The sequence below is a fragment of the Oryzias latipes genome, chromosome 10, assembly GCF_002234675.1.
Source record: "Oryzias latipes chromosome 10, ASM223467v1".
Taxonomy (NCBI): Eukaryota; Metazoa; Chordata; class Actinopteri; order Beloniformes; family Adrianichthyidae; genus Oryzias; species Oryzias latipes.
The window spans coordinates 23,874,652-23,946,740 of record NC_019868.2 but is presented as its reverse complement, the minus strand read 5'-3'; the positions used below and the strand labels follow the sequence as shown (position 1 = coordinate 23,946,740).

General features: G+C 38.3%; 1 protein-coding gene and 1 long non-coding RNA gene across 2 annotated transcripts; one reads left to right on the top strand and one right to left on the bottom strand.

Moving 5' to 3' along the window:
- Positions 1–40,783: 40,783 nt before the first annotated feature.
- Positions 40,784–47,588, bottom strand: slitrk4 (SLIT and NTRK like family member 4). The gene is made up of 2 exons (XM_004073617.4): positions 46,375–47,588; positions 40,784–45,702 (listed from the first exon to the last, which is right to left on the bottom strand). The coding sequence occupies exon 2, from the start codon at positions 45,658–45,660 to the stop codon at positions 43,078–43,080; it is 2,583 nt and encodes an 860-aa protein (XP_004073665.1). The 5' UTR covers positions 45,661–45,702; positions 46,375–47,588; the 3' UTR covers positions 40,784–43,077.
- A 75-nt stretch (positions 47,589–47,663) lies between these two features.
- LOC111948037 lies at positions 47,664–50,499 on the top strand. The gene is made up of 2 exons (XR_002874022.1): positions 47,664–49,696; positions 50,305–50,499. It is a non-coding gene; the product is annotated as an uncharacterized LOC111948037 (long non-coding RNA).
- The last annotated feature ends 21,590 nt before the right edge of the window (positions 50,500–72,089 follow it).

Here is a 72,089-nt window from a genome sequence, read left to right as displayed (position 1 = left end):
TAGACCAAGTAGCGTAAAAAACATCCAGCCGTATTTGTAAAGAGTGTGAGATTCTTTCCATTATATAAATTCTTTGTACAACATCAATCCAGTCTTCTGTCGTTGGCTGTTCAGGTTTAAGCCATTTTCTGGTTATTGCTTTCTTACTGGCTGCCAGCAGAATGTAGAGCAGTTTCTTATTTTTGTTGTCTAGGCCATCAATTTTACTCAAAAACAGACTTTCAAAAGACAAGGGGAAAACAATAGAAAACACATTTTGCAGATGTTCATGTATGTCAGACCAATACTTCTTGATAACCACACAGTCCCAAAATATATGGAAGTGATTGGCTCCATTGTTACCACACCTCCAACATTTACTATTTCCTAGGTATTTTTTTTGAGAGGGTGTAGTAAAAAACCTCATTATGCTTTTCCAACAGAATTCACGCCAAATGTTTGATCCTGTTGTGACCCATTGTTTCAGACATACTTGTTCCCAATCCTCCTCTGTGATAGTGAGCCGTCCTTCTCGCTCCCATCTTTCCTTTACATAGTACGTGTTCTCCCTCTTGTGCGACAAGATACTATTGTATAACTTTGAAATTATTTTCGTAGGGCATATTGCTTTTATTAACGTTTTAAAAGTTTTAAGAAACCTTGGGTCATCTGTGGATATTTTAATTTTTTGATTGAAATAGTGCCGGACCTGTAGATATCTGAAGAAGTCGTCAGAAATTAACCCGTGTTTTTTTTTTAGGGTATCAAATGTTTGAAATGCTCCTTTATGAACAAATGAGTTGAAATCAGTTAGCCCTTTGGCAATCCATAACTTAAATCTACCATCATATTTGTTGGGGGTGAATTCTGAGTCGTACGCACACCATCTGAGAATTTTTGAGTCTTCCATCAAGTTGCATTTTTTAACTGTGTGGAATTAGTAATTCTATGTGTTCAAAGCCTGCAGTAGTGCTCTTTGACGACATATGGAGTAGAAAAAAATGTTTTTTTTCACTTGTCTTTCAGTTCCAAGATATAAGTGAGTAAAGGTCATATCAGAATTCATACTTCTTAAAGTCCTGTCGAACACTGCAGTGTCCTTGGTATTCAGCAGCTCTAATCGGGCAGACAGTGCACTTATACCACTGCCGGGGGTCAGAGCACAGTTAATCTCTGTCCTTGGTTTCCTTTGTTTCCTTCCTTTGCCTCTCTTCCTCTCCTTGAGGACTTTATTTCTTTCCTCTCTCAGCCATTATTTCCCTCATGTCATTCTTTTTGTTCTAAGCCTTTTCAACTTTCAGCAAATTTTCCCTTTTTCTTTGTTAATCCTGTCTCCTCTCAGCACTAAATTTGTCCAAGTGAAGTCCAAAATGGGGTGCTTACAAAAAAAGGATCTCTTAAAAAATGATGTTGTCTCATCACAGGACTTTTGTAGCCACAAAAAACAAAAAGAAAAAAACATGTCTGCAGCAACAGCCTCGGTCTAAAAGGTTGGTAAAAACAAGGTCTGTTTCTCTGCCACAGGAGACCAATATTGGCATTCTGCCTCTTGACAGGAGGAAGAAAAAACACTCATGTAGCCTGATTGGAGGACACTGACTAATGATGTCTCGACACCGATGAGATAAAACCTCATGACCTCACATTTCAGAATTCATCAGTCACTTGGATGATGCCAAAAAAGCCTTCATTTTGCAAGGAATGTACTTATTAACGTCTGTAAAGGTTTGATGGTCTGTCTAGCTTTTAGACGGCCGCAGCAATGCTTTAAAGAGGAGTCTAAGCCATTAGAGGCAGGACTGTTTCTTCAAACCTGACACTGTTGTTAGGCATTCAGTTTTACTTTTTTTTTATTATTATTATTATTCTGGGCCATTTATAGTCCACTTCCATTGCAGTTTTGTTCTTGTGTTTCCTGAATTTCTCAGTCTACTACTTCTCTACAAAAGCTTCTCTTAAGATTGGAGTTATGGGTCGGCCAAAAATGATGCAACATAAATGTATTATTCCAGAATTCCATGGATTTGAAGCAAGTTTCCTTATTTTCTTCTGTAATCTGTTTTAGCCGTAAACATGTTTTCACATTCTTTTATTGTTTTTAAGGACAGCATTTAATGACAAAGGACATACATTGCTTCACTTATTTAGTGATGTCAATATCTGCTGTATGTATATAAAAGGACTCAGGGCATATTTTTAGGAAACGACAACGATGACTTATCTGGAAAATGTCAATGCCCTGTGGGGAATTCAGCCCACAGCACGAGAAGATAAAATCCTTCATTTGTCAAGTTGAGTCACCATCTGCAGTAATGAAACCAAATTTTTTGTCATTCAAGTTGCGTTCTCTCTCCGTTTTGGGGTGCTAATGACTTTAAATCACATCCAGGTAAAATGAATCATCTGCTGCAGATCTGATCTCATCATCTTTAACATCCACCTCCCACTCCTGCCTCCTCAATGTGATCCTCCCCAATCAATCAAACTCATTATGCATTCTTTCTTGCCCTCACTCTGTCTAGCCCACGCAGACACACAGTCATGTTGCTCCACAGGTGTCCTCTTTAACCATTCATTCACTCACTCTCCCTCTGCACTCACCCTCCTCCTGTGGTGAAAATCAATGAAACATTACTCTCCTGCTGCACTGCCATGTATGAACAAAAACACAACTTTTAGCAAAGTCGACTGCACAAAGAAAAATATTCCTCCCTTATTTGCTCTTCTTCTCTCCTTTCCTGAGTAACCAGACAGTTTGATCCTGTCTGCTTAGTCAGATGTTGAGGGTTGTTCCTCCTAGAGGGGACAGGAGGCCTATTAAATATTTATGGATCAACATCCATTCAAGTGTTTAGCAATGGGGGAAGCCTGTGACCGGAAAACTGACATGGCTTGTTTGTGCACAGCATACGGCAGGGGAGGTTGAAAGCATACCCACAGCATGTGTCACAGAGTGTGTGCATTTTGTACTGGTTGTGTTGATGGATTAGGTTATTCAAGATGGCACATTTTTTAAGATTAGGGTTTCCGGAATCCTCGGCATTCAGTTTATTGGTATTGACCAGACATGCGGGACCCTGCAACATTCTAAACTGACAAAAGACATATGCAACAAAGCTTAAATGCATTTTTAAACAACGGAATTTAACATGTACTATGATGGACTAGCATTTGGTGCTGGTGCAGTTTCAGCTTGCTTGATAGTGGTTTGGATAATGCAAAAGGGCTTTTCCGTATGCCAGCAGCAAGTTTATGCACAGAGTCATAGTCTGTAAAAGCTCAGAAAAATGAAATATCTTTAACTACATCCAGAGTTCACAAGACTGCCCATTATGTAATTTAGCCTGATATAGCTAAGTCAGCAAGAGTCCTCTAGAACTGCAGACTTTCATCTTTTGGTTGACAAAATTTCACACTGAATCTTGAACTGTCCCTCCATTTATTCTAATCACTTTATTCAGTTTCACAGGAATGTGCTTTCGCCTGTAGCCACTGTCATTGAGCAATGGCAGAATACATCCCCAACACTTTGTCTGTAAGTCACAGGAAATCATATGCAGGGATTTTCATCTACCAAATGGGTCATTTGGACACCAAACATGTTCCTGGTAAAAGTCTTTTTTAGGGATGATTTTTGGAATAATTACATTTTAACTACTTAACACAGGAGCTCTAGCTGGAGAAAGGTAGTTTGTCTTCTCTTGGTGGGTCTCTTGTTTATAAGTAAAGGAAGACTGTAGAGTGAGATTGACAGGCAGATTGGAGCAGCATCCACTGTTAAGCAATCACAGTGTCGGTCTGTTGTGGTGAACAGAGACTGATCCAGAAAGTGAAGCTCTCAATTTATAGATCGATCTTTTTGTTCCATTGTTTCTATGGTCATCATGACCGAAAGAACGAGGTCTTGAATATAAGTGGCTGAAATTAGCTTCCTTCGTAGGGTGGCTGGGCAATCTCTTAGAGATAGGACAAGAAGCTCGCCTAGAGAGAGCTTGGAGCAGTACATTGAGAGGAGTCTGGTCTGGATGCCTCCTGGGCACCTCCTTGGGGAGGTGTTCCGTCCATGTCCCACTGGGCAGAGACTGTGTCCCTCGACTAGCCTGGGAACACTTTGAAGTGGGGCTGGAGAAAGAGGCCAGGAAGAGGGAAGTTTGAGCATTTTTTCTCAAACTGCTGCCCGTGACCCTGTTCCGGATGAGAAAATGGATGGTTGGCTTTAGCTCCAGTGTTGATGTAGAACTACCATATCTCCTCAACTATTTATCCAACCAAAGTAAATAAGCTGACAACACTCTCCTAGTGTACCGATGTGCAAGGCTGCTTTTCCATTGGGATTATATTAGATGCGTAAACAGTCAAAGAGGTACGGTTGACAGACATAGCTCCATTGTTAAAGACTTATGGTAAACATCATTGACTGACTGCATCCAGTGGGGCACGACATGTAGATTAAAATTTAAGCTTGGGTTTGATTCAGGTGAATATTTTAGGTGAATATGTATTTTAAATTTATATTCTATATATTTAAATGAATAAATTAAACTAATTCTTATCAGACATGGTGAAAAACTAGATTAATAAAGGCTTTTGGACCTAAAAAAAAAAAAAGGACATTTCTAAAAATATGTTGACTTAATTATTTATAACAAATGTGATGTCTTTAGAATTCCATTCCACTGAAATCAGAGGCCTTCTATCAGTGATATTACCCTTCAAAGCACTTATGTTTTGACATCCTTTGCTACTCTCCTCCATCTTTTAAGCATAATCTATAGCAATGTGGCTATAAAATCAATCGGGACTTTGAAGGTTGTTGAAGTAGGTGAGCCAAAGAAATTATTTACAATGAAAAACTCCTATTTGCCATCCCATTTCATGTCAGCAATCACTATTGTTAGCCAGAGATAATAATGTCAGTGCCAAAAATATATTCCTCTAACAATATTTTTACTCAGCTCTAATGGACCCTGAGTTTTCCTGTCATTTTTTTATGTCCTTGTAATTCCATTGGCCTCTTAAGAAATCAACTAAACACTGTTGTGCACTCGTTTAACAAAAGGAAATTACATTATCTTGCATAGAAGCAGGGGAAGCCCAGACCCAGATGCTTTGGTGCTTCCTTCCCTCTGTGTGCGTTCATTGGGAGGTTGAAGGCATACTGTGTTATGATGACAGCTTCTCTCCTGGAACCATCAGACAGATGCACGCTGCTGTGATGCAACATTGCAGAGCTGAAGCATTGTGATGTCTGACAGAAGCCTGTATAGAACTGTTTATACATACTTACAAGATAAGAAACTTTAAATCCAATTTCAAGTTTAACTTTCATTTTGGGTTGAGCAAAATTATCTTTCTTAAATTTCGTAAAAAAAAAAAAAAAAAAAGTCTTAATGATCAACAGATAATACCAAACCACTCAGTCATAGCGTAACAGTACTAAATGACATTTCAAAAACAAAAAGGTTTTAATGCAATAAAAGTAAAATAAAAATAAAGGAGCAAAGAAAGTACCTAAATGTTTGTTATATTTTTGTTTTTATCATCTGGACTATTTCTTTGTAATTGATTTTGCATTTTAGTGAAGCCTTTTCATTAAAGAACCAGATATTTGTATGCAATGGCAGAAATTTTTGTTGTGTTGTTTATATTTTTATGTTCATTAAGAGCACTTAATGGTTCTCAAGCGTGGCTGGGCCTGCAGCTCACGGTGAGCTGCCCTGTGACATTTTCTATTGACATTGTTATTTTATCACTGACTTTATTACCTACCTATGTTATTTTGAATTACATGTTTATGGTGTTTTTTTTTGTTACATTGTAAAAATATTCTGTAATCAAACTTTACAAGACAAAAGTATTGGTGTAGGTATTGATGTTGATATCAGTAGTACTAGTAATTATTTGATGTCGGATTGATACCCAAATTCCCAGTATTCCCAACCCGTAGTCTATTATAGAACAAAGTAACTTGAGCCAGGCACACTTTTGAAATACTGTATGAAATATCCTCTAGAGGGCTTCTTGTATAAGCTTGAATGTTAAATTGTTTGACTTGATATAACACCAAATATTCAGAGCCCAGCATTATAACATTTTCTTTAGAACAAGCAAAAACAAAAAATAACAGTTGATATATAATTATGAACTTCTTAATTTGCTTACAACCCACATGACCCAAACACTATCAACATTATCAAAAACGTCTTCTAATGCATTATATGTGAACATTTCAAAGTTACTCCTAAAGGAGTAAGGCACCTAAGGGAAGTTTGACACTTTGCTGATGTAATTTTTATGGATTGATTGTCTGTGAGGCTGAAACTTAGACTCACTTTCTTGTGCCAGGACAGATGTGGCTGAACAGTACTAAACAGATGGCTGACATTTATTAAAAACTCCCCAACAGTAAGTACTTCAGACCACATCGGCCAGAACCTTCAATGGGATTGTAGACATTGAATTACGGCTGTTGTTGTGTCACCCACACAAACTAATGATCCCCTTGTTCTAATTCAAAAGCTTCCCAGCAAACTGATGTCAGCTCTATAAATAACAGCACTGTGCTTTTCACAACTGTCCTGTCACTGCGTCTGATTTAACAGGGTTTTATTTTGACCAAGACCTTCAGCAGCTGACTGTGCATATTAACACAAAGTAACCTCAACAAAAGCTCAGGGGCTAAAGGACGAAGATGTCTTGATTTTTTTGGCCTCAAGTTTTAAATTCACCAACCAGGGATCCCTTTTATTTTAAATGTAAGCTATATTAAGTCTACTTTATAAGTTAGATAAAGCAGACAGGGATTCTTTCTGAAAAACAAGGAAAAGAAACAAATTACAGAGTCTTAAATTTTTCAAATCAAAAGCAATGCGTGAACTCCAAACTCCTCTGAGTTTTCTAACTGTCTTAAGAGTATTGCCAAGTGGAGAGCACTTGGAGTCTTTGTGCTTTTGTTACATGTAGTGGAACTTGCAGATAAAGTAAAACCTCTCCCTGATTATGAGATTCCATAATGGCTGAGTTTTTGGAAACTGGTGTTTACCTCCTAAATGCTGACATATATGAAGGGTTACAATCAGATATCAGTTCAGATTTATGACATGTGAATTTTTTCCCCTGATGTTGTCAGCAGCTCGTGGTGGAGGATCTAAAATGCAGGAGACTTGGCTTGGTGGCATCTGGGTCAAGAATTTCATGAAGAAACTTGAACAAGACAAAACCCATGGCAAAATAAAAAGGTGACAGAGCAGAACACATTACCTGTACAGTACAGCACCTGAAAACCAGACACTTGTATAGGCTGAGGGCAATTAACTGAAAGGACAACAGCTCTGTATCATGATTAACCTGAAACTGGTTTGACTGACAAAGGGCAAGTAAGAACAGGACCAAAACATAACCAAGCCACTGAATCCTCTTAGGTGTTTAAAAAGAAAAGTTATTCATACTGGGAAAGTAAAAGTAGACTAAATATTTTTTTTTTTTTAATTTTTCTCTTTTAACACTTGTGCTATCTTAGATGACCCCACCCTTACATTGAGGTGTTTTCCCTACCATGACAAAGGTGGATAAAGGTGGAAAGATTTTTTTCATGTAATCCATGGACACCAGTGAAGATCACAAATCATTGAAGTAAAAGGTTAAGCGCACTGTCTAGTGGGTCTAGATGACCCAACTCCCAATGTTAAAGTGCCTAGGATAGCACAAGGGTTGCACCTTTATATCTGGGAGATGTTCCCAGTGAAGTGTAGCTCCTCACACACAAAGACTTTCAGATATCCAGCTAACTTTATTTGGACAATTACTGTTGGTGGTCATGTGTTCAAATATTGTTATATTTTTAGTATTATCTAGGAATTAAAAATGGCATCATGTCACATGAACAGTGCCTTACACAAGACAAGCGTTTAACCTTTTAACACCCAAGATGCCCACATGCTCTTTGACCTACTGTAACTCCTCATCCGTCAACACGATCACAGTGTAATAGCTGATTCTGATGCTATGTTCATACCGGGCATGTGTCACATGTTCAAGAATGCGCATCCAAGCTTGGACTCACCGTCAGAAGAGACTTGGTGCGAAGTTATAATTCTTTTATAATTCATGGAGTGAATTGAAAATATGCCATCTATATTAATGCAAAGTTTAAGTCCCTGATTGGTCAAAGTTCAACAAATTTGACTTTCGCCGTGCATTCAATGGCCGCGTGTAGCAATGCATGAGCACGAGAGTATTGAATGCAGCAGTCTTAGACTTTTAGTTGGAGTGGTCACTAAAGCGCGTTATGGAGGCAGGTGTGAACATACCATCACACAGAGAAAATTGCTAGTAAATTTAAAGTAAAATTTAGGCGGATGTATTTCATTTTTAATATTTTTTCTTAAAACAAAGTCAGTTTTGTTAAAGTTAGTTTTTTTTCTTACCCTTTATCCTCTTCATATAACAGCATGTTACTTTTTTCTGGAGTGGCAGCAGAGAGGAAAGCTTATAACCGTCGAAAGAGCCCACAATTTTCTTTTAACAACGGACAGTTCTTTCTTAAAACTGATCAGGCATATTTAAATTTTTGTACATGAGAGAAAACCTATTAACCAGTCATAGAGATTATTTCTCCTAGAATGCTGACATCATCTTACTGGGATTTGGAGTATGCGGATTCAGCACCATTCTGACCAAACCCAAAGAGTGCTGGAAAGGCGCAAGCTTTAGTGCATGAACTGTGCACATAAAATGAACGGGTTCATTTGCTGAACCTGCTCTTCAACCTGTGTTCCAGTTTTATGATCTCCCTCTTATGTACCTCTTGTAGAATAATCATAGGTGCCACTGAAATAGACAACATGATTTATTGCTGGTGGGTAGTAACGAAAAGATGCATGTGCAAACAAATCTTAGTGATGTTACCCAGTAAAAAGGATTGTTGGTGTGTGACTGTGATTTCTGAGCCTGGGTATTATTATGTGTGTGTGTTCTGTGCCTTTCAGATGCTTGCAAAAAAAAAAAAAAAGAGCTAAATAGGGCAACCCACATGACCCAAAAATACTCGCTAGCTCTCCCTGGCTCTGTCTGTTTCCCTTCATCTCTCCCTCCCTGTCTTTCTCCATCTCAAATGGGAACATTGCATGTGGCCTATCTTCCTCCCGACAACTGCCTTTGGGCGTTGTAGCACACTGACACCCACACACACAAATAAACACACATGTCACCCAAAGCTCCAGGCAAACAGGGGACTGGCAACAACTTTCAAACTGGCTTAGTGTGGCTTACTACAGCTTAGAAAGGCAGATTGGTTACAGAAACTGTCCCTGAACTAGAGTGGCACTCATTCTATCAACAACATGGCTAACAGTCATTATTTAAGTCATTAGCATGACTTCAAAAATTGGATTTCACATTGTCCAAGTCATTGCATACTTGAGATCTTTCACATTTTACCTTTAAAACTACAGGAAATAGAAACAGAGATACCTCTGAGTAAATTTAGGCAGTGTTCCCCATGGGACTAGGAATTATCAACACACTTCCCTGCTCTTTTCTCCTGGGATCCACAGGCGTGTGACCCATGACCTATTTAGCCCTGCCTCACTGCATCCTGGCTGGTTTACAAGCACTGTCTCCAGATTTTTTTTTTTTTTTTTTTTTCCCGGGCTGTCCAGGCAAACATTGTTTCAGGCACATTTTCTGCAAAGCCAGATTTGGCTAAAGCTATTAACAGACACCCACACCAGGCTGAAATTCTGTAACCTTTGTAAAGCCACAGTCCACAGCAGCTCAGCACAATAGATTTTGGCAGGTGTGGGCACAAAAGGAGCAGAGATGCTGCAATTATGATAGAGCATGTTGGAAAATTGATTAAAAAAGGAAAAGAGGTTAAGTTTTCTGCACTACCAAAAATAACTGATTGGCTCCAAAAAAAAAAAACAGATCCAAAAAAAGGAAAATCGGCTTGTTGGCTTCAGGGAAATAGGCATTTGCATTTGGCGTGCTGTTCATTGTTGCTCTGGCTTTCAGTTGCCACTACAGAGAGGCAACCAGCCACATGATTGAGATGTCAATGGAGTCCACATGGACAAGTACAGTAGAAAAAGCAGATAAATATATTCAGCATGAACTTTGATTTTGTCACATATCAATGATTGTGTATTTTTTTATAATTTTGTGATGCTTTGTTCACTGAGTCTACCTCAGCTGGAGGCCACACTAAAGCTCAGTTTTGACAGCTTGTGAAAATGAATGACATGCAGCACTGACCAGTTGAGCAGGACCAGACGCTACACAGTAAAGTGACAAAGAATGGCACAATGACAGCTGATATAAATGCTGCTTTTCCAGCAAACAGAAAGTGTGTGGAACGTCCAGCAAGCTATGCTCACACGAGCCATCCCCAAATTATTGTAGCCTCTAGATTTCTGGAATATTGTGATTTGCTTGATCACATTTATCACATTGTTTCTTACAGTGTAAGAATGTCAAAAAGGTTTCAACTGTTTATAACAAAGCCGTAAAAATGTAATCATTAATTTATTAAAATTAGTTTCAAACATGTTAAGAATAAAATGCAGTCAACATGGCACAATATGGTAGATAATAATAATAACAATGATGATACAGACAAGTTTGAAAGGGACAAGGGAGAAGCTTAGCTTAGTAAAGCCTAACCCTAAAAATATCAATAAAATAAAAATAAAACAGATATAGTAATTTTCAGTACACAAAATAATATCTTAATTATAGCTTAATCATAGTTATGTTCTTCTTCATCATTTAAGCTAATACAACAACAACTACTACTACCGATTTTTGAATATATTTACATGATAACATGTTTTTTTTAGAATGTTCCAATTGTATTGAGTTGGCCTCACGTGCGGCCTTCGCAGATTCAGATGGTTCAGGACGTTCAAATATGAAATGTGCAGTTGGGAAACGAAAAGACACACAAGAGTCTGCATGAATTTTCAAACCTTTTGCAAAAGGGGAGAGGTGGAGAAACACGACCTGCTAGGCTCTGTGGCTGTCTGCTCTCTCTGTCCCCCAAGCAAAAATGCTTTTTTATTATTCAGTAAGGGAAGATGAAAACATACAAAATACGTCATTAGAATGGTTTGTTTTTGTCTAGTCTGCATTGCGGGTGTTGTGGCTCCATAAACGCTCCAGTACAGATAGAAAACAGAGACCAAAAGTCAAAAACAGACCTACTGGTGACCTCGGCACATATTATCTGCTACTGAGGGCAGGAATCAAACATATTTCTGCAATACAATATACATGCATATATAGAATCCATTAAATGCATAATAACAAGAACATAGAAAATATAATAGAAGCCTATGCATAATGAAAAGATCATAGAAAATATTATGGAACCCCTGTTCACCCCAACAATTGCTAATGTCATTATTAGTTTTATGCTTATTGACAGATATTATATTTTATTACACACTTTTGTTAAACTTTAAAAACCCAAAGCCAATAAATCTGCAGAATTTATGTCTGCACTGCTTTCAGTCAACATGCAGCAATGGGAAGTCGATGTGATTTTTAGGACTTCTGCATGGTCTTATTTAAAAGCTAAAGGTAAAACTTTCAAATTAAAAACCTGTTTTGTTTGGAAATAAGTCAGAGTATAAAATATAGCATTTTTTTTAATCAGAAAAATTGGCGTCCCTTGTAAGTGATTCAAAAAAATGTACATCTGTGCACTCTCTACAAGGTTTTCAGTCTGGAGCAAAGGTTTGATTAGAAAAGCAATCCTGAAATAATCCTGAAATTTAAAATCCACCAACAACAAACAAACTTATAAATCTGAGGGCAGGCACAGCTTTGAGGCTTTAAAAGCAATGTTACACAGCCACTACATACATTTTAGACTAATTATATGAACCAAAGTTGGTAATAAAAGACTATATGAAGAAATAGTGGGGAGAAGTTATGAAAACAAGTAAAAGAAAGACACTTTAGTTCAAAACAAAAGAAAACGGAATCATAAATTAATTAGGGTGGATATATTTTTAGCAAACTGCAGGAGTGATTTCATGTTCCGTAGACCTGAGGGAAGTGAGTTCCAGAGCTGGGGGGCAGAGTGGCTGAATTCTCTGCCCCCCATGGTGACGAGCCAAGCGGTGGATGTAACAAGCTGGAGTGAGGAGGCAGACCTAAGGGAGCGGGTGGGAATGGCAACATGGATAAATTCAGACAGATATGCAGGGGCAAGTTTATGGAGGGCTTTGAAGGTCAAAATAAGGATTTTATAATTAATCTGGTAGCCAGTGAAGCTTCTGTGGGACGGGTGTGATATGCATAGAGGAGGGGGTTTGTGTTATGATCCGAGCAGCAGAGTTTTGAGGTGCAACGCAAGGCACGTTTACCGCTGCCTATTAAAGGCAGATTTCCCTTTTTTAGCGGGTGCAGGTTCCTCTTCTGTCCCATCATTGGACCGTTTCCCCTTGTCAAAGCAACTTTCTAAAGAAGTTCGTTTTTTGCTCATCATGCATCACGTGATGTTTGGTGTCGCGACTTTGACGTGCGTTAAGTGTGACGGATGTAACAGAAAGATTCCGGTCACTTTTCAAAATAAAATGTTTTTTTCGAAAGAAAAAAAACAATAAAATGGAAATTATTTTTTCTTTCTGTGCGTCCCGGTGCCAAAATTTCCCGCGGCCCGGTGCCAAGTGTCCCGCGGCCCGGTACCGGTCCACGGCCCGGTGGTTGGGGACCACTGCTGTGGAGCCTCAGTAGATCCTTCAGGCCACACCCGAACCATCTTTTTAGCTGGTCTGATGGCTTTGACCTTTGGCCTGTATGCTGGCATTAGCATGACAGTGGTGTGGTCTGAGGCGCCCAGGTGGGGGAGGGGAAGGGCTTTCTATGTTCCATTTTGTGGGGTGTAAACATTGTCCAAGAGAACACTTAGATTAAAGTAGAACATAAACCGTGCCTGATTATTATGCTGTCAATTACATCCTTTCAACAAGATATGTGATCTAAAAGTTATACATCGGTGGAAAAATCCCTTAGACATACAGTATGTGTAATGGTCATGGAAATCCACACAATTGCACATGCATCTTGCAAGAATCACACACAATTACATACAATTTACATGAATGCATATTGACATGGGTTTGACCATCACTTCTGCAAAAAAAAACATCTAACATTCACAGTTCATATTTACTAAATGATTAATGAAACCCCCATCTGCAATCTATTACCACAGATTTTCTGCACATCCTGAGCTTCAGTTGTAAAATTTTGTTTAGATATGCCACCCCTATTTAATGTTTCTTTGCACAAATTGATTTGTTCTTTCGGATTTTTAGATCGGTTTGAACATTTCCCTTCTTTCAATTATTTATTTTCATTCCATTGAAAAAGTCAAAACATTAGCCTTAAGGGTCCATCCATCCTCTTTATTTGACTATCAACGTACTGTTTCGCTCTTCCCTCTTTGGCCTGACTGAGTGGAGAAGCTCCCCATCACACTTGGTTGGTGCCTGAATAATTTGGCATGCAGATGACAGATCATGCAACCCCCTCTCCATTTCAATCACTATAGGCTTAGCAGGTGTGCACGCTCAACACAAACAAGGAACATGAAGCTCACGTTTGCTGTTTCTAACTGAAAGGAAACTGTAGGGAGCCAAAAAGTGCCTGACATTGAGAAGGTTGACGAATGTAGCACACATACTCACACTGCATTTGTATGCATAAATCAATAGGCATTGTATGGCTGCATTTACAAAGGTCGGGCTTCAGGAAAATACAAGGACAGCCCATGCATGTGGCTTCTTAAGGGTGGCATAATGGACCAAAAGAGAATGATGAAAGCTTTACTAAGAGGAAAACTCTAAGGACAGATGAAGAGGAGGATGAAAAGATAACCAGAATGGAAAAAGGAAGACAAGTAATGAATAGAGGTAATGGAAACAGAAGAAAAGAGACAGAGATGCTTGAAAAAAAAATCCTTAAAATGTTCAGTAAAGAGACTAAAGGGAGGTCAACAAGGGGAGACAAAGGGACACAAGTGTAAGAGGGATGGAGATACGCCCGTCTGCTGAGCTCAGGTGTTTTGGTGACACTTTCATGTATCTAAAACAACAAGCTGTTTGATTTCTCTCCCGCTCTTAGAGGACAGACAGGGTCAGGGAGCGTGACTGGCATACATTTTTTCGCTCCTCCACTGTTGTGTTGTCACTCAAGGGAGGGGACGAGACCGTGACACCACTCGTGTAGCCTGAGGTCAAGCTGAACAAGTGTTTGCTGTGGGAGGCGCATGTACCACAGCTGAACCAGCCAGTCAATAAGGAAAACAAAGTGTGACAATGCTGCGGTGGAACTGCGTCCAGGTTCACGCAAGATAAAATTTTTATGGTTATAACATAACACCCAGAGGCAGATAACTGGCTATAAATGTAAAATGAGCAGGTATTGACTTGACAGTTCATTTTCACCTAATCAAGCTTTGTTGCAGTTACCACTTACTTTCAATCTTATGTATGTTATCTATGCCTTCTGCTTATTTTCTTTTGTCCTTATGATTTATTTTGTAAAGTGGTACGGGTCATTCCACTTAGATCATTGTTGTTATGTGTGCAGTATGAAGGCCGTATGTGGGGTAACTTCAACAGCAGCAGCTATTATGGTTAAGAAAAGACATGCAATGCCATCAACAGAGAAAAGGGTCAACGTTCTCCTGCATTCTCATGTAAAAAAACTCACATCAAATTTTTTTTAAATTGGATAATGCAGTCAGGTCAATATTATTCTATTTTCAATATAAAAGATAAGAAAATGTTTTATGAACTTCAAAGTAGTGTTTTAACATTAAACGGGACAAGATTAGCCACAAGTCCAGATCGGTGGACCTGTATTTTTTTTAGTGTTGGCGAGATTTTAATCCTAAACATTGATTGGAGTGACGTGCAGTGAGGTTCACAGCTTAATTAACCCTCTCTGGTTAATGCAGGACAGCAAAAACTTGCTCAGAGCGAGAACACAAATGCGGAGAAAACATTTGGCACTTTAACTTTTAGTTTAATTTTAAATACGTGGGGTCAACAAAAAAAACAACCTTGGACGCACTCAAAATGTATGCGGGCAACGCAGCAATGTGCCACTTCTTTTCTCCCTCACCTGAGCATCACAACAGCTCATTAAGTCAAACTGAGCGTCTTTGCAAGGGTTTGATTGACAGTGATTCAAAAGGAGAATTACTCAGAAATGTAAAAATGAAATGATTTTTTTATTACATTTGTTCTCTTTCATAGGAAAATGACACGTGCATGACTGACAGATGCTTCTGAACCCACATTTAGTGGTAGGAGTGTGGACTTCTCAAGCTGATTGGTGAGAGCGGTTGCTATAGAAATATAGACACAGACAGACTCAAACCAATCACTGCTTACTGACGACATTTGATTGGAGCCGGAAATTAGCCATTTTCAATGGGTGATGTCACACTCACGCTGTCCAGTTCTCATATACAGTCAATGGACCCAATCAAAAAGCTTCTATAATCCAGCATTTGCCTATTTAGAGGACCAGAAGGTCACACGTTTGGACTTGATTGTTGGGCAAAGCACTGGTGCATTCTCAAATCCTGGGAATTGTGATGTGGCACATCAAGCATTTGCATGTGAAAGTGAATCGAGAGCAATGTGAAAAAAAACTCCAACAAAACAAACCCTACCAAAGTGTCAATAGTTCTCTGAAATGGAAATGGAATGTGCTGTGAGGTGGGCTTTCCTACAAATGTTTTCTTCTAACCTTCTCATTACAAGAACTGTCATGACGTGGTCAGAGAGAGCTGGAGAAATTCTTTGTGGGATGCTTTCAGGCCAAAGTTTAATGCGTACTTTGGTAACCTCGTGAGCATTTCATATGTGCTGTGACTGTGCAGACAGACTTTATTAATTTTTGTAGAGAACATCATTCCCACCAGGACAATGAGATACTTCTCTAATAATAAGCCATGGATCATAGGTGAGTTGGAGGAGCTTTGGAAGAAAGGCGGAGAGCCTTAGGGGAGGGACATGGCCAATTACTAATGTGTAGAGTGTGCAGAAAGGCCTTAAAAAATAAGAAAGAGAAATAGTATTTCAGAAAAAGCTGTGGGAAAAATAGCTGAACAATGTGGAGGATGTGTGGTCAGAAATGAAAATGATCCTCACTGAAGTTCAGATGAGGATCGGGATTATTTTCTGATTTAAAAAAAGAGAATCAGTCGGATGGAAGCCTGCAGAGAGCCAATGACCCTAATACATGTTTTTGACAGATAAGCTTTGATAAAAAACTTTGGCAGGTGTGCCCACACCTGCCAAAAGAAAAAACACTGTGACCCAGTGTCTTATCACGGCTGTATGGAATCATAATATTCTTCAGATTTATTTGTTAGTCTTTGGTGAGATTTGGATTTTTTGTGTGTGAAGGGTCACTGTCACACCTTTGAATGAAAATTTGAACTTTTCATGACTTGATATTTTTTGCTTGTGATCCTTTGGTTGTGGCATAGGTTAGGTCATATTGGTCTGCACTTCGACCCTGAACAGATTTAAGTCCCGGAAGACTAAAACTTTTGTGTTCACCTTGAAAACAGACCGTGAGGAAGATGCAACCCTGAGGTTATTTACAGTCAATCTACCAGACAATGTCTCTACAAGAGCTTTACTATTTACAGAAAGACCTTCCAAATTGTTCCTGTGAAATAATATTCATTTAATTTAATTAAATTTCTCTGGAAATCATTAAAGAATCACTTTCATAAAATACAACATAGGAATATGTTGTATAAGATCTTTTTCCAGCATGCATCAATGATAGTGTTATTTTAATAGAAATCAAATGTGTATTTTAAACAATGATATACAGTAATATGTAGACAGTGATGCTTACCCAATATTTTTGATATTTTACGCCTAGTTTAGGTTTTGGCGTGGTTGTTATTGTTCAGAAGTAATACGGTGCCCATCATGGTAAATCTGCTGAAGGCCAGGCAAAACCCAAAAGCGAATGAAAATGTAGATTTGTGCTACAACTGCTGTGGCTGAGCCCATAATCCAGTGATTATAAGTCAATGCAACCAGTCAAGACCACATATGAATTATGTTTAATCACAGACATAATTTACAATATTTCCTCCTTTTTATGGGTAGCTAAGTTTTTAAGTTTGTGTGGTCCAATGGGGACAGATAGTAGGAAATCACCCTTTGGAAAACATCCCAGATCCATCCAATTTGTAATCTTTGAGTCCATTTCAGGAAAGAATTGGTATATTTGCCGAGAGATTACAGGAAATTTCATCATGCTTCACAATTTGAACTTATAGTTTATTCAAAGTGTTTAGATAGATGGTTATTGTGGACAAAGGTCTTAATTTAAGCGTTTTGCATAAACACAGTGCAGTAACCAAAAAAGGAAAAAAACAATTAAGCAGATGAGAGGGCAGCTGGTGGGTTGGGTGTCAGTCTGGCCATGCTCCAAGCCAAACAGGCCACTGAATCCCCAGTGTGCATGCTAAATCGCCTGATGGAAAATGACAACAGACACCAGGAAAACAGCCTGAGCACCCGCGGCTAGGAAATTAGAAAAATGCTATTATAGCTTTTCCTTTATTAAAAACTGATATCCATAACAATGAATACAAATTTTAGGGACTTGTTTTAATAGTGGTAATTATGGGATAACATAGTGATATGCTTTGCTGGAAAGCTGTTTATAACATGTCATTCAAACCACAGCATGTTCTGGTAATAATAGATTTCCAAATGTGTTTGGCAATCACATCACCATCAATCTATTTCACATTTAGGAAGTGCTGAAGTACATAAAATACTTTTGGCAGGGCTTAATTTGAGACAGTCTTTTGAGACATCAGTCGGGCATCTGCTTCAACAAACATTCACAATTAGTGATGTGACAACCAGCTGTGAAACTGTGCCTTTAATTGTTGTTGAATCATATTTCTCTCTGAGATTAACTCTCTTGTGAGAAAGAATGGCTAAAAGCTGCAATCCTGGGTATCAGACAGCTCTACTCAGGCAGGCTTCAGCCCAGGAAGTTGGCATTAAAAAGTATAAACAGTGGTGCAGTGGTTTATGTGCTTCTGAAAGCGCTCTGTCAGGATGGAGGAAACGGTTTTAATGTCACTTACTGTAGTTTGGTGAAAAGAAAAAAGACGTTGGTACATGTTTATAAATCTGGGAAGATTTAACACTCAGCAGATACAGAGGCTGTGGTGCAGGACAGTGTCAAGCTGCAGGCTTGTCAAACAGAAAGATAGATCAGTGTTCAGTACTTTGACCCCCAGTGTTAAAACCATATGCAGACAACCACACCTTTTGTGACCCAAAGGCAGCTCCGTTCTATTCACATTTTGTTGTCCTTGGTGTCAGTGACACAAACTTTAACTGCAGTTTAACTGCAGTCCCTCATGTTTTGACTGAATAAAAATAAAAATAAAGTCAAGTTGTTATTAATCCAATGACTTAAGTCATGTGAGTCACGCACACGTGGTGACAAGACTATCAGACAATCAGGGTCTGTGTTGTATGCATCACAATAATCATCAAACAGCAATTAACACCACATTTCTGACACCATCAAAGTTTGACTGCATGGGATGCTGGATCATCAGGCCTGTTTGTCAGAAATGTTGTTGGAAATTAGAAAATCAGGTCATTGTTTGTGTGGGCATCCTACGGGGACTGAAATATCACCTTACCACAGGCATGACAATCCTCCGTTCCATTTTCCTGACATCCCTTGAAGTGTCCGTACGAGCCTCAAAGGAACTGCAGGACACACCTGCGCTCCCTTCAAGATGTGACTACAACTCTCTATGGCTCTCTACAAGTCCGGACAACCTAAGAATCTGCAGCACCCCTACGGGTCAACCCCCGTTTGGGTGCATGTGACTAAGAAATAAGAGGTTTCCCGAGCCCACGTTTAGCTGCTTCAGATCTGGTCACACTATCATTAAGAGGACAGACTACTGCATGTTGAAAGCTGCACAATGAGCTTTAACATGAGGTATAGTGTGATGACCATGGCCCTGTCTGATCATCGTGCAACTGAGCCCTGGAACTGACTCATTTTACCTTCTGCTTCACCCACGTTTAGAACCAAAACCTGGTCCATTCTGTCTCTGCTTTAAAAGTTATTTACTAAAAATGTCTGTAGCAGCTTACTTAACTCAGAGCTGCAGTGCGTAATAAATGATGTTCAAACTGGAGGCGTTGAGTGTGCAGGAGAGTAATCATCTTGTTTTTTGCCATTGGAAGACTCTGAAAACAAGAAATTCATCTTTCTAGTCTTTTCACAACGGCTGCTGTGAAGCTGAAAGACATTTTATAACTACTTTGAACTGATATCCAATATCATGAGTAACCTTTCAATACATTCACTCTACCAAGTTTAACCTTGAAAATCAAGATGTTGCTAAGGCAACAACAGACTGTCATTTTATTTATTTGTTTTTATTTCTCTGCAAAGTCCTGAACAACAAAAGCAATGTCTGATCACAGCTGACACATCAGAAGAACGATAAACCTGTTTTAAGCAGCTCTGGTGCATTAATTTGCAATGACATCGGAGACTAAACAGAATTAGGACATGACTTGAAAGAAAACTGACAAATGTTTCATATTGCATGTCAACCAGATTTAGTTATGCAGCAAACAGCATATGAAAAAAATTCAGGACCTTTCTATGGGATATCAGCATCAGAACACTTGCACATCAGTACAGGGAAATCTAAATCTCTTTGGCCCACTTTGAAAGTTATAATTTTAGATGCAGCACTGCAGCGAGGTGTTAAAGCCAAAGGCCTCTTCAAATGCCAATAAGAGGCCAAAGTATGCTGCAGAAAATATAAACGAACCTGGAACAAATGCAGCCTTGTTGGCATGAATCTTTTGAAACTAACACATAAATTCCTTTTCTCAATTTTGCCACTTTTGGTAAAAGTAAGCATTGGAATCTTTTACAAAAATTCTTTCTGATTTCTTTATTCTTCTTCTTTACACCACACTAATTCACGAGTTGTGTATATACATTTACTTCCAACATGTAAAACCTATTCAAAAATTGTGATTGCATGTTATAATTTGCAAAATGACTCACATTTGTTCAAGCTGAGAGGTGAAAAAAGACTGCAGTGATGGCATCAAACTGATGAGTCTCAGGCTTCCCAGACCATAAACTATGTAAGCCGCTGCTCAAACAGTCATTGGTTTCATAGCCTCTTATTTGGGACACAGAGATATTTTGTAGTTCACAGCTGGAGGCTCATTTATAACCTTTTTGATGGAAAAAAAATGTAACAAAAACACAGAGTCTAATGGGAATATAGTCTTGAATAGTCCCGCTTTGTGCTATGAATATGCAAAGCATTTTCTGTTTGTCCACATCTCCTCAAATGCACTTTTTGAGATTTTAAATGGTTAAAGGTTTGAGATTATTTGGAAACAATATGGGATTTTGTGCAGTTTTTTTTTTTTTTTCAAGAAACTAGCATGTTAGCCTTTATTCATTCAGGTTTGAGCTTTTGGTCAAAAGTAGTTTAAGAAACTTTTTTTAACGGAAACTGAGTCCAAGGTTTAGGCTTGTATCAGTGACTGGGATGTGAGGGATTACAAAATTGAAATATGAAACTAGCAAACATTTTCCAGAAATGGATTCTGAAGCCAATAAAGAAACTGGGCAGTAGCAAAGAGAAAAAGGTTTGGCAAATCTAAAAATATGATGAACAGGTGATGAAAAAACTCAACAAGGACAGGTGTAACACTTTCGTGAGACCAGATGTGTCCAAATAACAAAGTTAAATGGAAGTGCAACGATTCAAATTGGAATCTTTGGAAAAAAAAAAAAAAGGATAAAGCAAGTTATTGCAGATCCACAAAGTTGATGAGCTAAAGAACAACACTTTAGAATACCCATATTAAAACCCAAAAAGCTCTTGAGAGTTTTGTAGAACATAATACATTTTGATATTCCTTTTAAGAATTTTAATTAAATGTTAATTCAACCATAATCTAAACCAAACTTGTATCCGAATGTTGGTAAAATATATAAAATCATTTATATGTAAAACAAAAAGAAGAAACAATTACTTTGTTTCTATTATAATACAGTTCTTCCTTTTTCTTATTTTATTTATTTAATGACTGATGTGTGATCCATAGAGTGCAAGCTGAATTTAATATATGATCTAAAAACGTAACTTTTTTTATGTGTGTTAACATTTATTCTTCTTTGACATCCTGGATCTTTTGGAAAACCCAGCAACAATGAACCAACTTTTTCTTATTTTGAATTTCGAAGCAGTCACCCCGTGAAAGCATCTGATAGCAGAGCCGAGAGGAAAAGTAGATTATTTGCTGCATCAAAGCAAAAGCGAACCCAAAGGCCAAGCCAGCAAAACACAACCTTGAAATTACCAGGTAGCTCTTCTAGGCACTCTTCTGAGTGCACATTGAGGCAGAAGATGTTGGGATCTCACTCACTTTTATAAATTAAAAACACTTTGACATCTAACAATATCTGTAGGAGAGACAGAGCTTAGTCATTCATTTTGTAAAAAGTTGGAGTAACTGGCTCTAATCTGTTTGCTCAGTAGTCGGACAGAACAAGTTAAAAAAAAACAATAAAAAAAAAATGTTTGTTTTGATGATGTCATCCTCTTGAGTAAGGCCTTTTTAAAATCTACAGTCACAGATGTTCCCTCCACAGTAATTCAGTTACAGTTCATAATTATCAAAATTATAGCACATTTTTCAACTGAATATTTCATAAATTGCATCCTTTCATATTTCATATACTGATAGAAAAAGACTCCCCTCTGCCCCTTTGGGAGGAATCTGGAAGAACACCACGCATATTCATTGTTATCCACTTTTGTAATTAGTCTAGATGCAAATAGTATGTACCAATCATAATGTACCTAAACCCACTAAGAAGCCTTAGTATTAGCCTGCCAATAATATGCAACAGCTTTTAAGCTAGTTTCTATTCTGCAAAGGATATCGTCTTCACGCAGTTATGGGAACAAGTCTTGGTGGACATTTCCGTCTTCCCTTGAAGCTCTTTCAGTTCTACATTATCAAGCCTTTTCTTTCCACAACAGGAGAATAAACATCAAAAAAAAAAAAGTAAAACATCTTCTTTCTTTCATTACTCCCCAAGAATTTTTGGGTATTTGGATGTCACTGAATTGTTTGATGACTTGTTGTGCAAGTCATCTACTTCTCCTCTCCTCTATTTTTTGATTATTTATCATTTAGTTCTCCATGCCTCTGTTTGGTGCAATGCAATTCAAGTGTTGTCCCTCTTTTCCACTCAACCCCGGGGGAGCGGGAGTGATTCCAGATTCCAGTTGGCTCGTCTGTGCTCCTGCTCCTCTTCTTGGCCTTGGACCTCGCCTCTGGCTTGTCTGCGCTCCTGTACCTGAACGTGGACCTTGCCTCTAGGACGCATTGCACCCCCAGCCATCCCCCAACTCAAGATAAGGTAAGATAAATCTTTATTGTCATTGCACAGTGATACTTCATTCAAAGTACAATGAAATAAGGATATTGTCCCACATCAGTGCATTTAGAGAGAAAAAAATAATCTAGTTTTAAAAAATCCCTCTAAAAATAAAAAAAGGTACAAATGATCTGGTGTTAATGTTTTGCGTTAATTAAGGTTATTGCCTGGTTGTAAAAACTGTCCTTTAGTCTGTTTGTCCATGCTCTCAGCACTCTGAATCAACTGCCAGAGGGCAGCCTCTCAAACACCTGGTGTCCTGGGTGTGTGCAGTCAATCAAGATGCTTCATTCCCTCTTTAGACAGCGGGTGTTGTAGAGGTCCTTCAGGGAGGGAAGGGGATTACCAATGATTTCTTGGGCAGTGTTAATGACCGTCTACAGTGCCTTTTTGTGTGCTGTGGTGGAGCTGAAGAACCATACAGAGATGCCATTTGTCAGCACACTTTCAATTGAGCAGCGGTAGAAGATTGTCAGCAGCTCCCTCTCCAAATGGGTCTTCCTGAGAATCCTCAGAAAGTGGAGATGCTGTTGGGCCTTCTTCAGAGCCTCTGAGGTGTTGGAGCTCCACTGGAGGTCTGCATCTATGTGCACTCTTAGGAACTTGCAGCTGAGCACCCTCTCCACACACTCCCCATTGATGAAGATGGGCTGAAGTTTGGACTTCTTCCTCCTGAAATCAATAATTAGTTCTTTGGTCTTGGAGATGTTGAGGACCAAGTAGTTGACTGCACACCACCCCACCAGCTTGTGGACCTAGTCCCTGTATGCTGTCTCCACCGGAGATGAGCCCCAACATGGTGGTGTCATCTGCGAACCTTATGACAGTGCTGTCTGGGTGGATGCTGACACAGTCATATGTATACAGGGTGTACAGAAGGGGGCTGAGAACACAGCCTTGTGATGAGCCAATGTTGATGCCGAGAGCTGTTGAGAGACTCTGACTCTCTGGACAGAGAAAGTTTCTAATCCAACAGCAGATGTTTTAGAGAAGTCCCATATCCAGCAACTTATTTGTCAGTCTGTCTGGTAGTAGTGTCTTGAAAGCAGAGCTAAAGTAAATGAAGAGCAGCCTAGCGTAGTTCCCCTGGTGTTCCAGGTGGGAGATGATGGTGTGTAGTGCTCTGACAATGGCATTTTCTGTCGATCTGTTAGCTCTGTATGCAAACTGAAATGGCTCAAATGCCGGAGGGAGGCAAGACATGATGCGATATTTCTCAAAGCTCTTAATGATAACAGGAGTCAGAGTTACTAGTCCGTAATCATCGAGGCTGCTGATTAAATGAAGCCCAATTCAGCGCCTAATGTCTTGCGCATCAAAACCGCAAATCAAAACCCCAAATCCGCGAATCAAAATGCATAAATTGAGAACCAAAACCCACAATTAGCAACCAAAAGATATAACCCAAGCACAATAATTCTTCTCAGCTGCCGATTTGTTTTTTCACCATTCTGAAATCGTCGTTTTGAGATGCGCTTTTATTCTGAGATTGTCTTTTTAAGTTGCGCTTTTATTTTTTGAGTTGCAGTTTAATCCTTTGTGATTTTGATTCTAAAACCTGTCGACACGTAAAATCAGTGACACGTCAGTCAAGGGGAGGAGAGGCGGGACATCCCCGACATCCATTAGCTCATTGGCTACCGAATAACTCTGAGTCTTGCGTCAATATACCAGTTTATAAGGTGAGTTTTTCATGTTTTTCACATCTTTTAACATATTAAACGCACAAACGTGTACTTTATGTAACCGGAGGAAGCCAGCACAGTCAGATGACCTCCACCAGTTGCTGCTAGTGAAAAAAGATGTTAGAAAGTATGATGTTGCATGAAAACTATTGCTATTCATTGTAAACAATGTTTTCCCGTGTTAGCCATGCTAGCTAGCTCAACTCTAGCGGGTTTTTGGCTCATTTCAGGACTTTTACGGATTAAACAAAGTTGATTTTTTACGACAGTGTCAGAATCGGTCATGTCAAACTTTGGAATAATTGACCGCGAATTTTCACTTCGATTAATCAAATATTTTTTTTAAGAAGTACATCAATGTATAACCTATAAGGTTTCTAAAAGGGATGTCCCACCTCTTGTCCCCTTGACTGACGTGTCGCTGATTTTACGTGTCGACAGATTTTAGAATCAAGAAAGAAAAAAAAGTGCAACTCAAAAAATAAAAGCGCAACTCAAAACGACGATTTCAGAATGATGAAAAAAAAAATTGGCAGCTGAGAAATATGATTATGCTTTGGGTTATATCTTTTGGTTGCAAATTGTGGGTTTTGGTTCTCAATTTATGCATTTTGATTTGGGGTTTTGATTCGCGGTTTTATGGTTTTGATGCGCAATACATTAGGCGCTGAATTGACACCATACCCATCTGCTACACTATTTAAACATGTAGTTGTAGAGTTAGATAAGCTAATTCTTCTCTAAGAGTTGTGGTACATCGCCTATCCGTCCAGGTGAGGACGGCAGGCACCTTTTTTTTCTGGAATTTGTTTTTTTTTAAGGAGTTTCTCTTTACCAAGAGGGAGGGTCTAAAGGCAGGGATGCCCAGTTTAGCTTAGTCTGTTTAGTTTAGTTAGCAATTACCTATTCTATTTTATGACTGATTTAATGACCTTATACAATTACTGGTATGAAGCCTATTGAGACAACTATTGTTGGAACATTGGGCTATATAAATAAAATTTAATGAGAAATACTCATGACCTTCACTAGCTATACTACATTGCTAAAACTGCATGATATTTGACGATTTGTACTGGCCTCCTCAACATTCATCTTCCTTAAGCTTCGGTCCTGGCAACACACGGTCCGGCGGCTACTTTCAGAGAAAAGTCCATGTAAATGCGCATAAATGCACGTTTCGGGCTTCCACATTCAAAACTCTTGAGTTCAAGAGTAGCTATGGATATTTAAAGGACTGTTTTGGAGCTGTAAATACTAAATGCGTGGTCAATGAATGCTTATCAAAAATTAAACCAGGTCAAACTTTGACTAAACCCAGATTTGGTAGCGACATACGGATAACATCCCTTTTTAATTCACCTAAGAGCCAACCGTTTGAAAATTGATCATGGAGAAGAAATTAATAATTGCAGTGTGTGCTAAGGTGGAATTAAATGACACCAATTCTTCCATATATATTGGAAGCTGTGAAAAAAAAAAAAAACTTTGGATCAAGAACTGCAAGATTTCCACCTCCCTTCTTGTCCAGTGTGAATAAGCGATTAAGCGTGATTAGCCCATTCTTGAACGCGTGTAATATGCCCGGTGTGTCCGTAGTTTCAGATGTTTATTCAATCGCATAATACTGCCTAAGTTACAGGAATTTAACCAGGGTGTTGAGTCATTAAAACGGTATGGGAACTTCATATTTAGAGCTGTAAGATAAGAAAAAGTTGGACCAATCCTTAGTACTCGATCAGTCCAAAGTTAAAAGTTGTGTACAACCTTAAGTAGAGCATAACTGTTGCGATGAGCTGTACAGAACCATACAATTCTATTGTATGGTTCCATCCAATTCTAACCATTCTAACCAGCTCCTGTGAAGATATTCAGCTATAAAAAGACTAAAATAAAATACAGATGTACAATGAATCCAAATGGAGTTCATCCTCCCTGAGTATAACACAGGTTTCTAAGTCCTCGTTTAAAAACTCATTATTGAAATGCAGGAGAGTGTGTGCCCCTACATACTGACATATGCCTTTACATTACAAAGCAAACACACATCTGCAGGATCAGCAAACATCAATATCTTGTGGATTTTGTATGCGAGATTGTTGCATTCCAACGTTTTGATGTGAAGTTAATCATATGGGACACTGCATCCCGGGGCTTTAAAATGTGGCAACAGGAAGATTAAACATGGCATGTTTATGGCATGTGATCTTACGTTTTGCATGTGCGCTCCTTTGAATGCGTGGGTTCATTTTCGTGGCACAATAAACTATTTGTGTATATGTGTGTGTGAGGCAGAGAAGCTGTAGTACTTCCTTACCTGTAGTCCATGCTCTCATGTTGCCACTTCTCTTTCTCCTATCACTCTTTCTCCCTCCATCAGCTCTTTTCTTCCTCCCTCCCTCTCTGCCTTGTTTGCCAGGCCAGCCGGTGTTGTCGAAGCACTGTTGAGTCAGTGTGTTTGTGTGTGTTTGAATGCGTGTGCTGTTGACTGAGCATAGAGATTTAATTGACACCCACAGAGAGAATTATACAAGCTTCCAAATGCTCAGTCTCTCTTGTTGAGCTTAATATTTTTTCTGCATTCATGTACAGTGTAGACCCCCACACACAAACACATAGTGACTCAGTCCACATGTGGACATGTTGTCCAATTAAAGGGGGGTCTATGTTCAGAGTTATACTTAAATTTAAATGGGGCAAACCTCTATTTCTCAATCCCATCTTCACTTTTTTATTCTGTTTTCTCGTGTTGCTTTGGATTCTCTCATCATCTTTTGAAGACCTTTTCTTTGTATTCTTTTTTTTCCACCAATATGCATGGGACAACAATGGACCCGTACACCCAGTTGGCTGGTTCCTACTAACGTCTGCATTCACAAGACCACATTTTGCTCCTCATAGCCGTTGTCATATTCCAATGAGTGGAAGGAGAAATTGTTTGCAGATCAGTGAAAAGACCAACCATGTTGCATGAACACACTGTCACAACTGTCTTGTAAGGACCCACTCTGGTATAAATAGTATTTTTGGTGTTTTGAACGTATTCTTATGACATTTTTCTGATGATGGAGGACATATATAATGACAAAAGGTCAAAATTACTTTTCTGAATATTTATTTTTTCAAATCATTCAAAATCAAATCATGTATGAAAAAGCTTGTTGCTGTGACATAGAAGCTACACTACTTGTGGCCAGCTCGGCTGGCCACAAGTTCCCTGCTTTGCTCCCTTCTGATAGATCCACTTGGAGACAACTAGATCCATGTACGTCTTTGTTTTCCTTTTCTGAGCTGGCATCTGGCTCATAAAGCTAGCTAAAGAGCACGAAAACAGATGGATGATGGGAAATGGGGGTAGGCTAACTCCACGTCCTAACTTGGAGGCAATTTTCTAATGACCGACTGTTGCTCTGAAGAAACTGTGTCCTAAAAAACGATTTATTTTGAATTTTGGCTAAAAACAGCATATTTTTAATTATGTGTGAGACTTTAACTGGACCATGGTGACGGGTCCCTGTCAAAGCAAAATAGCAAGATTATATCTCTAATACAATAGTGGGATATTTTATTGGGAAATCAGTAATGAAAAACTACTTCATTAGTTAATTACCCAAACACTTACAAAAGCAATAATAAATAATGGTTGTTTAAAAAAAATGAAAGGTGTTATCTGAAAGTGAAAGGTTTCTTTGTAAATTTATAAATACATGCCAAAGAAAGGTGAAGGACAGAGCAGAGTAGAAAAAAAATTATTTCTAAATAAGCTTGAACCCTTTTTTTAGAAAATATTTCACATATAAAACATATTTCAGACAAAAGATGAGGGCATCTTGGCTTTTAAATACAATTTTCTTTTGTGAGTAGTTCTGAATGATAAATTGATGAGAAACCTTTTTTTTTGTCCTTACAACCAGACTTTTTGCACCAGTATACTGTATATCCCCTTTTTTATTTTATTTAAATAAATAATACAATTGTTAAACAGCCAGAGGTCAAACTCTTGTTTTGTGCCATTTAACAAACACTTTTTATGCAAAGGAATTCATAGATTTCTTTACAGCTGCTGTCAATGTTTGCTTAGAGGTTTAGCAAAAAAGGCAAAGTAAAGATGCAGCCAGGAGTTTGTATTCTTTTTCAGACTGCTGCCATGCCCTGGACCCAAATGTGCTGCTCCAGGTACAATGTCTTGCAAAGGTATTCGGCCTCCTTCAACTTTTCAACTTTTTGCCACATTTCAGGCTGCAAAACACAAAACTGAAATATTGGGCACTGTCAAAAATATTGCTAACTACCAAATGAATTTACCTGCATGGAACAGATAATTTGATAAGGCCTGTATTTTTCTGTCTTGGTCTTCACACCCCTCTGCCCTACATTTATCAATAGTTTCCCTGTTCCAACACACCTGACTGGGAAGACAATCGTTATCAGACGGTTGAGAAGCTGTGGAGCTGGAAGACAGTGAATAAGCAAAAGACGCAAGGAAAGTGAAGTCAGAGAAGCAGAATCAAGACTTAATCTGCAGTAAACCCTTGTTTTCTACCCTTTTTTGTTTCAGTTAAAACACAATTCAACAAATTTGAATCTTTTAAAGAATTCCAATACATTTTTTTTCTAATACTGATACTTTAAGATCTATTGCAACATTAAATCAACTTAAACAATTGTCATAGGTATTCTGATCAGATTTAAAGAAATGCCCCATAACTGATTTTTTAAATTTAAAATGAAGACTTTTGTGTCTTTTTATGTAAATAGCTCACATTGTGACAGGACAAAAATCCAATGGGATTAAAATTCCAAGAAACAAAATAAACAAAATTAACATTCTTCTCACCTTTTCTTAATTAACATTGGTGTAAGGAAATCTGAAATGAAAACGTTGTTTGGTAAAAAATAAAAAATAAATATAGATTTATTCTTGACCTTTATCTCTGCCTTCAACTGTAATCAATCAAGGTCGCAGATTGGACTCTGACTTTTCTTTTCTGATCTTTTTTGTCATTTCTCCTACTACCTACCTTGTTGATTTATGTCAAAATTAGTTAGAACTTAAAAAAAAACAGGACTATGATATATGACTGAGGCTTTTTTAAAAGATCAGGCTAAAAGTCTGTAATTGTTTATGAACCTAACTGCAATCAATCACTCAGTTCATGTAGAACAAAGTCAAACGTCTTCAGTTGAGGAAACAATAGAGGTCTGTAGATCCTTGAGCTTTTTTGTGGAGGAGAGTCTCAAGATTTTTCTGAAGTGTCTGACAAAGGATCTGAACTTAGACTGACTCAGTACAGAATTTTTCCAGTGTAGATACGTTAAAGGGAAAAAATTTGAGAAATGCATTAATATTTAGATTACAAGATGTTTTTTTTTCTTATTATAGGTGGAATAAAATGCCACTACAGCTCATGGAATTTGTCTTTATAATATTTCTTAAAATATATTAAATTAGGACTATTGCTCTGGTAATTGGAAATGTTTTAACATAAGTCTGTCTTGTTTAGAGTTTTATTTCTTCAAACATTTTCTATATTAATACACCTTCCCCAAAAACAAATCCTATTTTACGACGGAGTATTAGGGCCACCAAAAAAAAAAAAATTTAGAGCCACCAAATAAAAAAAAAAAGTAAAATTACGAGATTTTTTCTCGTAAATTTAGGAGAAAAAAACTCGTAATTTTAGGAGATTACAGTGGAAGTGAGCATGCAGAGCAGTAGGTGAACGCCGTGCAGACTGCAGCCGCCGAGAAGACCGACTAAACTTTGTTGAACAGGTGAGCTGAATGTTTATTGATAACGTTCCAAATGTCTGGAAGGTCATTTGTTTGATTTGCGATTCATTAAAGTTTTATTTATTGATGGTTGGTTTGCAGGATCACTGCAGCCCGATGAAGCCGTCGTCGGTGTCCCTGCAGCTGTTCGCTTGAATCCTTTCTTCCTCCACCAAAGACAAGACTCTACGTCTGTGTGACGCTCCCGTCACACAAAAGGAGGAGCACTTTTTTTGGCATTTTCAACGTTCCAAAGCTAATATAAAACACTATTTTCATTCCTCTTTATTGTTTTATGCTGAAACGGGACATTTCATCTGCAGGAGGGGGGCATTTGTAACACTGTTTACTTCCGCATTGGTGTTGGGATGACAGGTTCATGACGTAATGAGACAAATGAACTTCAGGATATGTGAATGAAAAGGAGAATAAAGGCTGCAGCGATTGTCTACACCCAAACGTGTCTCTGAGCTCCTTATTTTACATATTAAACTCCGCTTTACTGACACTGAACCCCGGAAAGACTGCTACACGGAAAATAATCTGATTTTGAGTCGCCAAAAGGTTCAGAATCTCTTTGTTTTAAACCTATAATAATCCGGAAATAAAGCTTCACAAAAGGCTCCACATACTTCATCTTCAAGCTAGGTTCCGATAAACGGACAACTTCGGTGTTTTTTTCTTTAATCTACGACTTTTTTCTCGTAAATTTATGAGATTTTAAGTCGTAAATTTATGAGATAAAAAATCGTAAATTTACGAGTTTTTATCTCCTAAATTTACGAGATAAAATCTCGTAATTTTACTTTTTTTTTTTGGTGGCTCTAATTTTTTTTTTTTTTTGGTGGCACTAATACTCCGTCGTACTATTTAAAGCAACAGTTCGACTATCTTTATTTCCAGAGCATACACCATCTTAAAATTGGATTAGAGTTGTATATTAAATATTAAATTTGTATTAAAATTATATGAATTATATGATTCAAATAAAAATTATATGAATCAAATAAAAATTTTAGTTTCCCTTTTTCAAGCTTAAATGTTTTTTGAAACACGACCACTCACCATCACAAATAAAGCTTCTGCTTACAAATATCATCTGACAAAAAGATATTTCTTTAGATATATTACTTAAAACTAAGATGTCATTGTGATCAAATTACTTCACAAGATGTTAACGGTTTATTTTCATAACAAGTTGTAGGAGTAGTAGGAAAGGAAATTGGTTTCTAAACCTGAAACTAAATTTAAAAAACACTTTGTGAGTTCTGGTGTTTTTGCAGTGTAAACTGGAGGATTCTGAAAAGATAAACAGCATGTTTTCTATAAATGCATATTATCTACAGCGACCGCTATCCTTATTTTTCTGCAGGTTTCCCTTGATTTGCCATAACAGCTTTGACCTGGTGCAGCACGAGCCCTCGACGGCCTGATCTGTCTGTTTCTGGGACATTTGCAGCAGGTCCTTTTGATTTCTGTGTGATAAAATCTGGAATGTCAGGGAATCCTATTTGTTCAAAGGGTTCCTGCACATGCTTTATCAGATTACACTCTGAAGGGCTTCAACCCAGTCAAACCGATGGGTCCTTCCTGAGGGCTCTCAGCGTCGTAGAGGGCGACGACGTTCCTTTTGGGGTAACAGATTCCCCTTATGTACTCAAACTATCAGAAATGCTTACATTGCAGTTCGTGATCACTTTGCTCCTCTACGTTAAATGTGTTAAATATGAAATGCTTTTAAACACAGCTGTCTCTCTGTTTGTGTGTCATGCACACAGCAAAAGCTCAATTAAAATGACTGCAGTGCCTCCAGTCCTGACAGTTTGCTATAATCACACACTTGGTCATGCATGACCAACCGTCACAGCAGGTGTTGACTCAGTTTGCTGTCTGCAAATGAGACGAACACAGAAACAAATGATACATGTGCCAAATACCCCAAAAATGAATCGAAGTCATTTGATAACAGAAGCAGCAGCTAACTTTGGCATTAACGGGAACTCACTAATAAGGTAACAAAACAAACAAAAAATCACCATTCTGTTGTTAAAAAAGAATAACAATCCTGAAAATTGTATTTATTTGATGCTTTTTGAGAAAGGTGGAATAAGAGATGTATAATAGGTTTATGAACCTCCATTCCCTCAGTGGATTTTACCAATAACGTTTGTTGTTTACATGAAACCAATAAATATCCCAATTATTGTATTTTTCATTCAAAATTTGAATGTGAGGGTTTGAAACGGTTGGTTGAAAACAAACATTAAAAAGGTTATGACATAATTGTGATAACCCCTAGGAATAATTACTTAGATCTTTGAGTGGAGCTCCACCTGCTTTTTAAACCATTTTCACATAGTTTTCACATTGTCTTTGCTTTTTTTGAGGATTCATACATTTTCATTTCGTCTCTACACGTGTTACCCTTGTGCTATCCTAGGCACTTTAACATTGGGAGTTGGGTCATGTAGACCCACTAGACAGTGCTCTGAACCTTTTTTTTTCAATGATTTGTGATCTTCACTGGTGTCCATGGATTACATGAAATCTTTCCACCTTTATCCACCTTTGTCATGGTAGGGAGAACACAGCAATGTAAGGGTGGGGTCACCTAAGATAGCACAAGGGTTAATATTCATTATAAAACATTTAAAAAACTGCTTGATCTCAATATTTTGGATTTTTGCAGTAAAAAATGACAAAATGTATCTCTTGGAATTATGTATTTTGGAAAAATTCCCAAATTTCACTGTGGAATTATTGCATTAAATAATCTAAAAATGTATCTGTAAAAAGAGACTCCAAATATTGATATCAACTGTTGCCACAAAAAAAAAAAAAAAAAAATCTTTTAAAGATAAATTACTTAAACAAATGGTAAAGTAGGGGAAAAAAAAAACTCAAGAAGGCCTGAACTATTAAAAGATAAGATGGCTGGATGGAATTGGCAACATGGCAAAAAGAAAGTCACTGTTGTTGACTGTAAATGAGAAAGTTCCCAAAGTCCTGAAACATCAGTTTGTTCAATAGAATAAAAATAAATAAAACAGCTTTTATTACTGATTCAATTTAGGATAATAGATGACACTCATTGACAAATTAAAAAAAAAAAAAAAAAAAGATTTCCTTTCATCATTTTTTTTAACAATCTGAATGATCTAGGTGAATTTCGCAAACATGATTTTTTTTTGCCTAAAAGTTAAAAGTGCTCGTCATTTTTCAAACCAAAAGTCTGGGAGAAAGCACATTGCTATAACACTGCAGAGGCAAAAACAGCAGTGCTGATAGCTTTTGCCAAGATGCAGTTAATCTTTCTGGCACTGCTTCAACCTGGCGAGCATTTCTATGCTAATGTACGAACAAAAGCAAGTTTATAAATCTTTGAAGACAAACAAATAACAGCAAAGCAATGCAGGTACATACTGGTCCTTTAACAGTCTTAGTTTCAATGGCGGAGTCCTCAAAAACCTTTGATTTTTATCTTGATCCGGAAAAAAAGTTACATAAAGATTAGAAAGAAACGTAAAAATCATGTATTTTGAAAGGTTACTTTTCCACTCTAAAAAAACTTAATTTTATTTATTTATTTGACTAAACTAACTTAACTTAATTCCCCAGTTTGGTATTTTTGTAAGTTTACTGGTTTTGTGCTGCTTCTGAAAGGTTCATGAGTTGTTTCTCGAGTCATTGGATGAAAAGTAAAGCTGGAAGAAAAGCCCAACACACAATACATTTTAGTAAAAATACTACTACAGCAAACTCCTGTATCATTTAAAGATAAGAAAATACAGTCATGGGACATGATATAGAAGAAAAAAAAGAATGAGTCCTTGCCATGTGTTACTGGGATGATGAGCTATTAGAAATCCAATTGGTGTCACTTTAAAAATTAAATCGCACCAAATCCCTACCAAAGCCGAATCCAAATAAACACTGGTAGTGGCAACGTGGGGTGCCAGCAGTCTCCAAGCTGATTTCAGCAGAGGCCACATTGTTTCCAAAGCTGGACGGCTGCACGTCCTTGAGGGGCCAATTCATTAGTTAGCTGGAAAGCCCAATCAATCACAATGCAGCTGGCAAGACTATGAATCATAATTCAGCTCAGGTACAGCAGAAAGAGAAGAGAGGGAAACGGGACGACGGATGGACATTGAGATGGGGAAACAAGGCAGACTGGCAGCCGGGGGAAGGAGGGAAGAAGGATGACTGCGGATCCGACTGAAGACCGTTTAGGGGACGGATCTCCGAGGCTGTGTGCTGTAGCAGTGATTAAAGATCAGCAGTGACACAAAGATGGTGTAAGACATTTGGCTGCTTTTGGGTCATGATTAAGAAGAAAAAGACTTTCAAAAAAAATGCTGCAGTAAAATGTTAACAAGCCATTAAATACACATCATTTTTTATCTAATTTGATTTTTAGAGACTTAGCTTATATCAAATAGCATAAGTTATTGATTAGTCTTAGCAATAGAAAAAGCCAAGTGTCTAATGTCTTCCCCTGAGATGACCACAAATGACCCAGAAAACTCCTCATGGTCCCAAAGATTCAAGTCCCCTCCACTCGTCTGTGATTGTTCTTGTTTCATCGATCGCTCACAGGTCAATATAATAAAGCAGACACAGGTGTGTCTTTGCACCACAAGGAAGCGGCAGAATGTTAACTAGAACTATTTAATCTCATGCACAAGCACAGAAGCAGTTGTTCATCGAAAACAACAGTGCTTACCAAATTTGTTAAGACAGCTCTTATGCAGCTGTTTTAAACTGTAAACTTTTATTTGTGAGCAGCAGAAAGAAAGAATGACAGAGCGCGGGGTTATGATGACAGCAACACAAAACTGTACCAACCAGGAGCGAACTAATAGAAGACCTGATCCCAACTGACTGAAAATCATAAACTAAAATATACTAAAGACTAATTAACTAATAAACAGAAACAGCTGAAAATAAAACCAAACAGAACAGAACCTGAGCATGGTGCACGGCTTCATCAAACCCATAGAACTAAACTAAATTAGCATAATTTATTGTTTATAATAACCAAAACATGATACCAACCAAGATACCAACCAACCAGGATACAGTGTTCCCTCATTTACTGCGGGGGATAAACCGCATTAGGTGAAATACGTAAAGTGGGATTACAGATGGTCGTAAAACTCTTCACTGCCCCCTTTTTTATACTTTTCTCAGACAGACATGAACATTTTCACATTTTTCTCTCTTTTTTAAAAACTCTCAAAGTTTACATCTTCATAGAAAAATAAGTCCAGTAATAAAATGAAACCAAAGATCTGATCATGATCAAAGAGTTTTGTACATGTAGCAAACTACACGCATTAGGCACGGCACAGAGGAGAGAGATTGACTGACAAAGTCATCAGCCAATCAGAACGGAATAAACATGGCACTGTTAAAGTAAAAGAAAAAAAATAAGAAAGCAATCAAACTTGCACACAGCAAGACTGCAAATGGTGAACCGCAATATAGCGAGGAAACACTGTAATCCAATGAAATTGATTTAAACTGAATTATGGACTCAAATGTGCTCTTTTACAGATGAATGAGTGACACATGATTTTATTTATTTTTAATAAAAAAAAACAAGTTTGCTTAAAATCCCCAAAACAATGGAACAATATTATAACTTAGGCCAACAGCAGCTCCATTATCCTGCACCGTCTTTTGCAATGCAGAAATATTCAATCAATGCAGGAGTCCACTCAGCTGTTGTCAAGAAAAGGACAGTTCAGTTGATCACAGGGACAAAGACAGACAATCAGAGATTTGTGCGTCATTCCTCTTTCTTTGATGCTCCATCCATAAAAAAAAAAAAAAAAAAAAATACCACAACACTATAACAAAGTTTTCCATGAAAGGTTGATGACAAATCCAAGTAGACAAGATGAAAGAATGCAAAAACTGTCCAGTCTCTCATTTTTGGGGATAGACTGTTTGGTTTTGTTGCTCTGTTTGGACAGCGTTGGACATTTAAATTTGCCCTAAACAGTTTTATTAGATTCAGGAAAAGGTTTCCGTCAATTCCTTACTTGTATCACTAATCTGTGATACCAGGGGCTCAAACACATTGTATGAAACTGATAAAATGGCCCTGGATTGTTAAAACACGACTTACCAAGGGATGGTGTTTGATTTAAAATACATTGATACAATCCCCTTTAAGGAAAAAAAGCCCCACCTGTTAAAAAAAAACAAAAAAAAAGCATAACGCAAGGCCATGCTTTTTAACGGTAAATATCTCCCCTTTCTTAAAATATATATATATATATATATATATATATATATATAAAACTCATCATGCTCTTACACTCAATTCTTTTTATTAAGAAATTCAATGAAAATAATGAAAGAATGTAATTTGGATTCTGAAAAGCGAACTATAATTGCCTTATTATAGTGGCCAGAGAGGTTAATAAGTTTCCTCGAGCAACACTAAAAATTTCTAGAGCAGAGCACTCTTCTAAAATGTGTCGCTACATTAAATGGAAGCAGAAAATCCTGCAAAAATTCAAAATGATTATAAATAAATTTGGCTTATGTTAAAAACCCTTCAGAACAATGATAGAAAGCTGCACTCAGATTATCCAACCCATAATGAAACTTGATGGTTTTGCTTTCTGGGGCTGTGGCATTGCTCACTATCAGGTGGCGAGATTCTTTTCTCTGGAATAGGCACCTTTAAATGTTGTTTCGATAACAGGCAAGCAACTTAAAACAGCAGTTGTAGAAGGTTTTGTCTGTTTAATGAGACAGCTGCTGTAAAGGAAAAGCATTGTTATTTTTTTCTCCCTTTAGGTGAATCCAATGAGTCATTTTTAGTAATCAGCGAAATGCCATCCTTCTCAAATGGCTGCCTGACTGTGACAGATGCCAACACTTCTCAGGTACCAGTACACTGGCATTCATCCGACATGAACCAACACAACAACTGTGACCCCTCAAAATAATGAGACGTTGAAGTCTAAACAACAGTGTAGAAAAGGGAAAGGAAAAGACTAAAGCTAATTTACTTTACTTACTGATGCCTCTAAATAAAAGAAAAGACAAGCAAAACATTTAGAATTCCTTTCCTCTTTAACACACAATGCTATTGCACTGACAAATCAGACTTTCTTGATTTTTTTTCCATTTAATTTAATTGTTTTTTTTCATAAAAAAAGTTGAGGAAATGTAAAACAAATACAGAAGAACGGGTTCTTTTAATTTCCGAATTAAACGACGAGCAGTGTCCACTAATGATTGAAGTTTGACTGTGTAACAAACCCTTAGCACAAGTAAAATACAATAACAGACTGGTAAACTACACATATGCAGACCGTGCAAATATAGCCAACTCCAGGCCTCAAGGACTGGTGTGTCTGCATGGTTTACAGATATCCAAGCCCAACTGATTACCTGGTTCAGGTGTGTCCTATCAATTAGAACATGCCATAGCAGGGTGTGTTGGAAAACATGCAGGAATGGAGTTGTCCCATTCCAGGCTTCAAGGGCCAGTATCCTAAATGTTTTCCAACCAACCCGTCATTGAAGCTCCTTATGGTAAATGGCCTTCCTCGAAGCCTTCCCCAAAGCACTTTACAGTCACAGAAACATTCACACTCTGCTGCCGAACACTGACACCTTTCACCAGAGGCAAGGTGGGGTTAAGGACACTTCTGAACATGGGGTCGACCACTACACCATGGCCGCATTGGCTAAACACATCTGATCCAGATAAAAAGCAGCAGATATGACAGGATTTCTGGAAAACCAGCAGGAGACCGGCCCTCAAAGCATAGGGTATCGCATTTCTGGGCTGTAGAACTCAAAATACCAGAAAAAAAAATGCAATGCAAACAGTAAATTCCTGTCATCTCTAGCAGTATTCCTGATATCCAGTAAATCATAAACATTAGTTTGCAAGCTTCCTTCAGGTGAAATACAGCAAACAGCATTTGCTGGAGACTATTTCACACTAATCTTTTACATGAGGATGAAATTAAAATAAAGAGTTTATCACTTTCAGAGCAGTTAGATAAATTACCTTAGCAAAATCTCAAAACTGATCTTGTACATCTACTTTCACATCTGCAAATGCATTATTTCCAGAGGTTCTTAAAATCCAATTCTTCACATTTTAATGCAGTTTAAGGAAATTTGCTTTGATCTTATTTGGATGTTTTGAGCCGCTGACAACATCCGTATTTCAAGCAACAGTCAAAATGTTTTACTCTAAATGATGGCTTGGGACAATTACGTCCAATACATTTTGTTATTGAGTTTAAACATGAACTTTTTGCAAAATGAAACATTTTTAGTTGACTTTTCTTTAAAAATCAGGGTTTGGGCAAACTATATGTGTCCCTTTAAACCATTTATTTAATGTGGCCTGCCAAACTGGGAACTCGGATATTGATAGTCCTTGTTATTGTTTTACTAATAAACTGAAATTTTAGGTGATGTGTCTTCCAAGTAGGACAGTCATTTTTCCAAACATTTCACCACCACATAAATGGAGCATTTCTCTAAATTTGCATTTTTCTCTGAGGGACATCAACCCATTTGTGCAATGGGCACTAAAATGACAACAAAAGCCACACATAATAAAACTTCCTAAATGTTCTTTTTTAAAAGATACATTAATTTGTAATTAAAACCGTTATGTGTTTTGGCACAGGTTTTCCAGTATTTCTTTCTCATAACCCTTGTGCTATCCTAGGCACTTTACCATTGGGAGTTGGGTCATCTAGACCCACTAGACAGTGCGCTGAACTTCTTTTCTTCAATGATTTGTGATCTTCACTGGTGTCCATGGATTACATGAAATTCTCTTCACCTCTATCCACCTTTGTCATGGTAGGGAGAACACGTCAATGTAAGGGTGTGGTCATCTAAGATAGCACAAGGGTTAAATGCTGGATTACCGAAACACCAACCGCACCTGTTTCTGGTCCGACCCTTGTGTCAAGTTTGCCAACCCCTGTTTTAAAGCATAACATTTATGTTTGCTAGTTTGTCTGATTATTAGATCCAAGAAGGTCACAATAAGCACGCGATTTTTTAAATCAACATCTCATGTCATATATATATATATATATATATATATATATATATATATATATATACATATACATATTTTTTTTTCTTTTTGTCCACTTGAAGTAGTTTGGCTTGCCTCAAGTATTATAGTATTATTGACTCAAGTGAATCCAGCTAATCAGAAGCTTCAAGGCCAGAGGTGATTGTGGTGATTAAATCCTAAATTTTATCAGCATTTATATTGAAAAACAAGGGCAGTGGTTTGTTTGTCTGGAAATATATTTTCTTTCCTAATGTGATTTAATCACAATCTTCTATTATTTTTTTGTTTTTGTGCATTTCAAGATGCATTTATCTCCTTCGTTCTACCTTTTAATACATTTTCACTCCAGTAAGAAATTTAAGCATCATCAACTCTTCCCAAAACAACATAAACAACCAAAGGCAGTCAGACAGCCTCATCATTGCTCACTGTTTTTTTTCTCCAAAAAAAAGAGGTGAGCAGAAGCATTAAAACAGCAGTGCTTATTCAGATGTAACAGCTTCTAATGTACTCTAAGGCATACAGCGCCCCTTGTGGCCAATTCTGAACACAATGCAGGATGAAACAATATTCGGTTGTAAGCAGTTGTGCATCTTTTCATATCATTTTAAAATAGGCAAAACAAACGCACCGCACAAAAATATACACAGAGCCCAGGCATTCACTATTTTCCAGTTATGCTTTAGACTTGAACTGCTTCTGTTTCATGTCTCTGCATCCAGAGAGGCAGACAGAGGGGAGAATGAGCAACTTATCAGACATTAACCATTTACTGTTACTCAAAGAGTCGTGGCGTTTTAGATAGTCAACAAGAGCCAAATCACAACTATAAATTATTAAATATAATCTCATTGGTGTTTTTTTTTTCTTGGTTTTATATTTTTTTTCTATTTTTCTATCAGCACAAGGAGCTGAAACTTTGGAAAGCAGCCACCATATCAGATTTCCCCACCTTGGTTCCCACGTCTCTTTTTGGGTTCATAACTGCCATGTGCTATTAATAATTAATAGGCACAATTCTCTGGCGTTTGCATGAGTCATGCTTCCTGCTGCTTCATTTCTCAACAGCCCAAAAAGGTTGGATCACCACAGACACTGGAAATTTTCAATTTTTAACCCAAAAAGGCGCATGAATATTTGACAGATTCCTAAAAGCAGAAGGTGCCGTTGATACAATTGCAGCTTTGGAGCAACATTTAAAAGGAAACCTCGAGAGATATAGAAAAGGCACATCAGGGGACTCTCAAGAAGCAGGTTAAAAGAAAAAAAAAAAAAGGAAAAGGAAAAATGCATGAAGTGACAGTAGACTGATTCATTTGAAAACCATCTCCAAAATATCATAAATGTCTAAAGCTACAATACACACTTAAACGTTGTTAATGAATAGGAACAATAACATTTTGGCAGAAGGCACGATCATGACAACAGACGGTGTTTTGCTGTCAATGTTACTAAGCTAAATAAACAAGGCGGGATTTGGTTATACAGTAAAATCAAGCTGTAAGGTTTTAAACTGTCCATAAAACGACTTCTAAAGATCTAAGAACAGATTTTAAGCATAATACTTTTGTAAGGCAATTCACCAATACAATTAACCAGAGAGTATAAATAATACATTTGCAATGATGGAGTCTTCCCTTTAATTTCCCAGAATTTAGAGCAGAAAAACATGGGACTGATAAACAGGTTATAGAGAACGTCTTTTAAAGAACATAATAAGCACCTTAAAATGACGTAATGAGTGATGCAATGAGTTGAAATTTATTTAACAGTAAAAAGATTTATAATAAAAAAAAAAAATAAACTTAGATTTACATATAACACGTACAAGGATAAAATAGTAAATGTTATATTATTGACCAAAAATTGTTCATTTTTAAGTTTCAGCATCAATTTTTAAGGAAATTCATTGGGTTGGTTGAATTTTCAAAATAAAAGCAGGGAGGAATTGCTGTGTTAGGTTCTTAAGAAAAAGGGGGACACAGTGCAAATAGGTGCTGATTTTAATACCTTGACTTCAACATGAATATACAAGGGAAAATTAACCAATATACATGAAATTTAGACCAATATAAAATTGTATTTATTATACTTTTCATGATACATTCTATCCATCTGTAATGTCAAAAACACTGGTAATTTGAACTTAACAGTATTTTTTTTTTTCTTAATAAGGACCAGGTAGCTAACAGAATGAATTTTGGAATATATAACTTGTCTGGATAGCATAATCTCAAACTATAAAATATAAAATAATGATAATATTAAAACAAAGTTACTTGAGCAAGTTTTCTTATATTGCACATTTCCGCTAAAATTCTGTTCCGGTCTGACAATTTTGAACTTTGCCACCCCTCGTCTACAGAAACCCCCATTTGCCAATGCCAAAAACCTCAAAAGCATATCAAAGTTAATGCACATTTATTTTTGGTTGCATAATGTTGATTAAAAAAACTTTTACATTATACTCTGGGAGATATAAGAACTAGGGAAACTACTTGAAACCTCAAACTGTAGGAGGTCTCTGCTTGTCCTGTGGCACAACAGAAAGGAAACGGTACAGATCACATTTCACAACCCTTCTCCCAGAGGTAAACTGAGAGAAACAAAAACCTTTTAACAACTCAGCAGTGGCTTCTAACGCCTTCATTTACTCCAGGACATTCTCACAAGTTCTCGCCATTTTTTGTAGTATTCTTTTTATATCTGTAATTCTTTACATAATCTTCTTAGAAAAATAAATTAACTAAGTTGTCATTTTTTTTAACTACAAATTGAGTTTTGACAAGGGTAAGAGATTAGATTCTAGTACAGGTTGTCTGGCTTGAAGTCTCTCGGTGAAGATGTTGCAATGCACAGTATGAATATGTGTGTTTCTGTGTAATTGTTAGTCTTTCCTTGTCATTTACAAACCAGTCCCACAAATACAAATAATGTAAGACTTACAAAATAAATTCCAGGTTACGCTTACATGGCAAGCAGCTTTGTAGTTTTTTTTTTTTCTTTAATCCTTGTTTTTTTTATTTGTTTTGTCCTTCAAAATAGTCCTTCGACAATATATGTGCCGTTAGATTTCACCCGAAACATAATGTAAGTAACAAGTTTGAAGAGAAACACAACTCTATTCAGAAGACACTATATTTAACATGGCTCTTTACACAAAACAAGTTATAAAAAAAAAACAAAAAAAAAAGAAAAATTTTATCAAGAGGTTTGCTGTGCCTTCATTTCCCATCAGTTAAATACTGTTTGTTCTCCCAGCAATCCAGACAAAGTGACAGCAAGTCTGCAGCGGACTTCACAGTTTCCCCAGGAGCAGACAACCGACCCTTGTAAAAAAAAAAGGAAAACAAATAAAAGATAGCATCCATCCATAACTAAGTCTGTCAATTTCGTTTCCATGAGAAGCAATTACATTCCAAATGAAAAAACAAAAACAACAACAACAAATGCTCCCTCCTTTTGCTTTTTTTTTTTTAATTTTATTTTCTTAACAGGTACTGCTGATGATGGTGAGGTATATTCTCAAGCAAAGTTTTCAAGACTTTGATTTGACTGAGAAAAGCAGTTGGAAAGGAAAAAAACAACAAAATGTTGATAGCAGCAAAAATACTACAATGGTATGGTTGCTTTGTAGGGTGTCCTGCGGTATGTTGGCCAAATTCTTACAGGTAGTGGCATGTATATTCCAAAAGGTCTTTCTCTTTTAAATAAATCCAAGCGGATACTAGTAATAGCTTTGTAGTGCGGAGCCATTTTGTCTATCTCTGCATTGGTCATTAAGGATTTCCAGAAGGCACTTTTACTTGCTCTGAATGTGTGTGTTAGTGTGTCTGTGGCTGCCTGCAAAGAGAAAGAGTTGAAGACAGACGAGCAGAGATTTGAGAGACTGAATGGTGTTTGTGTGTGTGGAGAGGGGAGGACAAAGAACAAGAGATAGACAGAAGTGTCAGGCTGTCTGTCTGTCAGCAGGAGTTGGGTTTCCTTGTGTATGTGGGTGTAATCAATGCAGAAAATCAAACACAATAGTCCCTACATTTTACTTAGGGCAGTCTGCTCCTCGAGCACCTGCAGGTAATCAGGCGTCCCTTGGAGCTTGGCTTTCAGCTCGTAATACTCACTTTTCCTTTGCTCCACCACAATCTTACTGTGATTCCCACCTATCAGAGAAGTTTTCTTCATCTTTCTATCCAGTGTTTTCTCAGGATAACGGATTTCGTACCCGCCCATCCCTATACTGTTGAAGTCTCTTTTGCTGTCCAAGAAGTTGTGGATAAACATGCTGGGTTCCCGGTGAGGAAGAAACTCCTCAAGCTCGTCGATGGTGCTGAGGCGCTTGTTGCGCTCCAGGGTGGAATACAAGTCCTTATCCTTGTCGGCACAGTTGCGAAGGATGATCTTCTGTCTCTGTGAGTCAGCAAACTTGAACCCAGCGTCCATGTCAGAAGAGCGTCCGATCCCACACGTGTGACTTTTTCCTATGTGCTCAATGGTCTGGGGAATGAACGTTTCCCCGCCCAAGTCATCTCCTGGGATAGAGCCTTTTTTGCCAGATTTGTGGCTGTGCCGGCGGAGCTGCAGTGACATGGAACCACACTCCTGATTCCCCAGTCCTTCTTGCCTGCCCACCGGTTTCTTATTCCGCCTCAGGACAAAGACCAGAAGGCAGAAGGCCACAAACACAGTAAGGATAAGCACTACTAAGATGCTGAGGATCATAATCGAAAGAGGCACAGGCCCTCCTGGAGGTGCTTTCCCAACTCGTGTGGGTGACACTGAGGTCAGGAAAGGTGTGGCACCGGTCACAATAGGTCGTGGTCTTGCAAGCTTAGGGCACAGAACCTCATTTTTTATGAGCCGCAGCTCTATGTTGGAGAATTGTGGTGGGGAGGTACACTTTACCTCTTTTGCAGTCACACCATCATTTAGCCTCTGCAGCCACAGCTTGAGGGCCACCACATCGCAGGAGCACTCCCAAGGGTTCCCCTCTAAGTCTATGTGGGTCAGTGACCGCAGCTGGTCCAACACACCACTCACTGGTAATGTCATAAAGTGGTTGTTCTTCAGATTGAGTTTGGATAAAGGAACACTCGCAAATATGTAAGCAGGGAGGTTCCGCAGAACATTGTTGTTGAGAAACAGGGACTGCAGGTTTGGTGTGGAGTCAAAAGTGCCGGCCAAGACTTCTTTTATGGCATTGTATTCCAAATGCAGATATTCAAGGCTTTTTAGACCCACAAACATATCTGGATGCAACTGTTCAATCTGATTTCCATTTAAATACAATTTTTTCAGATTAGAGAGGTTTGAAAAGACCCCTTTCTGCAATGTGACAATTTGGTTGCTGCCAAGATGGAGCAAATCTAAGCTCTCAAACCCTTGGAAATCTGTTTGGCCGATATCACAAATATAATTCCCACTCAGGTGAAGTTTCTTGGTGTTTGGGGGTTTCGGATTGAGATCAACTACACTTTTAATATTCTTCCCCTGACAGCTTATACTTAAGCCTGAGTCTGGGGACTGGGCACTACAGCTACAAGGCTGTGGACACAGGAGCAGTGGGGTCCTTGTTTGAAATGACGTAATCTGGCTATTTCTTCCAAATGGTGGAAAACCAGCCACAATGCCATTCCCATAAATCTTGGATGAGTCCGTGGTTTTAGGGGCTTTTGTGAAAACAGGAGCCAAAGTTGTTGGAGATACTTTGGAGGGCATCTGCCCATTATCTGGTAGCATAGGTGGCATCCTCACATCAAATTCACTTCCTGTTCCCAAGGGACAAAGCTCCTGTCTTTTGGTTTCTTTCAGGAGCCTCCCATATAAGTCACTTGGTGTTTCACAAACTGCCTCACCAATAAAAATATTGTACGGCATGTTTTCAAGCCATGCCTTCAGAGGGGCTAAATCACAGGTACAATTCCATGGGTTGTCGTCCAGCTGCAGTTCGACAATGCGTCCAATATGCTCCAGAACTCCCAAATAAGGGAGCTTTTGAATCCTGTTCCCTCTTATATCCAAGTGTGTTAGTGAGGCAAACCGAAATATATTATCAGGAAGTCCATGAATGAGATTATCGTTCAGTATCAAAACCTTTAACTTGTGCAGTTTGTTAAATGCTCCCTTTTCAATGGACTTAATTTCATTATAGTCAGCTTGAAGATATTCCAAATTTTCAATGCCTTGGAAAGTGTCTGCTCTCAGCACACTTAAAAGATTATTGTTTAAGTGCAGCTGTTTTAATGCACTCATGCCCATAAATGCTCCACCTTCAATGTTCTCCAGGTTATTGTTCCCCAGGTGCAGCGATACAGCATGGGTGAAGTTGAGGAACGAATTTGGGTAGAGGATGACTAAATTATTCTTCTGGAAGTTCAGGTGGTACAAGGAGGATGCTGGAGGAATAAGCTGTGTGGGACGATACACCAAGTTCTCCTGGCAGTTAACATACAACACGTTCTCCAACGAAAAGCAGGAACAGGCGCTGCAGGTCTCGGCCACCAAATCCGAGGTGGATGGGTCTGCCATGGGGGGTCCGTCTGACATGTAGGAGTGGTTGAAGGATAGGGAGCTGGAGATGGAAGAAAAAAGGGCTGCCAGCTGAAGTAAGAGGAGCATCTCGCCGGTTAGAAATCCTCCTCCAGATTACCATTTAGTAACCTTTGGAGAGAAGAGAAAAAGGATGCATGCACAAACATTCAATCATACAGGCATACATCCCAAACAGAAAGCAAACCATCAATATTCATGCATAAAATTAATTAGTGGAGTTGGACTTCTCCCGTTCCTTAAATCCATGTTTAATCTTCATCAGAACAATTTAAATAGCTATAAAATTATGCACATTTTTTCAATTACATTTCCTCTTGAGTCACTGTAATGCACAGTTCTGGAATTGACTCCATGATCCTCCATATATACTGAACGACTGTTTTTTTTTCCTTTTTTTTTTTTTTCTATACTTGCAAGGAAAGTGTACGGATTGCTCAAAGTGCACTGCATCCCAGCCTCCCTTTTGAATCCTTTCACATGCGCAAAGCTCAGTCTATTCATTTTTTACCTTTTCAACTGTATTACAAAAATAATCCTAGTCAAAATGTTTCAAATTGAAATCAGCACCCCCACACAGCACACTCAAATTATTCAAAAAAAGCCACAGTAGCAGAGGAAGGATTGTGACTGTGCCCGCTGCTGACATATTCAGGGGATTTAAGGCATTTATGGAGGGGTCAACAATCTTCTTTCTTTACTGAACCGCATTGGCCTTGTGGATTGTAGAGGAAATTTGTCATGTGAAAGGGGGAAAACAAAAAAAAAAGATGTTAGACTTACCACAAGCTGTGGTGGTAATGAATGCAGCTCCCTCCGGAGATGCGGGGCAGCTTTGGTGAGACATGGATGGGGACGTGCGCAAACGGTCCTCCCAGCTGAAGCAGAGCGCAAGCAGTTTTAGGAAAGCAACAAGGTTTCCACTATATTCTCATCCAGGCTGCTGTACATCTACACGAACCGAGAAAACTAGAGAGAAGGGGGAGGGGGTGGCGGAGTAGGAGAAACGGAGGAGGGTGGGGAGGAGCGGGGGGGTCCGATTTCATCCGATGCGTCTCTTGCTGACGGGCTCCTTTTGCTTGGAAAAATCGCCCCTCTGGTCGCTCGGCCCCCAAGCTGGCCGTACTAGCTCCATGTGAGAGCGTTCATTTGGTGGCAGGGGGTCAGAGAAAAAGGTAGAAAAACCGAGGGAGGGTTGGGTGCACAGCTTTTTTTTTTTCTTTTTCTTTCAGAAATCTTGACGACGCGTCCCGAAATTCGTGAAAAACATTGCAAGATGGACAGTGGTGCGCAGATTTTGGTCCGGCATTCTTTCAGGCTTTTCTTTTTTACGTGTTAGAAGTGTATGAGGAAACAGAGCATAGAGCAACTCTGTGTCTGCTTTCAGCCCCCCTCCAAATGTTCCAAACAATAAATATAGGCTTCAGTCTTCAGGTTTCAAGCAAAGTTGCGCATCACGTTAGGACAAAAGCAGCTCCAATCAGATAGTATGCAAGACAGTATCACTGTCCATTCTGGCAACATAAATCCAGTCCTGGTGAAAAACAGCATTTCCAATTCCATAGTCCATTTGTTAGCAAAGAAAAACCACCAAGAAAATAATGTAAAAATGTGATATAAGATAAATAAATGATGAAAAAAGGTTAAATAAATCAACAAGAGCCACAAAAAGTGGTGTGTTCGGATGAAAAATTGCAATTATATCTTCGGTCCGCCGTGTTGCAAATGAGGAGCTGGAAAGTCTGCGCTCTCTGCCGCTTCCATCTGCCCCGAGAGAGTCCAGCCAAAAAGAGAATTTTGAGGGGGGGGGGGAAAGCAACTTCACGTGGAATAAAGAGGGAAGATAAAAGTATCCTGGAGGAGACCACAGAGGTGAGAACGGACGCGAATCACTCCCCTCCTTTGGAGATAGAACCGAAACGGACGTGTGAGCGCTGGCTCCTTCTGCAGACGCATTCACTCAGCTTCCCACACGACTGAGGCAGAGGAGAGTGCAGCGATGAGGAGCGAGGGAGGGGGAGAAAGGAGGAGTGCGCGCACGGGAGGGAGGGGGGGGGTGTCAGAGACCGAGAAAGAGGGGGGAGAGAGAAATCCTCAGACCTTGGAACTGTTCCATTATGTCTCGCGCGCACTTCAAACGGCTCAATTTCTGTATTTAATATTGACTTCCTCTCATTTCTTCAGCCTCCTCGAATCTTTCGGATCTTCTGTTTGATTTGTTCTCCTCCCGCAAAACCTCTGCGGGGATAACGATCAAAGCCGATGAAGCCTGCACACTTGTGTGTTTTGCGTGTTAAGGTGGATTTGTTGGCGCTATAGGACAGAAACAAAATGCCAAACAAGCGCAACTGCGCTTGACTTGCGCCACGAAAGCATGGCGCATCCCCGCGGTCCGACGGAAGAGTGAGAGCGTGTCTTCAAACAATGCGCTTGTGAGCAGAATGGTAAAAGGGAAGAGAGGGAGAGATGGGAGGTGAGGGGTCTGCGAGGAGGAAAATGGGATTTGGGAGTGATGCAGTCAAAACGAGGAGGAAACAGAGGAGGTGCGGCGGCGGCGGCTGTCAAGCGCAGAGGCTTTTTTTTTTTGAAAGAAGAAAAAATGGTTTGAGCGAGAAACGCTTGAAGGTATGGCTTCTTGGTCGGCTTTATCTGCTAATTACGTAAGTATGACTTTTGACGCGGAGTGATGGAAAGGCAAAGTCCTCTGCTGCTGAGTGCGTTGGCGGCGTTGCGCAGCGCAGCGCCTCATCCTCCATCCTCTGCTCACATGACTTCAGGAGCAAATGGAGATCGGACGTGATACTTGACAGCCTTCAGCGGAAGCCTCACCTCTTGTTTCCTTTTGCAACAGGTGGAGGAGCCCAGTCACACACAGAGGACGCGCAGGAGTAAGAAGGAGGTAAAGAGTTTTAAGCGCAACGATCCATCTCTACTTTCACGATTAAATGATCGACTCTCTTAGTTCGGATCATCTCCAAAATCCAAAAACATGATAAACCAAACTCCACTTCAATGTAATTAGTGACTTCTGCAGCTTTTCAGAAAAGAAAGTTTTAGATTTCTGAGCACAGCCATTGCTCATTAGTAGATAGATAAAATCTAAAATCTCTAGTAGTAGATAAAATACATATAAAATACTATAAAAAAATACACGAAATTAAAGAAAGCATGCTTATGAACAAAATAGTAAAAAGTGGAAACGTCTTTTTTTTTTGTTTCTGCTTAAAGCAATTTCATCTTTTGTTTTACTTTCTTAAAGTTAAAAAGTGAATTAACTAAAGATTTATATTTAAGATTTGTTTACATGTTCTTTTATTGTGATGATTACAAAAAAAAAAGTTCACTTTAGACCGTTTATTTGATCATTTCTGCCTTGTGTAGATGGTTAACCTCAAGGAAACTTGGTGCTATTCTGGAACATCTGAAAAATTATTTGTGGATTTTTTTTTTTTTCCTGAAACCCTAAAAAACATTATTTCCTTCTGAAGAGACAAAATAAAGACTTCGTAAAACATTACATTTAAACAAAAAAAACACACGCCAGGCGGTGCAACGTTTATTTTTTTTCCCCCCTTCATATGTTCCTTTCTGTATGAAAAGATGCAATTTAAACTGAAATAAAACAATAAAAAATATTTCTAAATGGTTTATTTTGCATCATTGATCTGAATGTGTGATCTTCCTGTGTGTGTGTTTGGTTTGAGCAGGCGTGTGCTGATATTTGACAGTGTTGGACATGTTCCCCGCCGGCTGTGTGAGTGGCCTGAGGGAGGCAGGCCTACCAGAGACTGAGCCAGACAGTTGGCAAAGCCTCCATTTCCTTCTCAGCTGCTGTAGCTGGTTTGACCATGTGGCAGAGTCGCCACTTCCTGTGTCCAAACCTCGGAAAATGTTCAACCTCACATGCTCCAGCCTCGTTTGTTTGATCAACCTAAAGCCCCATAGAATGTCCGTTTAAGCAAGTTCATTTTTGTCTCCCACTTTTTCTTTTTTTTTTGTTCATTTTGTCATTTGCAGTCCCTTTGAATAGTCTGCAGAATTTAGTGTTTGATGTGTCGCCCTCAAGTGGACAGAAGAAAAATCACATCCCATTCTCAGGTCACAGGTATGAGGCCTACTAAATGTTTTTCATTCATTTAGACGTTTTTAGTAGAATTTCTTGCTTCCTAATTAGTATTCTTTCGCATAGCTTGTATGAACGATTTTGTTTGCCTTCCACAGCAACAAAGAAAAAATAATGTTAATTTGTTAGTTCTATTGTTTAGGTTAATAATCTTTTAATAAGGACATTTCAGTTAGTGTACAGACTTCCAGAATAAGAACATTTAGAGAAACCCTTCCTCACCATCTGTCACACTGCTCTAAATCTAGTCTCAATGCAAGAAATGTCATGCGAGTGCAGTGAGGCCTGCAGTCTTTCATTCTAAGAACCTATCTGCAGTTTATAACACCATAAGTAAGCAGTAAAAGTGGCTGAGTATGAAGCAGCCTCAGCTCAGGGGTCTGCCTGCAACTGCAGTTACAGCTGCAAAGAGAGATGCTCAAAATTCACCCAGATCACTGGGAATGGTACTTAAAGCTCTTTTTAGGTGGACATAGTGATGTTAAATACAAGTACTAACATTTAAAAGTCCTGGTACTAGAGGGTAAATGTTCATTTTCTTGTCTATCCCATTTGGATAAAAGCTACTTTTGTGTGTTTGCTTCCTTCAGAATCTGTCTTCCTTCAGAAACGAAGATGGAAAAAGGCTTGAGGAGCTGCTGGTGTGAGAGGAATGCTCTTATACCCAACATTCTGAAATCGGTCCCTTGAGAATTTTTGTTATGACAACCTTGAAAATATTGATTTGGGCACATCATTCCCCCAAAAATGTACATATAAAAAATAAAAAAAAGCTTTGAAAAAAATGTAGGGACATTTTGTGGGATAGTGTTGGCAAATACTTTTAGAAATAATAATGCATATAAGACGTCATTTGAAATGGCAGGGAGCTACATAAAGCAACGAAATTCTGTTCAAAAGTAAATTAATGGAAAGTCTTACCTTAGTCTGCCTAAAACTGTTTTTTTACTTGTTAAATGCTTTTTAAAGCACATTTTTCTATTTCTTCTAGTTTCTTTGTTTTTTTCCCTTCCAAAAAAGACATACCTGAGCTGAATAAAAATTGAAAAACATTCAATTATTTAAGATTTTTATGAAATAATTCAGTCCAAACTGCAACAGAAATAACAAAAACATGCACATATAAACACTACAATATCTGGATTAAGGGGGACAGAAAGACAAGTCAGCACGAGTAGAATAAATGGAGCGCAGTGAAGTAAAATGCACAGTAGCCCCGGTTACATGGGCAGAATATCTTGATCGGATCAATGGTCGGGTTAAAATTCACCCGTGCACATGGGATCAGAAAACCTTTTTCCGATTAGAACAAACGTTCCAATGGCTCACACTTTCGGTCGGAATGAATCATTTGGGCATGCGCAGTAGTGTTGAAAAGGACTGAGCGACATTTATTTCTGCTTCCCCAAACTCGCTGCGTGAGCTGGCGGCTCTCCTGAGTCCTGCAGCCGCTAACCGGTTCGCAGTCTGACTTCTCCCACACATAACAAAAAAAACAAAAAAAACACGCACACCGAACAAGCATCCTCCTCCCCTCAGACACGAAGTTATTAATCCAGCTCCTGCTCACTCGGGTGCCAGTGGACCGAGTGAGCGTCGGGGGGCACGAAGTGCTCCTGCCCTGCATCTCCCTCGTGAGGGGTGAAAGAGACGGGAGAGCCAGCGGTGCGAGAGCGGAGCGGCACTTTTCACGGGGCGTCCACAGAGCAGCTGGTCGGTCCCGTATGCGCTCCAAAGCTTTCTCTCAGCGAAACACCGTCTATGCATGACGTAAACCATAGCAGAAGTGACGCACGATCGGAATGACCGTTTACATGCTCCACGATCGGATAAACGATCGGTATAACCCACCTATCTCGATTGGAAAGAAATTCTGATCCGCAGATTATTTCGAATGGCGCGTTTACATGACGCATTTTCTTTCCGATCAGGCGTTCTTTCCGATTACTTTTGCCCATGTAAACGCGGCTAGTGAGAAAAGATACCAGTGGGTCACAAACATCTAGTCCTGCAGCAAGACAAGAGAAACTTTGTGGTCATTGCACCTTTTCAAATCACTAATTTAAAATACGCTAAAATACGACTTAAATAGTTACTCTAATGTTACTCTAATAAAGTTAGAATATTATGGAAACGTGGCTTCTCTATGGGAAAAAATAACTGGAGCCAGATTAGTTTTCCAAGTAACCACTAGATGACTTGATGCACAAGCTATTCAGTCCCCATTCACTCCAGTTTACAGACCTTTCCAGGAACGGGTAGTGTAGGACCCAAAATGCAAGAGATCAGCCTTGGTGACAGAAACTTTGACCTGACTGAAGCACAGAGAGCAGCAGAAGGATAACGTAGTAGGTGACCTGACGATAAAGAACTGAAAACCGGACACCTAAAAACACTGAGGTTAATTCACTAAATGAAGACAGCTGTGGATGATCATTCTGGTGTAACTGATAACTGATAGGGGTCAACTCAAAGCAAAACCAAACCAAACCAACAGACATGACTGACAATCCAAATCCAGGGCCACAATCCTCACAGACCTGAATTCCCAACAGAAATAAGCACAAGTGTGTTGTGCTCCAACATCTTTTTTCAATACTCTGAATAAATATCTGCTTTTATAGTAAGACAGATGTAGGAGTAACATTTTACAAATGCCCTTTCATTTATTAATCGGTGTTCAAATTGAGGTGTACTTTTTTAGCTACAAGGTAGAGAGGTCGACCTCTGATTGGAAAATTTCAGGTTTCAGTGTCCTTGAGCAAATTGAACCCCACATTGCCTCTGGTGGTTATAGTTTGCCGCCAGTGTTTGGCAGCCGGCCGCCATCAACGTGTGAACATGTTTGAGTCCATGGGTGAATGGGACTGTGACTACAAAGCGCATTGGACCTTCTAAAAGCTAATAAAGTGCAATATAAGTATACGCCATTTACCATATGTGTTCATTTGACAGCTATTGAAAGACTACTGAGTATATTCCACTCATTCACCAATTTTTTGGAAAGGTAGGGGTTTGGCAATGTTATAACCAGCCAAGACTGACTGCAGAGATGATAAGCCCAGGACAAACCAGTAGGTCAAGTGATCACAGAGTTCATCCAAATGAAAACCAAATTAATCTACTGCATAAAGCCACTGTGCTGATTTCTCTCAGATGTCCCTCAGTAAAGCAGGTTACATGAAAACCCATGCTGACAGATCAAATGCAGCATGGTTGGAGCTCAGATGTAATTGTTCCAGCGAGACGAGGATATCTAAACCAAACATCTTCAGGTTCTTAGCAGTGAAATGACTCTTCTCCCTGAAAGGCACGAGTTTTATACTTATTAGTGAAATATTTGCATTTGTAATTATGCTCCGTGTCTTTGTAAACAAAAAAAAATATGTTTAGCAATGCTGGTTTTCTGTCAGACCAGCACCTCCCAGACGCCTCAGGAAATGTAAATCAGTTCCTGTTAGTAAAGCTAGAGAGGAGCTGTGAGTCATGAGTGTAAAGGAGCCTTCTAAACATATTCAATGTTTAGGTCAGCATGACTCACAGGAATAACTCACACTGACTGCTTAGAGGTTCTTTTTAATTGATTAAGATGCACAGCATGCCCCAAGGAGGCTGTTTGATGGTGAACAGGCCTCTCATTTCAGTCTGACTTGTTTGGGCTCAAAAACTCTTAAATGCCTCACAATATTACAAAATAAATTACAAAACTGCAAACATTCTTATTTGCAATGGTGTTATTTATTATCTTGGATTGTTTTGTGATGAGTTTACCACTACTGAGAGTAAAAATATCAATAATAACAGTACATTGGATTTTTAGGCGCCTTTCATGATCGTCAAGGCCACATTACAACTAAAAAAAAATCAAAACAACAGGGATCAAATGTAATTTACGCTGTGAATAAAGATATGTTGGACACATTTTGTAAGCTTACATGTGGGCCATTCTAAAATGTGAGTTTTAAGACAATATAAATGCTGGTATGGTGCGTTAGCAGCACCAAGGTCATGGGGCAGAGAGTTCATGAGACAAGGTGCAGTTTCACTAAATGCTTTTGACCTCAAGGTGGAAAGACAGAGATAAGAGAGAAGCTGTAGATGATCTCAGAGAGCATGATGGTTAATAGAATTGAGGGACAATTCTATTCAGAAATGGACTGGTGAAGAGGTGAAGCAGCAACAGGATAAGAGTGATGCGTTGAGGTGCAGATGAAGGAAGACGATTTGTGAAATTGTCCAGGCAAAGTTTTAAGTAGCTGAATCTTGCACAGGAGACCAAAAATGATGGGATAGTTAACACAGGATGTGACCAATGCCCTAAGCACATCAGCTGTTGTAGAAGATGGCGAGGAATCGTTGTACATAGGTAATGCTTAGATAGATAGATCAATCGATAAATAGGGTGGTGTTGATGACCCGCTGGAGAGCCTTCTTTGAGCCGCTGTACAGCTGCTGAACCAAATGCATGATGAGTATGTTAGTACACTTTCTACGGTGGCTTGGTAAAAGGTCACCAGCAGTCTTTGGTTGATGTTATTCTTGAGAAACCTCAGGAAATACAGTCTCTGCTGGGCTTTTTTCAGCAGCTCAGTGGTGTTTGTACTCCAGGTTAGGCTCTCCTCTATGTGGACTTCCAGGAAACGAAAGTCTTCTATACTCTCCACACACTCCCCGCTGAAGAATAGTGGCATGTATGTCCGTCTTCCTTTTCCTGCTATCATTTCTTTGCTTAGAAGCATACATGATATTTGTGATATCTTGCTAATATGAGTGACAAAAGAGTAGAAAATAATGACTTCAAACCTGTGAGGAGAGGGGGGCTGTAAAATAAGTTGTTATTGGAAAACTGTAAATTTTGTGAAGAGTGGATGTGGAACCAATGAGTCAAAACTCACTTTTGGTACCAAGTTTAAGAAAGTTCTGTGAAAACTAAGCTTTAATTTTAAATAGAGAAATGAGAAGGAGAATGGAGGAAGAGCAGTATTATAAAGAAAGATGAAGTTGGGTGTTATCTACATACAAATGAAAAACTAAAATAAAAAAAACTGATTAGAGACCAGACAGAAAACCTTACACCTATTGTACACATAACGTGTATACAGTACATATATCTAGACATTTGATGAGTAGGGTGTGTGCAATGGTACCTGCACAAGTATCTGCATATAACTTTGGCAAAGTAAGTAAAAAAGCAAACTATCATTGGTTTTTTTTTTGTCTGATGAACTGGGAATGACCACAGAGAGTCTGATAAACTTGTAATGTTTGCAACTTTTTAATAGCTTTTACTTGAATAAAATGGTTGCAGGTGACAAGGAGGGACAAGACAAAAAAAAGGAATTCCAAGAACCCTAAAGATGTCTAAGCAGCCCTACAGTTTCTATTAACATAGAAAATGTTTTCAAAGAAGTAAAAAACCTGTACAAACATTCAACATTGGAGAAATTAATGTTTTGACACATTTACACTGCATAGCTATTGTGTGGTTTCAGATTTTTTAAATGTATAGTGTCTGTTAAGTACCTAAATCTGTTTAAATCTAGTAACTTCGGATTTTTAAACAGATGTCCAACTCTTAAATATTCCCCTATCCAATCTATGAGAAATGAGTTGATTGGATCATCCATTTTGTTAATTACATTAGGAACCCATGCTGAGTTGGCTAACATCTGACCATAGGTCACCTTGATGAGCTTTTCTTTCGTAGGCCTGGTGTTTAACATTCAAAGATCAATTTAAAGGGGAAAAAAAGCTTCTGCCTAAATGGTCTGGCGTTGGGACAGATCTTATCGATGCAAATCTCTGAGGCAAATTCTTGTTAGGAAGATAATCAATAGCTACACACTTTAAACTGAACTGTTGTTGCAGCTTTGGCTGGCCTGTTTTCAGTATTGTAGTAGGCAATCTTGACCACAGACCTGCTTTGGAGAATGCTCATGTTTGATCTTTACCATATAGGTAAAAGGAGCTCAGTTATACACTTCTGCTGTTCAGCCTCAACCTCAAAAGGTCCTGTTGACCTTCTGTATCTAAAACAAATCCTTTTTGTCTACTAACATTATTATATCGAAATCATTTGAAAATATAATCTTTACATTTTTTTCTGATGCCACAAACTATATTAAAAAGCAGAACTTAAGCCGCCGGAAAACGGGTCAAGTGGCCATAGAGGTTTGAGCAAGGTGAGTAGTTGGAGGAAAAAAAGGAAAAGGTTGGAATAATAAAGCAAAATCAAAAATATGTGTGTATATATGCTAATTATCGACCGTTTGGCTCAGTTGGCTGAGTGTAGGACTGGCCCATTGACAACCAGGGTTTGTTTCTCAAGGGGCGCAATAAGCTTAATCCAGTTTCAGTCCTTTGGCAAGACCCTCCGTAAAACTGCCTGCCTATGTAGCCACAAGGGGGCTTGGGTCTGAGTCTACCTGTCCCATTCCCCCAGCCTGGATAAAATACAGGGTTGTGTCAGGAAGGGCAGCTGATTCGCTGTGGCAACCCCTGAGTGGATGTGCCAAAAGGTGAACAACAACAAACATAAGGATGCTTATATGCTGTTTTGTTTATATACTGTTTTGCAGGTACGTGCACTCATTGGGCCCTAGGGGTGCTTGAGCACCTGCCCTTTTTGCCCTGTAATCAAAAAGTGCCCTACGTTTTTTTTTACCTTTTGTATTTATATTTATACATTCTTGTTAGAGATATAAGAAAAAATGTGGCGACAAACACCCCCAGTATCAAACCCGTTTTCTTGTAATACGGGGGTTCTGATCTGCCACTTCTGTCTTTCCACAGGGACAGCCGGGGACAGTGAGAGAAGCTGCTGCTCCACAGAGAACCGAAGAGACAACGTGACAGTGAAGCAACTTGAACCTGACAGTTCTGGTCTAACGCGTCTTCGTCCACTGATCTAATGAGCTTAAACATGGTTCATATTTCAGAAAAACGCTCTATATTAGTCAAAGAGTGAATTTTTACTTTAGCCAGATGTCTCAGCAGCACATCAATTAAACACAGCAGATCATGCAGGGACAGGAGGTTAGGTACTAAGTTCAAAATAAAACGCTGGGGATTTTTTTAAATAAATGAACAGTATTTATGGCAAGTTCATAGCTTCCTCACTCCAGATCTGACACTAAAATGTATCTGTTTAACGTAACATTTTCTGATTGCCTTCTTTAAACTCTGATTCATTTAATTTCACCATATTTTGTAATACAATCTTTCCAAACACAACGAAAGCCTGTGTCTAGAGGTTATTAGAGTTTAGTTAGCTGTGAATCCCCAACATAGAACAGGAGTTACATTAAGTCCAACTGTCGGGAACTGGAGGTGTAGGAGCCAAAATGCAGGAAACTGGGCTTGTTGGCAGAAACAAACATTTAACAAATAATTTCAAAATCCATGGAGAAACAAAATACCATATGACCTGACAATGTAGAACTGAAAACCAGACACTTCTAATTACTTAAGAAAATAAACAGAAATGAAGACAGCTGTGGATGATGAACCTGGATTGACTCACAGAGGACAGAACATGACCAAAAACACCACTGACAAACCAAACTGAACCACAGAATCCTCACAGCAAAAGTATAATATCATGAAATATTATTAATAATCTCAGCATTCTAGGGATAAAAGTTGTACAATGTCTGTATTTTAAATTTTACTGTATTTTAAATTTTACCATCTGTTTTAAAACTTTATTCATGGTGATTATGCAGCATATTCTGCTAATATAAATAACCTCTTGTGTTTTATTGCTTTGACGTCTTCCAAGTGTATGATAAAAGTGAACGGACTCATGTTGACAATAATTTGTTTTCATAAAATAAATTGACAATTGTATCACTTTCCCCTACAGTAGCTGCGTTGTTATCTATTTGTGGTTTTGAATTTTACTTAATTTCTGTATTGTTTAAAGGACAAAAAAGTATTTTTTTTCTGCCTTTCTCCAACTTTGAGCCCCTGCCCCTCTAAAATCTTTTGCACGTCCCTGTTGTTTTAAGTAAATGAAACCTGAAAAATCTGTTGTGAACACAAATGGTTGATGGAAAAAAAAAACAGAACTGTTCACCAACAATAATGATCATAATTTTAGTAGTTTGCAGCTGATAATTATCTGCAACGGCAATGCCACCAACATGTTTTCTAACATTTTCATAATAATTTTAACACCTGTTTTTTTTTTTTTTTTTTGGTAATCTGCAAAATGATATGCAGCTCCAGTTTTATCTGTTTACAGCTGACGTGTACTGGACATCTCCAAAAAAAACAAACAAAAAAAACCCAAAAGGGTTAAGGTGTCTTGAAAGGCCTGAAGATAGATAATTAGAAGCTATACCCAACCTAAACAACAAGTGCAACAGAACTTTGTCCCACCTTCATTCATCTATGTCCTTGGTGTCATTACGTGATTCTCTACTTACCATGAAAAGCTGTTGGGGTTGAATTCAAAGCTCATCTCTGTTGTCCTCAGAGACGTACAGAGATATAGACAGAGGTTAATTGGGCTCAGACACACCTCAGTGTCCCGTCGGGCTCAGCTTGCCGCTCAAATAAACAAGCCCCAGTTTCCACTTGGAAAAACACCGATTTTTTTACGCTTCTACTGTATGCTATTCTGGGTCACTGTGTGGATACGGCTTTAAAAAACCCAAAAAACTGTCAGTTTACCAAAGACAGAGTTCTGACAGACAACACGACCTAAAAATATCCCCATCCCCACTTCTGATGAAAAAAAAAACAACTACACCAGAGCAGTAGGTCGACCTCTACAAAATATTAAACGATCCCACAGCATTTGACTTTACTATTACATAATGTTTCTGACATGACACAGAATGAGAATGATGCTTTAAAATGATATCAGTGGCAAGACCAATTAAATGCATTGAATGACTCATTTTCACTGAGGTCTATAATTAAACCACCTAACTTTGTTTACAATGAACAACCATCCCTTTAAAAATAAAGTTAGGACTGAAATGACAGATTTTTTTTTACCATATTTTAGTATGTTTTTTTGGAGGGGGGGGGGTCAGGTTTGTATCATCTGGTCTGACAGCTTTTCGGGTTCCTTTGCAACCCAGTCACAGGGAAGAGTAAAAAAAAAAATGGATGGATAAAATCAACTCTAAAATGAAATTAAAGATTTCTTCGATTTTCATAATTTATATAGGTTCCAACACATCAATACAGTGATTGCTGATTCATACATCTTCAAACAAAAAACAACGAAATAATTTAGATTCTTTGAACTTTTACAAGCACTCTGAATTTTAAATTGTCAGTCACTGTGTGAACACAAGTTAAGGATAAATTTAACTATAACATCTATTGATTTATTTCTTCTTTCTCTTTCGGCTGTTCCCATCAGGGGTCGCCACAGCGAACGAGTCGCATGGTAAACTTGGCAATGTTTTACGCCGGATGCCCTTCCTGACCCAACCCTCTCAAAGCAACCGGGCTTGGGACCGGCACAGAAGTAGCAAAGGGAACAGGGAGCAGCCTGGATTTGAACCCTGGTTTCACGGATGGAAGGCACCGCAAACCAGCACGAGCTGAACCTGCTCCCATGTATTGATTTATTTCCTTAGAAATATTTTACAACTGACATGTAAAGACTTTGGAACTAAAAATAGAACACTGTAGTCAAGCAGCATTTTTTTTTTGTTTTTTTTTTGCATGTGTGCTTTTGTCTTCCATAAGGCTTCACAGTACTGCAGTCAGCCTTACCCCCTGGTAGTGTCTGCTTTAGCCTCATACTGGGTTCTTTTTCAGGTTACAGTTGTGTGTCAGTGATGGATTGAATTTTCACAACTGTCTATGTTACACTGGAAAAGTACAAACAGTGGAATTAAGCCAGTCAGAGACAAGGAGAGCAAAGGAAGGGATGTAGAAGTTACCTGAGCTGATGAGCTGACAGCTAATCACCTTAGTCTGAATGAACGCTTCCAAAGCAGGATTTCCTATAGTCAACTGTCACTTCACCCAAACAATGCTGCCTGTGTGTCTAAAGTGAGGATCGCAGAGTAGAGAGGGATTATTTACATGGAGAAAATGTCAGATTACATCATCACAAAAGAAGAGATCAGTTACTTTCTATTGTCTCTTTCCACTCTAAAACAGACATCTTTGATGAGCAAAAAGTAAAATCAAAAAACAAATTTTAAGTATTTTTTTTTAATCTAAAACTATTTTTACAAAATTCTCGTCTACACTGTACCTGCCTTTTTAGATCAGTGAAAAACAAAATGTTGGAAAAGTTTAACCACTAAGTGACCCAGGATCTTGCAGTGATCTGCAGTATGACTTGAAAAATCAATGCATAACCAAAAAAAATTAAATTTAGCCATACACTCCAAAAAATCTTTTTGTAAATTCAGAAAAATGAATCCCTCCTTCAAAATTAAATGACCACCTGTGACCACTGAGTCCAAAATATATTAACAAATTATTGTTTAGACCAACATGAATTTATTTATTTAAAAAAGAAAAGAAAAAAGGATTGTGACATTATTGTGCTGATGTCCTGGCAGCTTGATCCGCTCAGAAAATTGACAAGGCTTGCTCAATAATGAAAGCCAAAACACACACAAAGCCCTCCAGTGATTAGCAGAACAGATGGTTGCTTCTGGGATGCACCAAATGGCTGGACAACTCGAATTATTTAGAACAGTGTCAAAGCAAGACATTCAGCTTAGCCAATAGGGCCACAAATGCCGAATAAAGATAAAGAAATAGTCTTCCAACAAATTCTAAAATGTTCAAAGTAACAAAAAAACACTAATTCAAGTTATCTTTAAATGTGTGGTTCACCAAAAAAAAAAACGTTTCTGAAATTCAACACATTTCAATTCAAAAGGCTTTATTGTAATGCAAGGGCAAATAACTCAAAATCTAATTCCCAAAGTTTCCATATTTGTGTTATTGAAAAAGATTATTAGCTTATCTTCAGGTCATGTTAAATATATTGGAGTTTATTCACTTAAAATATAATAGGACTTGTTTACATGCAGTCACGGTACATTCAAGGTTAAATTCATTGATGTATTTTCAGCAAAAATAAAAGTTAAATACATCCATCTGTTATGCAGATTATTTAAATGTATATTCATCTGCAAGTACCATATATCAGCTTATCATGACTGTGGAGAGAAATTCATGGTCTGTAATACAATGGGCTGAGCAAAATCAGCTAGTGTTATAAAAGACAAAGAGGGATTGGCTCTAAACATGGTAAGTAAAATTGCAGGTTTGGTTCCCGCCTTGCCTGCCCATGTGTCTAGGTGTCCTCTGACAAGACACTGAACCCCACTTTAGGTCGTAGGTTATGTTTGGCACTGGAGCAGCCATCAGTGTGTTAATGTGTGTCAATGGTCCTGTAACTGTAAAGCACTTTGGGAAGGTAGAAAGGCAAGTATACGCCATTTACCATTTATAAGTACAAATGCAAACTAATTCTACGTTTAAATGGAAGTGAAATTAGGCAAATTAATATAATTAAACTTTTAAGCATAATGTTTGACAAAACGTTAACCTGGAAGAAGTACATAGATGTTACAACAGCCAAAATGGGGAGTGTGATTTTTACAATTAGCAGAAATGCCATCTTCTTGACACTCCAAGAAAGAAAATCTATGATTGAATCATTAAGTTTTACTACCCAGTAATTTGGTATACTGCCACGTCAGTAATGTTAGGGAAAAAAACAACAAAACAAAACAGAGCAGGACGAGTAGCTCTTGGATGTAGTTACAGAACCAATGTTAAGTTTATGAAGAAAACATGGTTACAGATCAAAGGAAGACTACTGTATCAGGAATATCATTGTGAGAAAAACACTGTTCATTATCAACAGAAAATTTGAATTTAGCACTAATATACACGAAGATTCAACATATAACACTACTGAAGGGCATTTCACTTTACCAAAAGCAAAAACCAATTATATCAAAAAGATAGTTCTTTTCAGAGGCAAACAAAACTGGAATTCAAAGCCCAAATATATAACACAGGTAAAAAGCAAATTATTATTAAAGAATTACTTATTTTGATAAAAAATAAGATTACTATATATATATATACACACACACATATATATATATATATATATATATATATATATATATATATATATATATATATATATATATATATATATATATATATATATATTTTAATATTTTATATTTTAATCATTCATTCATGAACAATGTTCCCAGATTGGATGATTCGCCAAACTGGATGGGTTTGATTGGAAATTTGTGGGAAAATCTTCGTTGGACAGGTTCATATAAATTGGGTGGTTTTGGGGTCTGTTGGGCAGATTGTAGTTTCATCCGTATAAAGCAACAAAGAAACAAAGCTGCTTTTTATTCCTGCATTATTAAGCTCTACAAGGTGCTATGATGGTGTATTAGCTTCTGCTGCATGTTTTCCTGCTAGTTTTTACATGTTTCTACTCTTTGCCTGGGTCTGCTGTTCACCTGTAGTTGGTGTTTGGTCTCTGCCTGCTGCTTCGCAGCCGAACGTTCACTGGCTGGATGGAGTTCAATAGCAGTTTACGATTCTTCAGAGTTGAGGCTGTCAGCCTGCCATAGTGTTTGCATATTTCAAGCCCTGCCTGGTCTGTTAGAATCCCGCCGGAGACGCTCAGGTGAACAGGCGCTCAGGACAGAGTACTGGATACTTTAGAGGTACAGTCAGCCAGCTGGTCAATCCAAGAAGGGTGTAAGAAAATTGTGGAAACTGCTGTGGAAACGGAGAAACAAAGAGTATGTTGGGAAACCTGAGAATCACACACAAACATCACAAAGGCAGGGTCCAAGCCCTCTCTGGAGTGTAAGTATCCCGCTGGAGATGGTCAGGTGAAGGCTAACACATCTAACCACTTTCTTGACGGAGCTAGGGGTTATTTTCTATGCACAATCTGAACATCTACCTTTGCAAAAGTTTCGGTGTGGTTACCGTATTTTCACAACTATAGGGGCCACTGGGTTATTGGGCGCAGTTTCAGTTATGGGTCCTTTTTTCTGTATTTAACACATACAGATAAAAAATGCATGCTAGTTTGTTTCAAAATGAAATGGGCGGCACTCACAGGAAGCAAAAGCCGGTGCCTCAGAGATCAGGTCATCTTCATTCTGGGTGGGAAAATAGCTTGCAAAATTAACTCATCTCAACTCAACTAACTCAAACAAATTATTCTTTTGCCAAAGGTAATTTATTACCACATATATGGATATTGTTTACTATAAAAGGTTTAAAAATAGTATGGTATAGGCCCTTTAAAAGCAAGTGCTAGCATTAAAAGATACACCAAATGATTGCAGCAGCCACTGTGTACGGCAATAGAGAAATGCAATGGGGCTTTCAGCTGTGTATCTGTACATGTCGTGTACTTTATTGCAGTAACTTCAAACTTATGTTTGGGTATGTTAGATCTGATGTCTGGCACAGTTAATGGCATCAAAGAAAACATTGTGACATAAACTCTGGAGCCTTTCGAAACTTTCAACTCATAGATGCAATGCTGAGTGTTCAAAATACCAGAACAAAAATCCTGCTGCTGATAGTCCCACTTCCTCAGGAACAAACATAGGGGAAAATAAATTAATAAATAAAACCTTTCATTTTGTTGTAAGAATTAGTGGATTGAGATCCCATGAATACAAACCCAAAATAATAATTTACATCGTTCTAATCTTTAATTAACTTTTGAGCTGTAGGAAAGGGGACATCATTGTCCTGAAGGAAAACACGCTCACAAAAAAAATAAATGTTTCATTTTAACACAAGGCTTCTCGGTGACGGTACTCTGTAATTTGTAGAGCCCCACCATATGGTGCTGTGCATTAGATACTGTGATGAAATTAAACTTCCAATGCTGACCGCTCTGCAGCATGTGGCATTGTTTTGCTGTGGGGCACAGGGTGGCTGGAGGAGGGATTGGTAACTTGGCTGAGGGATTGTGGGGTTTAATGTTTTGTAAAAATGTGAGATAAACATTTGTTAGTCTGTGTGAAGACTATTATGTGTGAGCAGAGAAACCAGGAAGTTTACAGAAGCAGAGGGGAAAGGATGTTTTCTTTTAGATGTATCAAGGAGTTGCACATTTTTTCTTTTACCAGATTAGGTTTTGTTTTTGTCTGATAAAAATATTTGTATCCATTGGAATTAGCCACATCCTCAAATGTTAAAAATGGTGACAATCACCAATGACCCAAAGTTCATCGCACTCAAATATTGGCTTGAATTTCAGAAGAAACTAGTGTGCTGCTAAAAAGATGTATGTTTGAATAGGAACATTCACAGCTTCTCTCTATTGAATACAGCAATAATTGGTTTTGGTGGCCTTCAAATGTTTTCTTAGAAGATATTTTGCCATTCAGTTGAATTTTGATGCTGTTTTTGAATCTTTTTTTATATTAATAGCCTGAACAACTTCCAACAACAATATAGCTGTTTGGTCGCTTTATTTGATTAACCCTCAATATTTTTTAGCGAAACAGGACAAGAATCCAGTTTAGCAACATTTTTTTTTTTTTACTTGCACATACCTGAGCCTTTGTGTTGACAGCTATGATCACTGTTCTTGCAGATCAATGCACACACTGATATTTTTTTTTTTTCAGAAAGCACTAAAGAAGTATCCAGGAAGTACTGAAGCACTTGCTAAAAGTACCCACAAGGATTAGGAACATCTGTCATTTGTCTTAGCTCAGAAGTAATTTCTTTACTTGGCATGGCAATGCTCACTTTTTCCCAAAAATCTGTGTTGTGACTCAGGAAAACACAGTACCTGGAATACTCCATAAAGTTTTAATGATATCTCAGTCACGGGTCAGTAGATAGATAGATATGCTCCATATCTGTAATTATTCTGACCTCAGACTACATTAGGGATGAAATGATTCACTTTTCCCATAATTCTGTTCTAACTGAACCGATTTTTGGGTCACAGTTTTGTTTGGGTACGATATGTTTATTAAAAAACAAACAAACAAAAATCAGAACAACATGTTAATGATAAAAAAAACGTTTCAATTGTCTTATACTAAGCTTGGGGTAATGTATAAATATAATGAATAATAAATCCTTCTTACACATGTTTGACACTTTCAACATAAACACACTGGTGTGCAGTGGTGATTCAACGGTTCCCTTTCCCCATGATTAGGTTCAATGGTGTAACCTACAGTTTGGATTTAAACTGATAATGTTGGCATCTCTAGGTGTAGGAAACATACATCATTAAACAAAATTTAAAAAAATACATAGACTCAGGTAGAAAAGTTATTTGAAGTCAGGGGTTTTAGCATTGAATTTTATTGGGCGCCAAATGGAGAACCTAAAACAAATCTTTTGAACGGCTTTTAACATGAATGATGGGAACTGAGTGCTAGAAGCTGGTTCTCAAATTGTCAAACATTCAAACCCCCAAATTGGTGTCTTGATGTGATTCCTACTAAAATTCTAAAGAAAACTTTTTATATGGTAGGACCTGGTCTTTTGAATTTTATTAACGTGTCCTTAAGCTCTGGAGTTGATCTGCTTTTGAACATGCTGTGGTTAAGCCTCTTCTTAACAAACCTCATCTTGAAACCTGTTTTATCTCATTTTAGACCAGTTTCTCATTTTATAAAAAGTCCTTTTTAAGAAGTTGCTGTCCCTTTTTGAACATCCTTTTATTTTTGAGAAGTGTCAGTCAGGTTTTAGATCTTAGATCTTGAAGGTCCACAATGACATCACCCTGTCCGCTAAGACCAAACACCCTGTTGCTCTGGTGCAACTGGACTTGAGAGCAGCTTTTCAGACGGTTAACCAGACAGTCCTCTTGCCTTGTCTAGAACTGAAACCTTATTTAACAGTGAGATGTTTTTTAGTCAGGACTTGTGAAAGTGTGTTTTCCTAACCCGTTATGTCTAAAACAGAAAGGAAATCGCTGTTATTCCAGAAAAACTTTGCTTCTGTGACCAGGGTAGTGAAATTCTGAAAATCGGGTTTTCGAGAAAATTCTCAATTTGCTTTCAATGCCGAGCTTCCTCCTAGAATATTCCTGAACTGCTAGAGTTGTCCAGATGTTTCTACAATTCTCCTGAACACTCTGGAACGTTCAAGAAACTTCCAGAACTTTCGAGAAACTCTCAGAACTTTCTAGAACGTTCTCGAACGTTCCAAAAGTAGCTATACAAGTATAAAAGCACAGGTGTCTCAAACCAAGATTCTAATTCGTGTTATTACTGAATGAAAGGATAATGATTTGTAGTTGAAGAGAAGTTATTTATTTGATATGGCATCAAGAGGTTGTTTGCATCCAGCTGATTCATTCTGCTACATGTGCGGACAATTGATAAAGACAAGAGACGGTACCACACAGCCCCGATCTGCCTGTTTCGACTCCTCCTAGGCAGCATTGGTCATCTTCAGGAGACAGCAGCAAGTCAGATAGTGAGGCAGATACCAGAGATATGGACCACGATTCCACAGATGAAGTTGGGGAGAGAAAACCATACTTCCCTAACCACAAAGTCAAGAATGATTTAATTGGAGACCTCGGGCTTATGAAATTGAATGCTGAGCTTCTGATATCCAGGCTCGAACAGTGGAACTTGGTTGATGATTGCGTACAATCACGGATGAGAGGAAGCGGCATCAAATATTCTCCAACTTCTTTAGTCAGCGTGATGGGTTGTGCTTCTGCAACGATGTTGCCGGTCTATTCCAGGCTATAGGTATCGCATGTAATCCTTTGAATGGTGCCTATTCATAGACAGTTCATCCCGGAGCCTCAAAGCCGTGTGGCTTCACAAAGGAAACAACTACCCGTCTCTCCCGATGGCCCACTCTGTGCATCTCAAGGAGAACTACACCAGTGTCAAGATGTTGCTGACTGCATTAAAGTCGACTACAGATGGGAGGTCATCAGTGACTTCATCAGTGATTCGTCATGGGTCTTCAAGGAGGTTTTACGAAATTTCCTTGTTTCCTCTTTCTCTGGGACAGCCGTGACACTAAGGCGCATTATCGCAAAACTGACTGGCCACAACGGACCAAGTTTTCTGTTGGGAAGATCAATGTGAAGTGGGAGCCGCTGATAGAACCTCATAAAGTGTTTATGCCATCGGTGCACATCAAGTTAGGCCTCATTAAGCAATTTGTCACTGCTCTTGACAAGGAGTCAGCAGCATTTAAATACCTCCAAGATCTTTTTCCGAAGCTGTCTGAGGCTAAGGTCAGGGCTGGTATCTTCGTCGAACCACAGATCAAGAAGATCATAGAATGTGAGGATTTCGCAAAGCTGTTGAACAGGACGGATAGAGCGGCTTGGAGCAGTTTCGTTGCAGTTGTTCATGGCTTCCTAGGTAATCACAAAGCTGAAAACTAGGGAGAATTGGTGAATACTCTACAAAAATTACACAAAAATTGGATACAGAATTTCTCTGAAAGTCCATATCCTTGGTTCGCATCTCGACAAATTCAAGGAGAACATGGGAGCTTACTCTGAGGAGCAAGGCGAGCGCTTTCATCAAGATATATTGGACTTTGACTGTCGTTACCAAGGACAGTATAACGAAAACATGATGGTGGGACTAAATTTGGGGGCTACTTCGAGAAAGTGATTCACAGTACAATCATGAATATACAAAATCTACACAACCTTGTTGAGTGGTTTCCAACTGTGTTTGTCTATTCCTTGTGCAATTTTTGTTTTTACCTGATCATAATGACGAAAATGAAAAAAAAAATCATTTTATTTTCACACAAAAAATACGTTTTCTTCGTGCTGTTGTCATGAAAGGAAAGTTTGTGCTTATTGAAGTCATTTTTTCACATACTTTAGACATAAGCAATTGAAATATAACACTTAGAAGCCAAGAAAAAAAATTGTGTTGCATAGTGCAGTGGTCCCCAACCCCCGGGCCGTGGGTCATTTGGTACCGGGCCGCACAGAAAGAATATATAACTTGCATTACTTCCGTTTTATTTATTTCGGAATCAGAAAGAAGTTTTATTTTGAAAAATCGCCCCATTATCTGTTACATCAGTCTATTCAGTGGTGCTCATTACGTTGATCGCGATCGACCAGTAGATCTTCAAGACATGAGGGTAGATCGCAGCCCAGCAAAGATAAATAAAAAATGTACTTCTAAACAATCCACCAGCCAATCAAAATCCTCACCGAGAAGTACGGGACTTGATTGACATGCAGAACGGCCAATGGACATCTTCTTCCAGCGTTTTCCTTCCAGCTTACAACCATGATACATTGTGCAACGTACCTGCCTGCTGAATCTATGAAGAATGCATGGGTGAGAAAAAAGTTGTAAGCGGCCAGGTGTGCACCCTCTGAAACTCTAGTGAGTAACTAGATGGTTGAGTATGGGACAATTTATGGGATGTAGAGTTGGGGGTGAATGAACATGTACAGGTAGGAAAGTGTGCAGCTCATCTATCTCTGATGGTTAACAATGGCACTGGCACAACCAGGCAAAAGCAAAGACAAAAAAATAATAATTTATTGTTTTTAGGAACAGCTTCAGTGACAGACAAATGAAACTGTTATGACCCATTTAGCATTCACACCTGTGAGCCCTCACTGTTCCCTTTGACCTGCATTGCAGGGACATAAAATATTTTGGCAGTGCCACTCAGCCTGTTACTTTAAGCTAAATTAAACTTTCCTGGTTTTCAAACCCATCAACTAGTGCTGGAAAAAAAATCAAGGATTTAGTTAATCTCCCACAACCCACTCCATGGGCCGCTGCCCAGCAAGTGGCTGATAAGTACTCATTTAAATTGCTGCTTTTCAGACATTGTATCTAAAGACTTAAAAAAAAAAGCTCTTCCTGATTTCATTTAAGTATCTTGAGAAATTGCCTGAATTATCTCATAAAATCAAATTTATTTTTTTTGTCAAAAACCAGCTCTCACTCTTTGTGTGGTTTGACACTTCAAGATACATTTTTAATGACAAAAAAACACAATAAAATAAAGGGTTCAAATAAATTTAAGAAAACAATAATTATTTACTTCAGGGCCTCAATTGCTTGGGGATTCCAAATGTTTGACATTTTATTATCTTGGCAGAAAGATTTTAAAAATCCTTACATTTTTCATATTTTTCTCCTCTAAAGTGCAATCCCACCTTGTTTTAGCTGTAAATGAAGGCATTGCAGCCAAAAACAAAGTATTACCCCTAGTTGTATTTTACCCATATGTCAGAAACATACTATATCAAATCATACCATATTATATTGATATTTACTTGTTCCTGTCTTCTCACTGTAAACTGCTGGCCCGGGACCAGAGACCCTGATTTAGTTTTATCACTGTGATAAAATGACAATAAATTTTCCTCATTCCTGATTCAAATTGATTATAGGGGACCCAAATGCTGGAGTCAGACTTGTTGCCTTAAGTAAAACTTCAATTATTAGAAAAAAAACATAAACATGAGAAGAACTACATTTATATGAAAATTATGTTGTGAAGAACTGGAAAAAACAGAGAATAGCAAAAGAAAGGAGTTGGTAAAGATGAGCCGGAGACTGGGGGTATATTGATTAAGAAGAAACAGGTGAAACATCATTTGAATTAAAGGAAAAAGCAGGGAACCACAAAATACAACTGAAACAGAAAACATGAAGCATAACAAACAACATTAAACTAAAAGAGGAACCAATGTTAATGCAATCTAGGCCTCAGAAAAGAACTGTGAAAAAATATTCATTTGGTTAAATTTAGTATGCTAATCAAATGTATGCAGAATACTGTTTACAGACAAACAAAGATGGGAAGGATGTGAAACAATCTCTTCAGATCTGGAAGAGTTTAGGAGAGGTGGCAGTTAAGTTCTGAGTTGACTTTTTACCAAGAGCCTGGAGAGTGAGAGCACAGAGCATGTCTAAGGAATTGAGAAGAAGTCTTTTTAAGAAAAAAGAGAGACGTTCAGAGAAAATGATGTGGTCTGGTTTTAGTGAAAGCTTTGAATTAGACCCGTAAACGGTGACGTGAGAAAGGGAAAACTCCATAATAATAAAAGATTAGAACCAAAATTTCAGCAGTACCTGACTCAGTTAACGGCAATAGTCTGTGGTGACCAGTTGGGGTCTAAGGGGACAATCCTAATTAGTAAATGACTTGCTGCTTTGACATTTGCAACAATGTAAATTTGGCCTTTTATGACTAAATATTAATTTCCACCTGAAATTTATTCAAAATGTACCGTTGGATTCACAAATGTAGCTGGACTACAGATGTCCAATTACATTAAATTATTTAACGAAGTAGGTACATCAAATTTAACCTTATTTGAACAATAATAAAAATTATAAAACGTTATCTGAATGCTTAAAAAAATTTACATAAGTTTTTGCTGTTTTATTCCTTTTCTTTTCAGCAAAAATACATTAGAATTATACTCCTCTAAATCTGCTCAGACCTTTTTCTCTAATACAGATTCATGCACTGAATGCCTGTTGGCTTGCTTCTACTTCACTTCACATATCCAACCATGTATTAAAATATACATAATTTAAGAAGAGGCATTGGCATCCTTTATGGGAGCTTGAGCTCCTCCAGCATTTTCTGTAATGGTATCATTTATCTGACCCACAAGCCATCTCATCTATTCCTCAAAGGCTGGAAATGCTCTGGAAGATTATCAGGACATATACACAGTGTCTTGACATTTTGAATGAGAAATCCTGATCTGGTACTTGGCTGGCCTTGATAAAGTTTATCTGGTGCCTACGTGTGAAGGGGGAACCTAATTGGAAATTAGAAGATGACAGAAATGATTAACCATCATCATATCTTATGACCAGTAGACAGAAGAAAAAAAAAGAACAAAAAAAAGATTTGGGGATTCCTCTGCCTTTGAGGACAGCCATAGAGAAAGAAGAAATTTGTGTTTTTCCCAAAGACTTGGCAAAGATGTAGACAGTTTCTAATCAAATTCCCATCAAAATAGTTTGTAATTAATTATAGACATCATACAGACCAAACCTGATAAAAAAAAAATAAAAACAAAAAAACGATTGTTTCCTTTCCAAGACTTTCCTTGGAACAAAATCAAGGCAATCATAAATACACAAGTACATTAGACAAGAGGCTGAGGAAAGGTTTTAAGGAAAAAGAGGTGAAACTAAGCCATCAGTTTGTTTCATGTCAGGGTTGTTCACGGATGTCTTTTGCTGGATTTATTCTGCTATGTCTATGGTGCGTCTCCCTTTTTTTCTGTGGGGAGTCCGTCTCACGACCGTCAGTTAGTTAACATTGTCTCCGTTGCATCTCCGGTCCGTTCCCCCTCCCCCCTGGCTTCTGGAGGAGTGGTTTGTCCTGCCATCCTAAAGTCGAGTAGTTCATACTTTGGCCATCAGTTCTTGTATAATGCATGTTTGTGTCATAAATGAAGTCATGATTTTGTACTTCTAAATTGTATGGCCAAAATGGATGGTAGTGTTATCAGCGGTGTTAACATGCATTATCACTTGGGCACATCTGCTTAAGTAAAAAAAATCATTACACATATTTTCATTTTGAAAATGCAACTGAAGTTTTTATTTCCCTTTTTCCCGTTTCTCCGTTTTTTTTGCAGCAACATCAATGCGCCAATGAACTGCAAATTGAACTCCTTCATGACGCTCGCGTTCTGTTGCGCAGGGACGAACATCAGATGCAGAGACGATAGAGGCAATGGATACATTCCAATTGATTACTGGATGTTGTATTTTTTTGTATGAACTCAATGCAACAGAGACGCATCACAGACGGACAGGTGTAAATCTGCCTATAGTTTCTGTTTTTTATGGTTCATGCATACTGTGGCTTCTCCCAGTTTGGTTCTGCCTTTGGTTCTCATGAAGAATCCCACAGCTGTCCACAATTGTATTGGTTGTTTTGTCTACATTTAACGACCCTTCACTGCCTTTCTGCTGGAATATTTCAGTGCCTTGTTCCTCTTTTGAGGGATTTCTCTGACTTTTAAATTGCCGTTTTTGGTATTGCCTTCTATTTTTGGATTAAAGCTTTCAATGAATGAATTGAGTTGTTTTGGAGTCCTTTGGTGTTGCCTTACATATAAAAAAATAGCCACCAAAAAAAATTGATGTTGTGACTTGAAATTTATTGTACCTTTGGAAAAAGAAGTGGGTTTTGAATAAACTAGCTATCTCTTTAATATGAGTGCAATGACACCCTTTTTAATTACCCCGCGGTCCTCCATCTCTCTATCCTTTCCTTTGAACAACTTATATCGTATATGAATTTGATTTAGTCATCCTGAATGCCTTTCTTAACTCAGCCCGCCACCTTCTTAATCATTCGCTTTTACTTCTCTCCTAATCTAAAATGCCGCAGAGATTCC

Excerpts from the sequence above, each read along its gene's own strand:
- slitrk4 (XM_004073617.4), bottom strand. The coding sequence starts at position 45,660 with ATGCTCCTCTTACTTCAGCTGGCAGCCCTTTTTTCTTCCATCTCCAGC.